At 42.1% G+C, this 72,089-nt stretch overlaps 1 protein-coding gene across 1 annotated transcript; it reads right to left on the reverse strand.

The window, feature by feature from the left end:
• Window positions 1-1,107: 1,107 nt before the first annotated feature.
• Window positions 1,108-47,971, reverse strand: ZNF148 (zinc finger protein 148). The gene is made up of 7 exons (XM_065413254.1): window positions 47,803-47,971; window positions 19,288-19,633; window positions 17,747-17,872; window positions 12,414-12,537; window positions 11,683-11,766; window positions 4,247-4,365; window positions 1,108-3,965 (listed from the first exon to the last, which is right to left on the reverse strand). Exons 2-7 carry the CDS (start codon window positions 19,615-19,617, stop codon window positions 2,370-2,372), a joined length of 2,379 nt encoding a protein of 792 aa, XP_065269326.1. The 5' UTR covers window positions 19,618-19,633; window positions 47,803-47,971; the 3' UTR covers window positions 1,108-2,369.
• Between the last annotated feature and the right edge of the window lie 24,118 nt (window positions 47,972-72,089).

The raw sequence follows: 72,089 nt of genomic DNA on the forward strand, positions 1-72,089 counted from the left end.
AAACAATGGTAAACAAATGGACATATATTTGCAATGGTGGGATATTAAACCAAAGATGCCGATGTAGATCTAAGGGGACAGTGAAAGCTAGGATGTGACGGAAGTAATATTTAATGGAAATGAGATATCTGCTTCATGATAGGCTGTTTCTTGTTGTGAGTTAGGTGCCATACACATGTGTATGTCTATGCAAGTAGGACAGGAGACTAAAACAATAATGTAGAAAAAACTTCAAGGGACACAACCAGGTTAAAAATATTCTTTTAAAGATGTTTCCTTATGTATCACTAATATTGTACAATGATTTCGCTTTTCTCTCTTGATGTTTATTTTTCTACTTAACTCAGGGCCAAATCTTCAGACTTGTTACTGTAAGAAAGTGGTAGGGTATATAACCCCTTGCAGCATCATAAAACAGCTGCACATTGGGCCAATGAATCCTAAGAATAGTTAAGGCCATCACAGGGCAATAAGAATCTGGTCTCACTGTATACAAATGAGTTATGCAGGAAGCTCATGTAAACGATCTCCCTGGCCACTTGAGGTGCAGTCTATGGATTCCAGATGAACTTTCTTCCTAAAATGGGCCCAAGGGAGTTACTGCAGCTACGATGATGCAAAACAATAATATGTGGTTAGTATTTTGGGAATGGGTAAGTTGCACTCTCCCACTCCTCGAGTCTGCTGGCAGGGGAGGATGTTCTTCAGTACGATGGGGCTCAACCTCCTCTCCGAGCTGATGGTTTCATTTGAGAGATGTCAGCCAAGGACAGTGCTGTAAAGGGATGTATGCATCCTTATCTGTATCCCCACTTAATGGTTAATCAACCTACAATATTAGATTTAAACTGCCTTAAACTACCTGACCGTGTATCCTCTGGGGAAAGGTGCAAAAGAATGAACATAAAGTTCAAAAATTTAAAATTGTTAACTTAAACTATACAACACATTTATGTTATTCCAATTTCACCACCTTAAAAATGCACACAGAACTATTTATCGTACCTTACTGTATACTTCAAGCCAAAGTACTATTAAAAAAACATATTCATGGTACAGGGATAAAGTTTGCAGTTTATTTATACTGTGAAATGCAACAAAAGCTTCTGATCATTCATCTATACTGAAAAAAAATTCTGTTCACTAGCATTAGTCAACAGTTTTGGTTGGTAAAATTGTAATGAACATTGTTCATTAAGAAATCGCTAAAAAGATATGCAATTAGAAGGCCCACTTCTTCAGCTTATTGGGATGCTTTAGTATGTTTAATTATCTGAATTGTCAAAGTTCTAGATAGAGAAAATTAAACCAGTTTTTACAGAAGCTAAGAAATTCCAATCTCATTTTATATTAAAAATATTAATCAGTGTTGTATGAGATGATAATGATGCAGCCATATCAGACCTAAAAATCTAAAATAGTTTTTATTCTTTGAGAAATCAAAAAATATCAAATAGAATCTAAGTGCTCTTTGTTAATCACTGTGAATATGCAGGGTAAAGTACAATTAAGCTTTAAAATCTTGGAATACACAATTTGTGTAAGCTTTGTGTAATCGGGAATGTAATCTACAGAGTATTTTAACTAAAACTTCAAAATCTTGATATCTGCATGTGAAAGAATCATAAAAAGTTATGTCTAGGTTCAACTGTACAAAGAAATATGCAACACACTTCAGGACTGAAGTAAATGCATTAGCAGACATATATTTTGCTAAAAAAGTTTTTAAAGTATTTTAAATTAATTAGACTTTTAAATAATGGAGTTAGTCTATCAGAATTTATTATTACTTTTTTCCTCCAAAACACAGCTCAGTGTAATGCAAAGCAAAAATAAAGGGCATATGGCATATACTTCATTTTAAGAAAGAGGGAAGAAAGGGTATTTCTATAGAATACACCAATGTGGTTTAGCCATAATCGCTTGACATTTAAACTTTTAGTTTATTCTGTTTACTATATTTAGGTTCCCTACTGAAGAGCAATGACTACACTGACAAGCTTAGAAAATGACAATATGACAATTACTGTTCTCCCAAGAACGTACAATGAAACCAAATAGGAAACTATTATGGGAGGAAACCTTACCTGGGGTTTTTTGTTTTGTTTTAAATTTAAGTGTATGTAAAAGAGCAAGTTTCTGGTCTCGAACAAGTGAGTAATAAACTGCCTTTTATAGGGGAGACAACATGTAAGGCAGTTCAATGACTGGTGGACTAACCAAAAATGAAGTTATTGATCTTGCTATATCAGCTTACTTTTGTTATAACACAACGTTCTTAAAAGCTGTACAGCACTCCATCTTATACAGAGCAACCCCACTCTTGACAGATCTGTTCTAAAGTGCCAATATTATTTACAAAGATTTTCTTAGCCAAAAGTCTGGCCCGTTGTGGCATCAGGTGAAGAAGTCATCCCAGCTCTATTATCATTTACATTCACCAAGGGAAATTCAGGGAATTCAGCACTTGTGCCTGGCCCTCGCAGGTTCACCTGTCCGTTGGCAGTGCTAAACTGAGGTGATATTCCAGCTCTTGCTCCATGGTATTGAGCTCTGAAGGGCTGCTCAAAGGAGCTCATTTGATAAGCCTGATGGACAGGCTGTGCCTCTGCTTTCTTCTGAGAAGTCACTTGATCCAAGAAGTCCTGTGTAGAGGAGGAGGAAGAATGATTTGCCTCATCACCTGAAAAGGGAAAAGAGTGCTGGGAATCAGCAACCATTAGTCCAAAATGAGACTTGTCTGGAGTTGTTCTTAATGGAGAGTTCATTCCCGATCGAAAGCTATTGACAGGTATAGAAGCATAGACCTGTTTGTCTATGGAAGAGAATGATGGCTGGCTTGTAAGAGTCTGGTTATCAGTCACAAAATTAAGGCTTGGGTTGTTCAAATAGGCATCATTTTGGCTAGTTCTGTCCAACGCTTGCTGTAGAAACTTTGAATATTCTTGTAACATACTGGCTTTATCTGATGAGGAAGCTTGAGAGCTTGTTCCAACAGTTTCAGACTGGGTGACCTCAGATACTTCAGAAGAATTGATTGATATACTGGAGGTCACCTCAGTATCCGTCACATTGAAAGATATTTCATGTTGTCCATTAGCCTTGTGGGAATAATGATCTAGTAGGGTTTGAAGCACCTCATCTGGGATGACATTTTTGTCATGGTTACTTTTAATTTCCACATTCAGTGCCTGTGAATCTAATATGGATGCTGTGGTACTTTCATCAATGACACTTGCTACAGCTGCCTGTGTTACTGAAGGTTGAGATGCTATAGTACCTACATTCAGGGCATATTCTCTACTATTATTACTAGCCGCTTGCAGATACCTCTTTTTCTTTAAAAACTGCATTGCGTCATCATAATTAGTGCTGCTGTGTACAGGTTTACTGGGTCCTTCCTGTAAAGTATCAACTTGGTCAATGTCAGCATTACCATCTGCGTCCAATAAACCTTGTTTATCCACAAGATCAAAGGCATACTTTGAAACCTTGTTCTCTTCATATGTAGATAAAGGTGAAATGGTCTGACTTTGCTCAAGTGGCTGTTTTAGACTTCTCTTACTAGTAACTTTTTTGAGAACCAGTTTAGGTGGGTGTATTTCTCCAGAATTTGCATCTTCTAAATGTGACCCACTGACAGAAGAATGTGGCATCTCAACAGCATATTCTGCCACCATATATTCATCCTTTACTTTAGCACTGGCAGAGTACAAAGGCAAGTAGTCATTTTTATCCTTCTTCTGTTCTGATTTATCTCCAATTTCCTTGTCCACAGACTTTGCTTTCTCTGTTTTCTGCCTTTTCTTCTTTGGCAAGGAGCTGTCTTTCATCGGTGTAGAGAAGCCAGGATCTTCCTCAGATGTCAAAAGGCCAACTTTGGTGGCACTTCTATTAGGTTTCTTGTCACGGCTCTCATGGCACATACGTTTATGTTTCAGCACACGGTCAGTCCTGGAAAAGTACTGTAGAGGATATTTTAAGTTAGAGAAAAATATATAAATAAGAAAAGCCATCTTTGATTGTAAGTAATTTACTCATTAATTCACACACAGTTCAGGCCACTTCAACTGAAGGCTGGCCCTATAACATACATTCAGTTTGCATTAGTATAATTTTTTCTACATCGATTAGTAGGCTTGTCAGACTTCAACATTTAGAGAAATTTTTATGTGTATTACTTTAGAATCAGGTTTGTTATTTTAGTTTTTAAAATGATGTGAATTATTTCAATTAACCATCTTACCTGCAAACAATATTCACACTGGTAAGGCTTCTCCCCACTATGAGTTCTCTTGTGCCTTTCCATATGATACTTCTGTATGAACCTCATACCACATTCATCACAGCGAAATGGTTTTTCACCTAAAAACAGTCATTATATTAAAATATAGTTTAAACAAAATAAAAACAGAAAAACATAGGGTTATTCCATACGGTAACCTTGGCAAATATTACTAGCCTCTACTGGAAGTAACAGAGAAGAGGATTTACTATGCTCCTGTTGAAAAGGCAATCTGTGTTCATTCATATAAGTCTCAATTTTCCCTAGTACTCATTAATATGTCAAGAATACCATGAAGGAAAGCAAAAAGGGAATATTATACCAAGAAATTCTAATTAAAAAAGGGGAAATTTTAAGTAACCAGTTTCTATTACCATCTCTGTTCCCTACGTGCAGATATGTATTGTAAATCCATCAAAGTGTTACCAAAGATTGCATGGACAGAAAAATATATTTCAAGATGAATTGTTGCCAAAAATACATATTTAGGACAATGAGAAGACTGTACTGATGACAAGGCCTACATTCTTTCACCTTCCTTGCACCATTTGACTCCATTTTCTAAAAAAGCAATTTAAATTTTCAAGATGTCAGTGGTTAAAAATGTTTAAAATATTTGTGTAATTTTCTATAGTTCTCCCTCTTCTTTCTCTCCATATCTGTATGAAAAGCTGAAATAATGGCCCTAAACAATTTAAGCATTTTGGTTTGATTTCTAGAATAGTTCCAATAATAAGTAAAAGGCATGTTCACTTGACCTTTTCTTTTTGTAATTAAATATAAAAACAACAAATCTCTGTAGTTAAAGTCATTCTGGCAAATGGAAATGGAAGTCTTTCCCTTTGTCACATTATTCATTTGTTCAGACAACATATTCTGAATGCTACTTCCACTCCAGTGCTACCTATACGTCTCGCCTAATTTGTTCTTATTTAAAAATAAACAAAATTTACAAAGATCCATTCACATTATAAAATAACCCTGATTATCTCTCTTTGTTTTAACTTTTGTCTTTTGCTATCTTCATTGTCTATGTTTGTCTGATGAAGCCTAACAAAAATCTACCTGTCTTGCAGAGTGTCTCTCTTTTACAGGAACTCACTGTTATTCAATGGAATTCACCTGAAGAGCAGGACATCTCTTGCATTATAGATGTAATATTAAGGCTTCAAGACTGTAGAATAAAGGCAGAAATCTTGTCTTTTTAATAAAACAATCTGCAAAGCTATGGCACATAACTCTTTATGAATGAATGAATTAATTAATTACAAAAACAACAAGGAGTCTGGTGGCACCTTAAACAAATTTGTTAGTCTTTAAGGTGCCACCGGACTCCTTATTGTTTTTGTGGATACAGACTAACATGGCTACCCCCGATACCTAATTAATTACACATATTCCCATATAAACTAGTTTTTTAAAAGGAAAAAATTACTGAGATCCTGGTATTTGTCCAGGAAAAAAGTTCCATCTTTCATAATGAAGAGAGACTGGGGCAAAATTAAATTTAAAAAAAATAAATTAAACCAGTATCATCTTGGCCAATTGGGTATTATAATACAGAGTGGATTCTGTATAGATGTAAATCTCTTCAGGAAATAGGAATTACAGTATCTAGACATAAATAATATAGCAGTCCTACCACTTCTCAATAACCATATCTAAGCCTCTGCATTTGGAATGTGGTTATCGTTTTGTTCTCCAATGTCAAACTTATTTATTGTTGATGTGACTGATTGTTCTTTTTTCTGAATATTTATTATGCAATCTTGTGATTTAATGAGATAGAAAACAGGGATTCTGCTGACAGCATCTGCCAAAGTGGTTTTGGTCCTGGAAAACAACACAATGTTTTTTATTGCAGACAATACTGGCATCCTTCCTTTGTTTCTAGAAGTAAGGTTTAGATTGTTCCACCCTTTCCATCTGAGGTTATGTGACACTGTGTTATCTGTTCTCATTATTACCAAGTTATGAATTTATTGATATTCAGAGGTATATTTTCCACTCAATATAGAGGAATTTAACCACATCCCAGTACTAATGTAAATGAGGGTGGCATGGCTAAAGCCTCATATAAGACACTAAAATTGTATAGTACTGCAGTTTTACGTCATTATTACTTAGAATTCCGAATAGATGATGCAGAATTAAAAAAAACTGTATACATTCTATGTAACCTTTCTTCCAATATCCATGTAGTGAACAGATTCTACATCTACTATAAGTAGCCTACTATTGAAGCTTACATTTTAATTTTCTGAGTATTATTATTCTTCAATTATATAATTAGACACACCTATAATAAAACCATGGAAATTTGATTCATAGAAACTAGAAAAGAAAAGACCTTTTTAAATCATCTTATTGTCTCTCTTGGTGACCCCATCAGCTACCATGGTTTCATCTCTCACCTTTATGCAGATAACTTCCAACGCCAGCTACTGAGTCTTGCATCTCCAGTGCTTCTCAGATACCTCCTCTTGGATGGCCTGATGCCATCTCAATTTATTCTCTCAAAAACTGAACTTATTTTCCATCCTGAGCGCTCTTTGCTGCTCCTTCCCCCCAGGCTCACAAGCTCAGTATCGTCTTTGAGTTCTCTCTTCCTCCTTCCACATCTAGTCTCTTGCTAACCTTTGTTACTTCTTCCTTTTTAATACTATCACCAAAATCTGGTTTTCTTCACTACCCACTTGCTCATAACGTGGTCATATCTTGTATTGAATATCATACGTTTCTCCTCTCTGGCCTTCTAGCTTTGTACCTCTCCAACTCCAGTCTACTCAGTTTAGCCATTATTAAAATGATCTCTCGATCTCTCTCCACTTTCACTGTAATCAGATCAGTACTTTCACATTTATTTATCTAGGTGTTTATACCACTTTTACCATACTATTGTATTTTTGCCTAACCTTCTACCTGCTTCTTGAATCAAGTTCAAAAACTTCACCTTTACCTTCAAAGCCCTAAAAATTTTGTCCCATCTATATTTCTGCTCTAGTTTTAAACTCCATATCACTCCCATAATTCCCTATCCTGCTTTCAATCCTTTTTCCTTGCTGTTTCCTTTTCCTGTTTCCTACCATTCCCAATTTTGTGCTATCACATTGTCCCTACTTTTGGAACAACTTCCTGCTTCTTGTCTACCAAATGCCCTCCCTACTGTCATTTAAGTCCCCCTCTAAAACCTAACTCTGGGGTTGGCGCAAAGGTGGCTTTGCCTCCCACATTTTGGCCTCTGCAGCCCAAATGGGAACACTAGAGAAAGCTCAAACTTATTTTAGCTTTAACATCCCTGTAGAAGTCATTCTGCCAGCCCGTAAAGGCTGGAGCATAGAGTGCTCTGTTCACATGCTTCTCACCCCTAAGCATGCCCCAGGGGCTCCATAAATGGACTGTTGTAGAGCCCTTACACTGCTTTACTCTTACTGGGTAAGCCCTCGGCGGGGTGAGATGGGGAAATATGCTGGTAGGTTACACTGCCAGTTATCTGTCCCCTTTACAACATTTGAAAAGTGTGAATGGGTCAGATCATAAGAGAGAATTTGGGGCCTTTGCGAGTATACACTAAGTATTCCTTCAAATCTAAACATTATTTCTGTCTAGATCTTGACTGGAAACAGCAGGAATCTTGATTTGAAGAAACTATTCCCAAATGAGCTGCTACATCTAGGAAGATGATATTATTCAGCAGAGTGGCATAATGTTCTTCCAGATAAGATTAAGAAATGCCTTGTGAAGGTGAGTCTGTGAAGTTAATACCACGGTTAACTCTGGTTTAAATCTCTGTAAGGATGAGTATGTTAGAAAAGTATTAAAAATGTATCAGAAAATTCTTCTAGTCTTAAGATGATCTGATGCCTACTGTAAACCATTTTACAGAGCTGAAATCTGAAGGTAGATGTTTTTGTAAAATTCTATCCAACTTCTGAACCAGGACACATTATGTGAATTGATAAGATCATTAAGACACAATCTTCTTCTTTAAACTAGGGAAAGAGTGAGGACATATTTTCCTTAACTGGGTTAATGAGTGGGAAAAGACTGCATATAGCAGGAAAGGAATAACTTAAATGGAATGTACAATATATTATGCAGGTTATTGATCTAAATCGTATAAAAGAAAAATCATCTCAGATGTTTTGTACATGTCTGTACTGGAGGTCTGTTAATATTAATTCTAAAATGTATTTATAAAGTGCAGCTACAAAGAGTAGTGAACAGGACGCTTAACTGTTATGCAAGCAAACGCCTAGGAAGAGCTTACAATCTAAACACAAAATTTAGACAAAGGAATAGAAAAGGCAAGCAACATCAAAGCAGAGTGATAGAGCAATTATGTTTGGCAGATGTCTTGTTAGTCCCAAGACTATTTTATCTATTTTTTGAGGTAGACTTTTTTGTAAAATTCTATCCAACTTTTGAACCAGGACACATTATGTGAATTGATAAGATCATTAAGACACAATCTTCTTCTCTTAAACTAGGGAAATGTCTACTCAAAATGTGAAGTGAGGTGGATTAAAGAATTAGGACGTGAGGCAAGAATGCAGAGGTAGGGAGCTGGTGCAGAAATCTCCATCAGTGAAAACAAAGCAGAAGAGATTTGAAGAAAGTCTGTGGTGTTGTTCTCTTCAGGAGCCAGTGACCTAAGAACACCAAAGTAGTAGTCTACTTATGATTTTCCCTCCTCCCACAAATTGAATGTTGATTCTCAGTATCATTAGCAACAAGCAGAATAATAAAAATTACAACTAGCAGCTGCTCTTTATGGTTATCACCCTCTTCCCGAGTGTGGCTGTTTCTAGGTAACATGATTTTGTATTAATGCAACTTGTTAATTCCCTACACAGAATAAGGGCTGTTGATTGATAACTTCCTACCTTCTTTGAACAGTATTTAATTTGAGGCAATAGTTCCAAGAACAGAAACCCTACCTACTGCTACTGGTTGGAGCACCTCTAAGTTCCCTGCTTTTACAAAGATATTAATGGGACTACTGACTGTGTTAGTGTTGTCTTCAGCAATCTTAATACAGGTAGTTGGAGAATGGATAAAAATCTTAAAAAGGCAAAAAAACATTCTGTTACTATTTAATCTTTTGAACACTGTACCAAAGTTGAAAAACAATATAGGATCATTTCACTAGCAATAAAGACAAATCAAACCTACTGCATTTGAGGGTTGGGAAATGAAGAAAACCAAAATTGTTTACAAAAGAGAAAGGGAGAGCTAGGCAGAAATACTTCCCATGGATTCTCACCCTTTACAGACTATAAAGCATCTATGACAGTACTGAAGTTGAAGTCCAAGGAAAATACTTTTTTTTTTTCCAGAGTAAAATCATGGAGACAGTATTCACCTTCTAGCCCTAGAAGGCAATCTTAAAATGTAAATTATTTGGAAGATCCCAGTATGCAACTGTTGAATAGCATACCGCAACACTAGACAACAATTTAGGACCAGTGGTAAAGAATACCATATCTAAATTAAAATACAGAAGAATTTTTAGGTATGTAGACTGTAAGGAGCCAAGCTAAAATTGGGGCAGGACACCAAAATCCACAGATTATAAAGCCAGAAAGGACCACTGTGATCATCTAGTCTGGCCTCCTGTATAACACAGGTCCAGAGGTTCCATCACTACATTTTCTATTTATTTACTAAATGAACTTTAGAAAACTTTTTAAGACAACCAAAAAAGTTCTTTCCTTTTTTTCAAATAAGCCATATAAATATAATAATCACAGCTCACTGGGACTTATTAAGATTGCAAGGCAGCCCCTACTGACTGCATGCTCAGTAAAGCAGAGAATTACCCCAGTGGAGATTGTCCTAAGCACTCATTTAACTGTCATCTGGGAAACACCAGTGTTCTAATGGTGTTAGAATCCTCTATTCCAGTTCCAAGAGAAAATTACCAAACTATGCAAGTCAGTAGGAGGCTGAGGAGAGGGGGAAAATATTTTTCCAAAAGTTCAGCAAACAGTAAGGTTAATTTGTTAAGACTGCAGTTTTTTCCCTCTTATACACAAAAGACTAACGCACCTATGCAAGAGTTGCCATAAACAAACAAACCAACACTAAAAGCAACATAGCAACTTTCTCTCTAGGGCTGGAAATGTTGAATTTCAAAAATACTGTACTAGTGACATTTATATAATGCTTGTACTCAGCTCATTTTCGAAGCTATCTACAGGGAATAATCTGCAGAAAAAATGATTTTGCAAAATGTGACAACATTTAAACCCTTTCCTGCTTTCTTTTTTCTTTTGGGGGGGGGGGGGTGATCCATTCTTGACAAGAATAATATCTACAAAGAGTGAAGGCAGCAGTTTCTCCAGAGTGAAGTTCACCAATTCAGAGCCAGAGGAAAAACTAGGAATAGAGCAAAGCCATTGGACAGAAAAAGAATGCGGGACTTTTCTGTGGCTGACTGGCCAAAGTCTGGATTCATGGCAACATAAGACACAGAAATCCCATTAACAACAGGGTACTTGTGCATGTAACTCTCTGTACACTGCTCAAAAATTCATTTTGCAGAGTTTTTAACTTTCTCAGCTTTCATACACACACCTTCACATTAGTAGCATTCATATCTATTTAAATGCTACAGCCAAGAAACACTGTGCACATTCACCAGCTCTGCTTTTCTGTAAAAGAGGCTGAGAAATTGGCATCCAGTCCAAAAGGACCATATCACAAAATATTTACAGAGGGATTGAAAGGCCATGCACCAAAATGCCAAAAACCCAATAAAGCCAAACCTGTTAGAGAATGTGGTTTTGCACATTGCAATAAGACAAAAATAAACAAATGCGCATAAACTAACTCTCATTTGTTTTAAAATTTGGGCCTTATTTGACCTATTATATATATACATATAAAATATTTTAAAATATATTAGAATAATTCTGCATTAAAACTTTTAAAATAGAGTGAAAAGTAATGCTGATGCTAATACCTCGAGGGTTAGGCATTTTGGCCATTACAGTCCTGATAGTTTTCCTTTAATTCAATAGGAAATAAGCAATCTTCTAAGCTATGAAGACCCCAGTGAAAAAGTCAGTTTTATATGACAAAAGAGAAGATTGAAAAAAATCATGGTTGTTAAACAAACTTTAAGTATTCTTCTTAAAATAGTCCCACAGTGGCAAATCATAATTCCCACATTTGCTCACTACAGTTTACACTCACTTTGCAGCCAAAGAAAAGAGAAGCAAGGCTAAAGCACAGAACTAAAATCACTTCTAAATGTTTTGTATCATATATGTTAAAATCAAAACAAACTCCAACAGGCTATTAAGCTGCACACTTATTATTGGAAACCTGGCCTGATTTGGGAAACAGTTCTTTAAGCACGCCAATAAAGATACTCAAGGCACTATACTCACCAGTATGAATCTTCTCATGTCTCTGTAGCAGGTACTTCTGTATGAAACGCATGTCGCATTGACTGCACTGAAATGGTTTTTCACCTTGAACAATATAATTCCACATCCATAAGTTAATAACTACAAACTGTTGTTTCTGATGATTACTTTGAGGAATAAAATAGTTGTCTATAAGAAACCAGCATCTGAGCGAATTCCAAAATAGTCTAATACCAAAAAATTTATCCCTACTAACTATATGGACTTCAAAATTCTCCCCATGAGTCACATTAACAAAAACATGGAGGAGTTGAAGCTGAAATGGCTGTAATTTCCTCAAGAACAAAATCAATCATGATGCTGGCATAAGTCTGCATTTTGGGTTCCGGCAAGCTATTATAATGGTAAGTACCTTTTTCATTTCTCCGAACCAGAGATATCTCATCAGGCAGATAAGCATCTAGAGCACATTTTACAAAGGGGTCAATTTTGGCACTTAGGCTACAAGTCAACCCATTACTTTCTGATAAAGAAAGAAAAGAAACCTTGTAAACAGTTATATCCTCAGTTTAATGAACATATGTTGATTTTTTTCTGGTATTCTTTTGACACTTTGGTGCATGGAATCACTAAGCTTAGATGCCAAGTAACCTACACTCTTAGAACTGAAATTCGCATAGAGCTGAAAACATTCTTACTGTGAGTAAACAGATCTTTACATAGTAGAAAAGACAAGTGAAGTTAAGCAGTACCTGTATGAATGAAGACATGTCTCTGTAAATGGTAGTTGGTTCTAAAGGCAGCATTGCAATGCTCACAAACATGAGATTTGGGGGTTTTCAGACCAAGTGATCCATCCTCATTTATTGTAAGGATCTATTTTAAAAAAAGTAAAATTTGTTCTCACACTACCCACTAAAGATGTTTTATTAACTACAAAACAAAACATAAAATAAATTTGTAATGCAGAAAATTCAAATATTTCAGGTAAAAATAGTGCTAACTTCTATAAATCTACACCGACAGGATTTTGGTTTTACATTTGCAACAATCGCCTGTTCCAAACTTGTGTATCATCAGTTGTCAAGAGATATTTCCACCTTCTGGAGACAAAAGCAATTGATGGAAAACCAGCTTACAGCTTCCCTATTCAGAGTGGAGTCACTTTAAATGTCAGTGTTTACTTTCTCCATCTGTTGGGAAGGAGGTAAAGTAACCAAATCATCTTTGGCACAGAACCATGGATGATCATATTGTAAAGGATAAGTGGAATGCTGTATGATCTTTGTGGAAATAAAGCAAGAATGTATGATTGTCAAGATGTATAAAAGCTTATCCCTGAGTAACCACATAACCTGTCTGCTACTGCACATCATAGCTAAAAATAAGACTGGACTAATAAAACTGTACCCCTGTCCAGTTACATATAAAATGTCAGTACAGAAGTATCAAAGTAACTCTTTAATTGTTTAGTTATTTTCCATTCTATTCCCTTAGCCTTGCTTTCTAATTCTTAATATAATGTCATGATACAGTACTTAACAGACTTTTATATCACTTTTGTATGCTAACTGGCCACAAGACAACCTCTCCCAATATTCTGTAACGTGGAGATAATAAAAAAACAAAAACAAAAAAACCCCACCTTGGACCCCTCCTAACTCATTCATCTTACAGAGCCCTTCCTCACTTAGTGTATCCCTTGAGAAGATCCCCCTGCCAAATTCAGTTTTCTACTTTCAATAATTTTGATGACCATAGTAGATTTTTTTTTTAAAGTTGCAAGAATTTTTTAAAAACTAGGGAAAGTTCATTTCCACACCCCATTTGATACAGCTCAGTACAGTTTTGCTCAAACTTGCCCCAAAATAACACCATTGGGAAGAGACCAGCAGGAAAATGGCAGCCCAACAAATGAAATTTTCAGAAAGTTTTAGGTGACCGAAAACAGTGTTATAATAATGTGTTATAACGGAATAATCTCAAATAAATAGTGATTAGCTCTCTAACTATAAAAACCGAAGAGGAAAGCATGCTGTCACTCTAAATAGCCAGCATATTTTAACAGAGCAAGCAAAAGAGCCATTCCATTGCTCTGCGATCGTTGATAAACTCAGTATTAACTGTTATTATAGGACCTACTTGGAAAAATGTTCCAATTTTACCTGCTCGTTCTGCTACAGCAGACTTCACAGACAGTTTAAGCTCTGATCTAGCACACACACTTGAAACCAATGGGATTACTCACATGTTTATCTATAAGCACATTCATATGTTTGCAGGGGCCTTACAGACCTGTGAAGTCCAATGCTTATAAAATTATGTTCTGTAACAATATGCTACTACTTAAACTGACGCTGTCAGATATAAAAGTATATTTTATAAAACAATTAAATTTTATCACATGTATTATGTATATTATTGACATTTTAAAATGACCGCTGAAAACAGAAAAAATATTTCATATTCCTCCATTTTTCCTCTAAATTCTGGAATCTTTTAAATTAACTGCATTGTAGCTCCTCTTAAATGAAGAAAATCAGTTTTGCCAATGCGGTTTCACCAAAATGTAGTCCAAAAAATAATGGGGGTAAAAATGAATAAAAACTGTAGATTTTTCAAGTAGACAATTAATAAAAGGAAAATAGTACTGAAAATATTTCAATGTATTAAGTGACCTCCACACTTAAAACCCAGCTGTTGGATTGACAGCAAATCAAGACCAATATGCTGGGATTATGCCATGCCAATCCTTCTGCTCTTCCTGCCCTTCCTATTCTTATGGGCCAATAAAAGATTGATACAAAACCTGCTCAAGGATTTTCCTCAACGTTTTTCAATCCCTCTTCATCTCAAAAGAATGGAGCAGGCAGACCGGGAGATAGAGGAAGGAAGCATAAATGAATGCCCATGAAGTCTTCTATAAGAGGGACACCCACCTTTCCCATCAAACAATACTCCCACAGATGTGGTCTCTGAGGAGAAAGGGTGAGGCATTCAAGCTGGATGCCCTTCATTATAAAAGAGAGAGGTGTGCTGCCATCAGGGACCCAAGAGCCTGGAACTTGCTCCCAAACTCTGTCTTAAATATTTATAATCTGTCAGCCCTTCAGGCATGCCACAAACGCCACCTATCTAAGAAGATTTGTGGGGAAGGTTATGGGATAGGTAACCCTGGGAAAAATGAAAAGGCTTGTTTTGTTTCAGGAGGGTTTTTTTTGCACGGGGGGGGGGGGGAGGTAGAGAGGGCAGAGGAGATTTGCTGCTTTAATTTATTTGCTGGCTGGGCTGTTTCCTGAATACACTTATTTTTATGCTATTGTGTGGTCCTCTTTATGGGACTGTGATTTTACTTAATTGCTACAGCACCTGAGTGCTTTATTTTAATTGTTGCATAAATCCAAATAAAATAAATAATTAGCTTGGGTTTTAGTAGAAGAGGGCAAAACATTGCTGCAGCCCCCATTTGGATAGCTGATCCTGTTTTTGTCTTAACAAAAACGTGCCCCTTTGATATAGGAAAATCTAAGCTCTCAGACTGTCACAGGGCAATACTGTCCTTCAGGACCCCCTTGTGGCACTGCAGGCACTCCCTGCCTCAGTTTCTCCTCCCCAGGAGTTTCTGTGTCTCCTGGGGTTCATGTGGCTCAGCCCTCTGGCTGGATCACTCTAAATTCAATCCCTCTTGAGGTAACAAGTCCAAACAAAAGTCTCAAAATTAACAAAAGGTACTCCCTGTTCACAGTCCCTGCTGGGTTACCTTTCAGCCTCTCTCTCTCTCTCCCTCCTTACGCAGGAGTCCCCAGTTTTCCTCCTTGGAGCTAAGCTATAAATTAGACAACTGTTGGACCCTAGTCAGATTCTCCCTCAGCTGGCCCCTTTCCCCCCTAATTAGTCCCCATGCTCAGAGGTCTCAGCAGACCAGCCTTCTCTTGCTGATGTCTGCCCAGCTATGAGGGAGGAGAGAGCATTTATGCTGGTCTGCATCTCCCAGCTCATCCTCAATTGGATGGATGACAGGAGAGCCTGGCCCCACCCTCTCTCCAAGACTCCCCGCCCTTAAAGACACAGTGACGGAATTTCCTTGCAAGCACTACTTACTCCTGGAACCACTTCCTCTCTATCAATATCTTTTAGGACAGTGCTTATATTCTATATATAGGACCATTCAAAATCTTAAAAGGCCATGCCATCTGACAGAGTGGGCTGACCCCTATGTGCCACTACATTTAAAGGGCAGGCTACCCAGTGACACAGGCAGATGAGTAAATTGCTATATCCCTCTTGACAGTAGATCTGGAAAACAAATTCTCAAAATAATGCAAAACAGTTATCATGAGAACTTCTAACACAAATAAGAATACTACTCGTAAGGGAATTCTGTGCCAAAAAATTAAAAATTCTGCAAAATTCTGCTTATTTTGTTAAAACAACACAATATAATCTCACTATTTTCAATTATTTGCTGACAAATATTTGGAAATAATTTACCAAAATAATTAAAAATTGTGAGATTATATTGTTATTGTGTTACTGTTATTTTGCCAAATAAAATTATGCAGAATTTTAAAAATTTTATTTTTTTGGCGCAGAATTTTTAAATTTTGGTGCAGAATTCCCTCAAGAGTACCAGGGTTCTGTGTGGTACAATTTGGTGCGGGCAGCTCGGTGGGGGGTCCAGGAGGGATCTGGATGCAAAGGGGGGTGTTGGGGGGTTCTGGGTGCAGGGGGAATAGGACTCAACAGGGGAGTCCAGGTGAAGGCAGTTAGGGCTCAACAGGGGGTATGGGTGCTGGGGGGGTGGGGCTTGGTGTGGTGGCGGTCAGGGTGCAGCTGTTCGGGGCTCAGTGGGGTGGGGGTCCGGTTGTGAGGAGCTCCCGATGCAGGGGGTAAGGCTCAGCAGGAAGGAGGTTCGGGGGGACTCAGTGGGGGGGTTCTGGGTGCAGGGGGCTCCTGATGCACGGGGAGAGTGGGGTGAGGCTCGGCAGGAGGGATTTTGGTGCGGGGGGGTCCAGATGCACAGGGGTTGGGCGGACAGGGGGAGCAGCTCCCTGTACAGTAGCTGAGGAGTGATGGGACCAGGAAGGGGGGGGAAAGGGTCACTGTAGGGGGAGTGCTTCCCGTCCACGCAATTCCCATGCATCTGCACACACACACACACACACACACACCGCTGTGCCTCACCCCCTGCACCCAGCCCCTCCCTCCAACTCTCCACCCTCAGTACAGAGCTTCCTACAGCCAGGGGAAGTTTCTAGGGTTGATCTGACCCCCCAGTGCCGGCTGCTCCAGGCAGGGGAGGGGGAACTCTGTCTCTGTCGTCGTCGTCCTCCCTCCCGTGCCCAGCCGGGACTAACATCCTGGGGCAGCCAGGGCATCCTCAGACACGCACCCCGCGGTGACTTTCCTCTCCCCTGACTGCTCAAACAGACCCTGCCAGAGAGGGGTGAGTGAGCATTGGTGCAGCTTCTCTTTGGTTCCCCATAGAAACCATTTTTCTGCAGAAAAGCAAAGAGAATCTGCGCAGGGACATGTTTCTGCATGCGTGCAGCAGCGCAGAATTCCCCCAAGAGTAGAATATATACAAAGACACTTAAATTTTAGGAATGCTCTCTACCAGCAGGTTATTTTACTAAATTTATGGATGAAAACTTTTTAAAAATTTTGAAAACTCATTTTAGATTTGTTTTTAAACTGTTCTCAATGCATAAGGCACACAATAATTCTCAGCATCATAGAAAGGTACAACTATTATTAGATGAACATAGTGCAATGATTTATAACTTGTCCACAAAACTACTGACTCATAATTTAAAAAAAATATATTTGGAAAGGGAACTGCCTGGAGAGACAGATGTTAAAGTATATCAAAGGTTCATGTTGCTAAAAGGAGTTCAAAGAAACACACTATGAATGCCTTATATCACGGTCTTCTCTGGACTCTGGAAAGCTCCAAAGTTACATCTTTTACTGTGCAAATAAAACAACTTCAGACATAACTACTTCAAATTCTAATGAAATCACTCAAAGTCACAGCAAATCTACAGGTTCTTTTCAAGCTTGGTTTTTCCAAAATCCGTCTTACCTTTGCTGGTGAACGCTGTTTTCTTTTCTTCTTTTTCTGCAAATCTACTGGCTCTCGTATTTGTTTTTTGTCTCTCTTCTGTTGTTCAGATGCATCAGTAAAAGTAATTTCTTGCTTTACACTGATCTGTTAAGATACAAAGTGCCAGTTTCAGGTGAGGCTCTCATTACAAAAGAGCAATTTTTCATTTTCAGATGACTAACGGCTGAAACAAAGGCTAAGATTTTTTCAGAAGGGATTGTCCCATGGTTTCATTCTTTCAGACATTTAACAAAAAGGGAGTAATCAATATCTTAAATGCAGAAAGGAAATAATTCCATACAGATTTACAGTTTGCTGTACCTCTTCATTCATCAAAAAAAAATTAGGCTTTTCTTTCTGACCTGTAGTGTTTCCTTGTGACTCCTAGTGTATATCAAAATCTCTCATACGTGCATATAATCACTCTTCCATTTGTTTCATACCTATATTACTTTTGCCTGTCGTATTGTCAATGCCAGGATTTAACAGAAACAGATTAATTTACTATATATTTGAGCTAAAAAATTTTTTAAAAAAACCCCAAAATACAGAGAATGAACTTTTTTCCCATTAATACTTCTTGATTAATATCAACTTTATTAAAGATCATATTCTTAAATGTTCCTGGTATGTTTTCTAAACTGCCCAACAATCTCTGAACTTCAGTTAAAAGGAAAGCCCTCTCAATGTACAGTGTTTTAACAAAACTCCAGTTGAAAAAGACCATTCTTTCTTTTTACACCTATATAACTCGTCTTTTTAAATCACTGACATTTCAGTAAACACCCAAACTTTACAGCAATAATGCATTATTTTCAAATGGAAGCCATTTTTATTCTCCCTATGGTGGATGGAAGACACTTTCTATTAAATATCAAGGAAGACATATATGGGCATCTACAAAGTGTTATATGTTTGACCTGCAGCATGAATGCAAGCAATAGCTATCAAATGCTAAATTTCTATATGAGATATATTTTAAAAACATGTACAGAAATGCTTCAGGTGGCAAAAGGAAACGTGCTTTGCATAAAACAAATAAATCATCCAGGCCCTTTAAATAATATTACTTATCCTGGTTTATATTTGCTCTTTAAAATGTATTATTGTGTGGTTTTTTAAGTGTTTAATGTTATCCAGTCAATTCATATAGTAACAAAAACAATATAATTATCAATTTTTGTATAAATAAATGCTTATTATAAAAATGAAATATAGCTGGGTGAAACTCACCTCAATGCAAATGACCTACAAAAGGTTGTAACACACTTTTAAAACCACACTTAAGCTCATGAAGCTTGGTTTAAATGATGTATAGGGCCTTGTGTCGGCCCTCTAACTGAGATGAATTTCACCCAGTCAGCAGCTAAAGACATTTTCAAAATAGCATCTATTATTAATAAATATTTTTATAATCAAAATGCAAACAACTCATTAATATATTCCTAACATAACACAACAACATTACCAAACCATGCTTCCTAAATGAGTGTGCAATATTTCATGAATAAAATGCTTACAGGAACATTGACTGCATACTGTAGCCCTTGAGGAAGTCTATCTTGAGCCTCCAGCTCATCATCATTTTTTACCGTCTCCTCATGGACCATGAGTTCATCATGTGAAATCATCTCTTGCTGTCGAAGCTCACTTTCTTGTAACACTTCATCTGTTGTAAGAATTTCTTGATGTGCCATAGTCCGGTCTTGAAGCACTGCTGCTTGCCGTTCCCCAGATACTGAAGACTGGTCAGATACTGCACCCATCCCTACCATAGCCCTGGATGACTGCATTTGGTCTATGCCACCACATTTAAGAAATAATCCTCCAAGTTTGTCTTCAATATTCATGCTTAAGTGCAATAGCCTACAAAGAGAAGTATAGCAAGTGAATATCTACAAATGGGCAAGTTATTTAAAAATTTACTTGACATTTAAAAAAAAAAAAAAGGTTTTACAAAATAGAGTCAACAACACATGCCTTTCTTGTAAGTACTGTCCAGGGGTTTCAATACTTCATCTTTGTTGTAATAAGCTAAAGGAGATCAATCTCTCTCTCTCCCTCTCTCTCTCTCACACACACACACACACACTTTTTCAAATAGGTTGTGGTTGTCTTTTGACTACCAATATAAAGGGGTGATACAGTAGTTATATGAATTGATAGCCAAAAGAAACTTAAATACATCCCCTACCCTTTAAAGGAAGCAAACTGCTTCCATTTTTTCTTCTCTGCCTCTCTTCCCCATCCCCTCCCCACCATTTTTTGTGCCTGATCCCTCTCCTGAAAATGCCTCCTTTCACTGTGTTCTCTCTTCTCCACTTCCCCCTTTTTGTATGTGCTGTCTGTCTCTCCTGTCACCACTGCTACCAGAACAGCTTTATCGTCACAAGGGAGAGGAAGGAGAATTTTTTGGCTCTTCTTGGGCTGCTGTTATTGCATGTGAAGGAAGGAAGAGGAGTAGTTAAACATACTTATAGGGGGGCAATCACCTCCACACCCACTCTGACACTAGAGCATGAGTCAGGGTGTATGGGCTTAGACACTGCCACCATTAATAGTGCAAAAACATAGTAGGAAATAGGGTACATCATGCTGAAGGGGAGGCTCAGCTCCACCTCAGTTAGGCTTTTTAGCTAATTAGGCTCTGGGTCAGCTCTGTCCCTAATGTTCTAATTGTCCAATTAAATAGCCAAAGAAGCCAAACCATCTTGCCCAGCAGTACAGAAGGGCTCTCCATCATCCCCTAAGAATTACACTGTGATGCCCTACTGCCAATTTAACATCCTGCTACTCGCAAAGCATACATTCCATCCACAAACTTGTATCAAACAGATCAACATGTACTATTTAAACTTCAGTTTTCAGTTTGAAAATAGAAAATATGTCTCAAAAAATACTTGCAGTGATTGAGAAAAATAATGAGGATTCTGGATTTATCCTAATTTCTAGTGAAGATTTGTTCATTTCACAAACCCACCACACAATCTGGCATGAAGGGCAGACTCGCCTCAAGTGGGGCCCAGGAGCATTTGATGTTAGGAATGTGGTCCATTGACAGAACTGAGTGGTGAAGATTACACATTACTCATCTGCATTATACCTGATTCCAGACAGTACTATTGGTAGTCCTGATTCTTGTGAATATTCAATTCATTCAAGCAAATTAAAACAGAATTAAAAATGTAGCCAACATTACCATTCTCCAGCATTAATCTAGTCAAGACAGGAGAGGATCTGTGCCTGTGCTATCACACAAGAGCAAGAATCTCTAACTCCTTGAATACGTCAGAGAGGTGGCTAATTTTTGAGCTGTGCAGGATTGTCTAATAATCCTCCCCCTTTTCAAGTTCAACTGCTCAACAGCCAAGTCAAAAGAGTGAAGCATGTTGGATATTCAAGATAAAGTGGACCTTGTACCAGTAAACTTTTCACTGCTGGAAGTCCGAATGGATTGACTACTGATGTATTCACTCAGCTTGACCCTAAATATGTAGGGCATTGACATCGTTAAAAGATTTAATGATGTGGCTTCATTTGCTTTTTGGGAGACACTGAAACCCAAGCTTCTGCACATAAAAGGTCAAAGATATTTATAAATGAATAAGAAAGTAAAAAGGAACCAACAACCTTCAAAAATGTGGAAATATGAAAATGGAGGAATACACTTGAGACAAAAAAGTAAATACTGATACTCCCCAAATCTACAACCTAACCTGTGAGGTAGCTGAAGAACAAGGCCTTTGATGAAACTAGAGAAGAGAGACTCCAACACATTTGCATGGAATTAATATTCCACTGAGCAATACCATACAAAAAGGACTTACAGACCCTTTGTATTTTTCCAGAATAGATGTCCTCCTAGATTTCAACAAAAATGTTGAGAACTGTCATGTTAGAAGGGCTCGGTACACAAGATTCCATAAGTGTGAATATCAATGATTCAGAGACAGATGTTCCTGCGAGATGCAGAAACCATAGTCTGTAGAGGCAGTTTCGGGTGATGAGGATCAACAATCTTTTGTCTTTACTGGGGAAGGTAGCAAAGTCTCTCTGCAGGCCAGCCCATGTGAATAATATAATAATAAATGGAGATATACCTATCTCATAGAACTGGAAGGGACCCTGAAAGGTCATCGAGTCCAGCCCCCTGCCTTCCCTAGCAGGACCAAGTACTGATTTTGCCCCAGATCCCTAAGTGGCCCCCTCAAGGACTGAACTCACAACCCTGGGTTTAGCAGGCCAATGCTCAAACCACTGAGCTATCCTGCCCCCCAAGATTGGAAAGCAGTTGTCCAATCTTGCTGTTGTCAAGAGTCTGGAACAAAAGTAAAAGTTCAGAACTTTCATATTTGATCAAATTTGCAAACAAATCTGTTTGTGGAAGGAAGCACATCTGGATCAGGTAAATGAAGGTATTCTAAGTTTCCAATCTCGTGAGGAGAGTTCCTTCTAACTCTGCCAATCTGTTTGCCAGTTCAGCTTTGCTGGATCTCATATACTGCTAGACATATAGGATTTTGAGACCTTTTCATTTAACTTTCTGCTTCTAGTGCCATCCTTACAGTAGACCAATTACTACCTTCTATATACATAGTGGATATTCTAGCAGGGATTTTGCAAAGAAGTGATCTGGCACCAATGGAGTACTCAGCGCTAAAGGACAGTTGGTTGAATCTGTTCTGAAATGGTCTGCAGAAACAAAGTTCAAAATTTGGATCTACTGACTCTGGAATAACATTGAAGGAGCATTATCTTATTAAGTTTCTGATGCTCTTTCAAACAGTCTGAAGCCATCAAACAGAACTTGTATCAGACTGCCCCACTAAGTGTGAAAAGAGCCAATCTGAGGCACTAAGGACAATTTGAAAACTTTATCCTGCTAAACTCGGTAGTTTTTTTCTGATCAGACAGTATGTGCTTGGGAGGGATCTAGTCAGAACAGACTAGTGTCTCCAGGGATAGTTATATAAGCAACTTTGAAGCCTTTCTTATGCATCATCTTCAGGGCACTTCTCTTCAAATGAAGGGACACCGATTCTTCAATGTTTAAAGCAGGGTTAGGTTATCTCATCTAAGTTAAAAAGTATTTCCAGTTGTCTGAATCACATATTACCAAAGAAGAGAATGAGAGTTCACCCTTTTCAAGGGATGAAGTGCACCAGGAATGTCACCAATGATCCCAGGGAGAGAAACTGTAATCCATAGAAAATTTTTTGGAGGTAACTGGGGTTTCATGGCAGTAGGGTGAAATAGTAGTTCTCCATCAATGCTGCTGAAGGTTTTCTGGAGAGGACTTGCAACAATAGACCACAGTAATCCTAAAATGAGAGGGAGATGGTTCTGTTGAAGGGGGCAGGATGATCTTAGGCCTCCACATGGGGGATTTGGACTCAAAGAAGAAAAGTGAGAGGGGGACCCAAGTCTTTTAAGGAGAGCTCTCGCGTGTAGTACACTCCATGTTGGAGGCAGGGGGCTCAAATTCCCCATCCAAATGATAAAAAGACTGTAGAGATATAGAGATACCTCTGGCTTAGTCTCAGTACTGTGTAAGCCATGTGAATGGGAGGGAGTGAAAGCCCTGGCTAAGGCTAGCTTCCTGGAAGGGGTGTGACCAAAGTCCTTTAAACATGTCTGACATGAGGGTGAGGGACTCCAAAGAAGGTGAACAAGAGAAATTTTAATCTTTATCCCAGGTGCGGACTATGCTGAACCTCAATAAGGGTATGTCCTACTTAAGTCATCTTTTGCTGTGCTTTTGCTCCATGCACAGAAAAATCAGATGCACAATATAAAATGGAGAGTAACTGGCTAGGCAGTAGTACTGCAAAAAAGGATCCGGGGGTTATAGTGGGTCACAAATTGAATAAGAGTAAACAGTGTGATGCTGTTGCGAAAAAGGCAAATGCCATTCTGGGATGTAGTAACAGGAATGTTATATGTAAGACATGGGAGGTAATTGTTCTGCTCTATTTGGCACTGGTGAGTCCTCAGCTGGAGTACTGTTTCCAGTTTTGGGCACCATACTTCAAGAAAGATATGAATAAACTGCAGAGAGTCCAAAGGAGAGCAACGACAACGATAAGAGGTTTAGAAAACAGGACCTATGAGGAAAGATTGAAAGCATAGGGCATGTTTAGTCTAGAGAAGAAAAGGCCAAGGGAGGACATAACAGTCTTCAAATATGTAAAATATTGTTATAAAGCGGACAGTGATCATTTATTTTCCATGTCCACCCAGAATAGGCCACGTAATCAGCTTAGTTTGCAGCAAGGGAGATTTAGGTTGGATATTAGGAAAAACTTTAACTATGAGGATAATTAAGTACTAAAACAGGTTACTGAGGGAGGTTGCGGATTCCCCATCCTTGGAGGTTTTTAAGAACAGGTTGAACAAACACCTGTCAGGGTTGGTCCATGTATATTTAATCCTGCTCAGTGCCCGAGGATGGACTAGATGATCTCTTGAGGTCCCTTCTAGCCCTACATTTCTATGATTCTATGCATGTTGAGGTCTACTGCAGTATTAGCTTACTGCACTGCAGCCTTCATAGGAACCAGCTGGAGAGGTGCTGAGATGGGGAAGTGCAAGCTGCTAAAAAGAAAAACAACGCTGTGAAAAACAGCGGCTGCAGTCCGTCTGGTCAAGGCACAGCTGAAAGCAGCGCTAGGGACTGCTGCAGATGCAGAATATTGTCACACTGCTCTGAAATCAGGCCCAAATTGAGGAATTCCGGGATTTAAAGCTATTTCCTGGCAGAAAGGTACAGAGAATAATGAGAAAAGGGTCTCAGAAAGAGAGCAAAGGACTCTGCTGCTGCTGTCACCAATGAATTGGGGCAGACTGGTGAAACATAGCAGCAGAATGCTAGAGGAACAATTGGTAATGTGCAGCAGCTGCCTAGCAGAGGACACACACTGACAGTATATCGCATTTATTTGTAACATATTGTCAGCTGTTTTACTCGTTTAAATTGTAAGGGATATGAATACATGGCTGCTTTTCACACTGATTAGTAGGCTAGTCCTGAGATAGTAGGCATCAGGTACATTTTTCAAGCTCTGATCTTGAGTCACCTCAGGTGCATTGTAAAAGCAGGTTTTTAGATATCTAGCCTTCCATACAAAAATAATGAGGACTCAATCTGCAGCATAACACTACAACTGATGAAACACAATCTAGTCTACATAAAATCTAAACACGGAACCAAATAATATGAAAGTAAAGAAAAACATATAAAAATAGGCTATTAGTCCAAATGAGACGTGTCCTGATTGGAACTGCCTCGGCAAATCAAGCATAGTTGACCACAAGATGCTTTGCGGGGAGGAGGGTAGAGGTTGCTTCAGTAAGCAGAATCATATTTTAATTGAAACCAAGAAAAAAATGCTCTTGGCAGAATAACAGACTGACCAGAAAAAGTAAGCTGAAGTTTTCAAAATAATTCACCTGGACCTGTAGTAGGTCAACCAGTAAGTTAGAACAAGCTACATCTGTGAAAGAAGATATCCCCAAAATAAGATTATCTTTGACAGAAGCCATGATAATACACACCACATACTTGTGTAAATTAGTATATCTCCTGACATAAAACATTGTGATTTTTAACATAAAACAGCAGTCTTCTTCCTGGGATTCAAAACTTTTATTTAATAAGATTTTTAGCACCGTCTTTGAAAATATAGTTAAAATCACTCAATAAAGACAGAGGTCCAATTATAAAAAGGTAACATAAAAGGTGTAACTTAAATGATCCAAAGCTAAAAGAAATGCAGAGTTAAGGTGTTCATTGTGCTTGATAGCGATTCCCCAAATTCATCGCCTCGAACAAGGCATTTGAATGTGGGGCTCCACAGGACAGACTGCACGGATATGTATACCAAGAAAAAAAGAAAAAGAAAGGACTTGAAAAAACAACCTCAGAATAGTTGCTCCATCCTAGAGCTTCTTTCTCTTTTGATACAATGCTCAGCAACTGCTTGCAGAACACAGCATTTCTCGCATGCGGCCACCAGAGGCTTTTCTTGCAGCCACAGACACCTGGGCAGTGATTTGGGGGGGGAGGGCAAACCATTGGCCCCTACCCTGGGTCTGCAAGTAGGGGTTGGGCCTTGCACCCCTCTGGAGCCACAACGCTGGAAGAGCAGACAGCCGGTGTGAGTTCCCCACCTTCCCATGTGTGGTGGGCTCAGGCTTCCAGCTTCAGCCCGGGGTGGCGGGCGGCAAGCTTCAGCCATGTGGCGGCAGGCTCCGGCCACTGTGCTTCAGGCTCACCACCCCCCTCATCGCCTCTGGCCCCTGCTGCCTTCCCCAGTCCCTGACCCATCCATCCGATCACCCCTAGCCCCCAATGCCTCCCTACCCACCTCCCCATCCAAGGCTTACTTTGTCTCCCAGCTTGCCAGGGCTGAGTAAGTAAGTCTGCTGTGAAAACTGATATTTGTATGTTTGTTAATACCACTTTTCACTGCCTCCCAGCTAGCTAACAAGTCTGCTGCTGAGCAAAGTGATATTAACAAACGGCAGTGAAAAGTGATTTAACAAACATACAAATATCACTTTTCACAGATGCAGACTTACTAGCTAGTAATTCTATTAAAAAAAAAAAACAGAAGCCAAAAAAGCAAAAGAAACAACAACAAAAAAGACAAGAACATGCAAAGCACCTTATTTGTGTTTCTATTCTGGTTAGGTCTTCTAAAGAATAGAGACAACTGCACATTGTTATTATTATTGAGTCTGCAAAAAAAAAACCTACATAGATAAATTACAATGATTTGGACAGATATGTGTGCATATTTATTTGTTTTTCCTAAAGTTAATTAAGTTTTTCGGAAAAATTGTCATATTGGCCACCAGCAAGAGTTGGTGACCGCACTCGAAGGCCACCAAAAAATTTGTTGTGAGAACCCCCTTCTAGAGCCACTGAACCATGTTGATTTGTTTCAAAAACTGCTACTCAGACAAACCCTACTACAGCACTTCAGAACAGTTAGTTTCAGTGTGCCTCACATACCTTTTTCCAAAGACTCCTGGTACCTGCAGGAGATCTAAGGATATATCTACACTACAGCTAGGAACGAGCCTTCCACTTGGGTAAATGGACTTGCTAAAAATAGCAGTGTGGACATTGTGGCTCAGGCAGCATCTTGGGCTCTCAAGCCCACCCCAACCCCCCGACTCAGAATGTAAAAGGTACTTACCTGAAAATGTCTTGAAAGCAAAATGTCGTTGCCTTTGCCTATTTAGAACAACCACCACCATATTTTGGCAGTGGGTAGAAAAGAAATGTGTCCTGATAATGTAACCTGATCGCCACTGCCAAGTTGACCCATTCTGCACAAAATGACCCTAACAAGTTCACTATAAACAAAATATCCAGAGTTGTAAAGAAGCTTACGAGAAATAAGGTGGAAGGAATCTGAAGGATGCTGTGAAAATCCTGCAGAACTGTTAAAAAGTTCTTGGCCAGCTATTATTTTATGGTTGCAGATACTGTTCAATATCATCCGGAGAGCAGAGTCAGTCCCATACGACGGGCAAAAAAGTGATATTCTACCATTTTGGAAACATAAAGGCAGCAATTGAGACTGCTGTAATTATTGTTGCATTACTCTTCTCTCCACCCCAGGGAAAGTTTTTGCTTCTGTCTCGTTGGCCCAAACCGCTGATATCTTAAGCAATAAGACAAGACCACAACAAGCTGGTTTCATTCCCCGCTGTTCAACGACGGAAGGAGCAAATTTTCACAGCTTATTCAGAAGGCACAAGAAGTCAAGTGCCCCATTCACATTACATTTGTGGATATCAAGGCATTTGATTCTGTTGACAGGGTATCGCTTTGGCTGATCTTGAAATTCGCAGGCATCCCTGATAAGCTCTGTAGAATGTTTCATCTTCTACATGACGACTCCTCAAGCTTCATTCTTGTAAATCAGAAAAGAACTGCCTTCTTCCAAAATTAGGTTGGATGTTCAGCAAGGACACGTTACTACCCCAAAATTCTTCAGTGCCGTCATAGATTACATGCTTGACCAGACAATAAGTAAATGCAGGTTAGGCATATGTCTTGATGATAAGAACCTTACCATCAACAATTTTGCCAACAATAGAGCACTAGCTGTCAAATCAACAGACGATCTGGTTGTGGCTCTTAAATCTCTGGAAAACTCAGCAGCCAAAGTCGGCCTGAAAATTAATTGGGGTAAACCCAAAATTCTTCCAATTTCGAATATGCTGTGGCCTTTAGCATATAAATGACCACCCATCTGGGATTATCAGTGATTTCACCAACATTGTCTGTGTTGTTGATAATACAAGCAGTGTCAAGAAAGAACGTGAAGCCTGCACTTCAAAAGCTCATCAGTAATAGGGCACTTTATTAAGAATGTCTTTCATGAACCAAACACCCTGATAAGTACAGAGACAAAGCTGAGGATAAATAAAGCTTCTGTGGTCAGTATTCTGACCCGTGGGACTGAAACATGGTGCTTCTCTATCCAGATTTTAAAAAAGTTGGACACCATTCAGATGAAGCATGTCCAAATGATCAAAAGGCATGAATTAAAGTCTAATGAAGAAATCCATTTTCTAACTAAACAGGTCGTGCTCTGTCATACAGTCTCCCAACACTCTCTAAGGTGGTATGGTCATCTGCTTCAAATGCCTACCATCTTCCCCGCGAGACTCATTTTCTACTTTGACCCAATAAAAGCAGGATGGAAAAGACCCCCAGAAGACCTAAAACACAATGGCTAGGCAGTGTCAACAGATCCCTGTCCCTCACAGCCATTCTATCCTGTTATGCACATATTTGACTCAGGACAGCACATCATGGAGTTGCATGATGTATTCTGTGGCCTGTACGCTGTCCAAATGACTGCATCAGAACTAACCTAACTCGATAATTAGGATGATAGTGACTACTCAGTGGAGTAGAACAGATACCCCAGAGGAAAGAATCAGCTTGTTTAACATCAGGGTAGAATGCAAGACCAAGCTCTTTTCTCACTTTGACTGGTGGTGGATGGGTGTATACATATGTTTTTCCTTTTATTCTTGTACAAATAAAGTTGGTTTTATTAAATAATTAACATGCACCTTGAGATACTAATTGGGTGCATTTCAGAAATCTTAGACATAAATTAATATGTGCAATATAGCCTTAGGAGAATTTGGGAGATTTTAATGATTGAATAAACAACTTGCGCAAAAGAAAAGAGAGGGGAAATATCTGGAAAAACTGATAACATAAATAAAAGAGGAAGGAAAATGACTATCTGCTCTCACATATCAAACGTGCATTCTTTAGGTTTCACACTGCTTTTTATTTATCTACCTACCTACCTACTGTAGAATAGAAGTTGTTGAAATTTTTTGTCAAAAAAATTAATGAAAAATGGCCCTTTTTAATGAAAATATTTATATACTTTTAAAAAATGTATTTCTAAATTTTCTGAGTTTCAAACAAAACATCAAAAAGTTTTGAGTTTTCATCATTTTCGTTTCCTCCCCTCCACCCCACCTTCTTCTCCATCTTTTTACAGAGGCAAAACTGCAAAAAGAAAAAACGGAGCGAAAAGGGGGGGAAGGATCCCACTCCAAAATGGAACATCTGCATATTTTTTTAAAATAACTTTCTGGGGGAAAATTATTTACCATTTATCAGGCAATTCTACTGTGAAACTTAATTAAATAATGTATTATGAACAGATGCAGGCACTAACTCCCTCTCACTGTGCATTCCAAATTTCAGCCAGGAATAAATGTAAAAATAGTGTGTATAATGGAAATTCTATCATATCTTTCTCAACTAGATGCCATGCTAATAAATCTCTCTTCAGGATTTCCCAAAATCAAAATCAAGATACAATTTGATTCAAGTTATAAAATGGCCTCAGAGCAGAAATACTCCCCCCATCCCCCATAATAGAAATACTCTGATAATGTTGCTTCTTAAAAATGCAACTCCACATTTTTGTTGGGTATTGTTTTAGACTAAGTTAAAGGTAAAAAAAGCTTTCAAGGAAACAAACACCTGAAGCTAGAAAATACAAGTGTGATGGTTCTTCCCACTATGTCCTATCTCCCACAACAATCTTTGGAAAAAGGTTTAGTGTTTTGTCCCCCAGCAGAAAATTCTGCTGAGTCCACTCGTGCAAACAGTACACCAAGGAAGCTTAACAAATTTTGGTGCAACATTTGGACATTCCCAGGCATGACGTCTATTCTTCGGGCTTGTCTACATGGAAAAGTTATACATAAGCCAAGGTGTGAATTTAAACAGATATAGTTATACCAGGACAACTCCTTGTGTTCTGGTTCCCATAGAAGAGTGCCTTTTTTCAGTTTAGCTTACACCAGCGGTTCTCAAACTGTGGGTCGCGACCCCATTTTAATGGGGTCATCAGGGCTGGCGTTAGACTTGCTGAAGCCCAACCCTCACCACCTGGGCCAAAGCCTGAGACCCGCTGCCCTTGGGCTTTGTCTTTGCCCCCCCAGCCCGCCCAGGACAGCAGGGCTCGGGCAGGCTCAGGCCCCCCTTCCGGGGTCGTGTAGCAATTTTTGTTGTCAGAAGGGGGTTGTGATGCAATGATGTGTGAGAACCCCTCGCTTACATTAATTCGAAGAGGGTTAAGGTAAACCAAAAAAAGTCACTTTTATTCTGGAATAAGTTATATCAGTATAACTATACCAGTATAATTACACAGGTATAACTGATAAAAACTGGTAAAAACCTTCCCTAATAAGCAACTTTTGCTGAAGCCTCATAAAAAAAAAAAAAAAAAAAAAGTACCAGCAGCAGATCACACTTGCACAACAAAAGACAAGTGGAGGTTTTAAATGAATCAATCACAAAATTCAGGTAGGAAAAACAAACAAACAAAAGCCTCCAGTCCAGTTCCATAGGCCATTCCGTGTCTTATTCTTGTGTCTGTGTTCTTATTTTGCCAGAACCACTCAGTCCAAACCCTAACTGTATGTACACTGGTGAGTAGGAAAGTTAAGACTGGTATAGGAACCTTACCTAGGCCAAAATTTACACCAGCAGAGGGTTTGTATTTAAATTCTCAATTAGAATTTTTTTACAGGAGGAAATAGGGAAATATTCCTGCAATTCTTTAGGCTAACAAAAAGAGAGATGGCAAAATGACCTAATAATGCTTTAAAAACTGTAAGTGCTTAACATGTTGTATTTTTATCCTTTGTATTAATAAAACAATACTAACAGCAGAACCCTCCTCAGAACTTAAGAAAAGTAGCACTCATGGTAATAAATTATAGTTGTTGAGTTTTGAATTGCAAAGAAAGTTACCAAACATAAATCAACACACAGAAAAAAAGTTGACAAATCATGAAATTAGAGAATTCTAACTGTACCGTATGACTGGAAGCCTCTTAAAACTCAGATCATCCAGCATATGCCCCTGTGAATAACTATGTTGCTGAACTTGTGCCAATATAGGCCCTGATCCTGCAAAGATGTACCTATATGCTTAACTTTGTGCACTGTGAATAGCCCCATTAAAATGTGGGACTCCTCACAGCGGGACTATTTATAGTGCATGTGTGAAAATCTTTAGAGGTTTGGAGCCATCGTCTAGAACTTTCTGCTTTTTCTAAATTCTATATTAGTTGACCATTTATCATAATCATACTGTAACATATCTAGAACATATTCAATACTGAACACAAGTCTCAAAAAGCTTTCCATATTACTTCAGCAACAAAGCAAGTTAAAAACCACAAACCAGTGAGGCAACCACATTTTAGCCATTCAAAAAGTCATGGATGAAAATAAAATATGCAACATTTGTTTACTTTCTGAACTGGAAAGATCCATGAATCTTGTGACACTGTATTGTCAGCTTCTCTACAACATTAATAAACGCAATATTTCAAAAACCCATTAGAATTTCTACTACTGTACAGTTGAAATGAATAGAATACATATGGTATCTGTGTCCTTACACTGTGAAACTTAAACATTAAGAAGTCTTAGCTCTAGCTTTAGCTTTACTATAGGTGGGATAGCAGCACTGCTTATATTTAAGATTGCCTGACACTTCTCTGTTTTCAGTTGCTTATATCTTTGCCAAACTTCAGCTGTTTTGGCTGAAATTTTCCATGCCAGATGTCTGCCATGGGCTGAATTTTTGTTTTGTTTTGTTTTTTTGTTTGTTTGGGTTTTTTTTTTTTTTAAATATTTCAGCCAAAACAGTTCAGCAGTTTCTGAGAGCAAGGCCAGAGAAAAAAATACACCATTGTATTTGCCCATGTTCTTTTGCCCATATTAAAAAATTCTAGTGACCTTTTCTTTGAAAAGCTCTAATGCCCCCGTCCTTTGGAGAAGGAACTTGGAATTTGGCAAGGGATGGCTTTTGTATCAGGGATGTGCCTTTTCTGCCCCCATGTCAGGGCCCATCCGCAGGTGGCTTGTGTGCATTCATCAGTTACCAAGTTGCAGTCAGGAGATGGGTAGCCAGGTTGGGGTTGGGCCAGGTTCAGGCACCAGGCAAAAAGCAGAGTTGGGGATGAACCAGGGTCAGAAGTTGGAGACTAGGGTCCACAGCAAGGCAAGGTCTGGAGCAGAAGCAAGGAGGCAGTCTGCATTGCTGCTCAGGCTGCTCCCCATGATGGCTTCCTAGTTTATATACCAGCAATCAGTGGACTGATGGGGGCAGCCACACAGGCCCTGTTGGGTGGTACTTCCTGCAGTGTCTAGCTTCAGAGTGTCCTCCAGCAGAAATCCAGCCTAAGCTTCCCATTGCAATGAGGAAGTGTCAGCAGCCCAGAACCTCATGGTCCCATGTTCTAGTCCTGCAGGTTCTTATACCCCATGAAAATCCACACAAATTTGGCCAAATTATCATCCTCTGGAAAAATTCAGTTGGCACATGCTCAACAGACTTCTGTCTGCACTGGGACTGTCTGAGCAAGGACACTGGGATTGGGAGATGGGGATAGAAACAGCAAGTGGGGGTAAGAATGAGACCAGATGAGAACCCTGGCCTCTGCTCTTTACACTGTTTCCTAAGAATACAAAATTCATGGTCTCAATCCTGATCCTCAAGGCCATCCACAGCCTGGGCCCAGGATACCTAGAAGAGCCCCTCTAAATTTCTGGAGTGAGGACCACAGCTGACAGCTCCACTCCTCAGGCACAACAGAACTGCAATTGTCTACAGTAAAGGTACAGCTTGCATGGGCAGGAGAAAGAGCTATCTCAGGGGCCCATCCAAGATTGTGGAATAAATTCCCACAGTAACTAAGAGTGACCATAAACCTCACTATTACCACTGAAAGCACAAGGAAAAAGTTATTTGACTTTGCTTGTATTAATGTAAACACACAGTACAGTGTACATATATTAAAATAAAATAGAAATTAAAAATTCCTGTACAACACTCCCCTGGAGAGAGGAAGAGAGAAATACAAGTGACAGTTACTAATCATGATGTTTAATGCACTTCTGGAAGGTGCTCAGACACTATGATGATGAGAGCTGTATAAGAACCTCAAGAGGAGAGAACAGTAAAGGTGACATTGAAATGAGTATCAGCCCTAGAGGTATCTCAGGCAATATTCCATTATGATAACCCCTTCTGATTTTTTATGCATAATGAACAACAGGGGGCAGAGAACCTTGCAACACTTCATAGAGAAGAGTGTTGAGTAATGATGAGAAAATGTCTATCACCACATTTTGAAATCTCTCTTCCAGTTATGGAACTCAGTGACTTAAGAACAATTCTGCTCAGCACAGTCAGGAATAGCTGCCTGGCCACCAATACCATGCTATCAACTGTATCAAAGGCTGCTGTCAGTATCTAACATTATCAGCAAGGATCATTAGAGCATTCAGCAAGTTGATCAGAACATGTCAGTATTACAAGACAGTCTGAACACAGACTGAAAGAAATAAAATAACTAATCAACCGCAGACTGGTGGGAACAGAACACCCAAGTCATGCCTTTCTCAAAAATCTTTCCCAAACATGAAAAATTAGAAATCAGGCAAAACTGCCAGAACAATACAGATTTTTTTTTAAATTAAGGCCCACACCTTCATACACTTAAGCACAGTCAAGACCTTATTAACTTAAACAGAGTCACTGACATTTATTAGCAGCAAGCCCATCGCTAACCCACTGGCAGCCAAAGAGGTACATGACATTTGTGGTCAGAATAAACCCACTGAGAACCATTCTGATCTTGGAATCTGAAACTCAGCCAGGACAGACCGGGTACAGACATCTTGTTCAGCTTAGATATTGATACCACAGTCATAAACCAATCTTTTCTAACCTGGTTGAACTACTGTCCAAAGAATGAGGGGAAAGTGTTAAGAGCAAACAACTGCTGAATCCATTATGGGTCACTGGCATACAGTATTCACCAGACTACCAACAACCCAAACTAGTTCTGCCAGATAATTCCTCACTCTAGTCTAGACTAAGAGAACTTTAAGAAAAAGAAAAACCTATTGGCCTCCACCACAGATTTCCAGTGGGTTGGCTTTCACCAGGACTTCAGTCTTGTCCCTGACTTTTTAATTATTCAAGCCTATTATTAAATCAAGCCAAACGGATGACACAAAAAGGGAGGATGTCTTGGAGCCATTTCATGAATGGCAATGGGAAACACGGTTATACCAATCCATTAACCCACTGCAGAAATGACTCGATAGCAATTCAGGCGAGAACACTCTAACAGTTCTCTGGAACAGGCACTTTTCTGGGGAAGGACCACTGAAACTGAGCCTTGACCTTAGTGGCACTGGTACCCTGATCCCTGTCTGAACTAATTAAGTGTCAGAATACAGTAGAACAGACATTTGGACTGATCCAAAAACAAGGCAAAAGTATGTTTCCATCTCTGTGTGTACTCCCTGTACTTATCAGGGACAAACTGATGAAAGACACTGGTTCCATGAATTCACAGCCAATAATTAAGAACTATCATCTGCACTGACTTGGAAACCTCCTAGCACCAACAGCCAAGAGGACTCCACCACCAAGCCAGATTTGGTGTAATACGGTCACTGCAACCAACATCACAAAAAAGGCAGGAAGCTACGGGTTTGTCTACACTACTGGCCGGATCGACGGGCAGTGATCGATCCAGCGGGGGTCGATTTATTGTGTCTAGTATAGACGCAATAAATCGACCACCGATCACTCTAGCATCGACGCCAGTACTCCACTTCAATGAGAAGCGCAAGGGGAATCGACGGGAGGGCGTCTCCCATCGACACACCACAGTGAAGACATCGTGGTAAGTAGATCTAAGTACGTTGACTTCAGCTACGTTATTCACGTAGCTGAAACTGCGTAACTTAGATCGATCCCCCCCGTAGTGTAGACCAGCCCTACATTCTGGTTTAATATATACACCCTGACTAATGTCCCACAGTCACATTCAACACATGCTATAGCTTCTATATGGTGTTCAGGGCCTACCTAGAGTGTAATGCAGTTATTCCAGATATTAATTCCATAACGCATATAACGGCTGACCACCTAATAATGGTTAGTGTAATGTATAATATTCATAAAAACTGTATATGCCTTTCCCTTACCCTTTGTATGTTGCTTGTCTTCTCAGATGCCAAGCTCTCAGGACACAGACTATTTCCCTGTGCTGGTGGGTATAAATAAGCATGTGGACATTGTCCAGCACACTGTACTACCAGATTACAAATAAGAAGTAACAAAATAATAAGGCTGTCTAGGAGTCACAAATAAGGCATTTATCCAAAGAGTCTGAAAGAGATAATCCTGATTATCTTGCAAAAAAAGGCATTTTGGGGACACCTTTCCACCTGGGAATTCAAAAAATTTGCTACTTGGCCAAAGGATTGCCATCCTCCCCAAGACAAACAATGCAGACAAAAAACACTCTCATCACACTCTCAAGATTAAATAATTTGCTTTTAGGTTAAACTCAAACCCTTCAAGTTGTAAAAGTACTAAATACAATCTTACCTGAGCTGTTTGGTGATGCTGTTTCAAAACTCAACTTATCAGAAGGTCAGAGGTTCAGATTTTCAATGCTGGCTGTCAGCCAGACTGAATATAAAATACCTTCCAGGCACCATAGTGCATCATCCCCACCACATAAGATGACGAGCTCCTAGTGCTGCCCCCTGCATGCTTCTCCCATGCTGAATGCAAACACTGTTTAATTGTTTAATTAGTGTAGACCTTGAATGATACCACATTGCATAAAATGCACTGAAGATTCATGTCAGTCAACTAATTTGAGCTAGAAATACATTTTAATTTATTTAGTTCTTTGGATAAATCATCAACTTGTATATAAATACCAAGTCTGATGGGGTGTACATAGACCCTGCACGGATGAGGAAGGTCCGAGATAGGCCCTAGGGCAGCCTGGGCTAGCCCCCCCCGCCAAGGCCCTGTCAATCTTGTATGATAGGGAGGAGGCTTTTAAAAGGGAGGAAACGGCAGCCAGCTATTGTGGAGATGAGGAGGGAATTGCCCTAAGCAGCAGACTGCAGGAGTGACTCCTAAAGTCACAGAGGGAACTCCCAGCCAGGAGACCTTCACCCTGACCCTACTGAGAGCGCAGCGAACTCCCATGGTAAGCCAGACAGACTAAGCCTGACTCAGAAGCCCAGCCAGGGAAATTTCTCAAAACTCACTATGCAGGTGCTGGATCATTGGCAGCACTGTGGACTTTTCCCCACCTCACTTTTTGAGAGGCCCTGGGAATGGGGGTACCCTCAAATTTGTTGGGGTTTGTGACTTTTCTTTCGATCCCCCATCCGCAGAGACTTAAGAAGGCTCACAAAGGACAGCCCTTCCACCCCTCCTTGCAAGTAGTAAGGAACCAGGGCCTCTGCTGGAACCACCCAGTGAAAATAACTGGGTGCGGTCAGGTTCTCCTACCATCTGTGGGAGGAACCACAGGGGACTCTATTACAGCAAGTTTTAATTCTAAAAATAAGACCTTTTGACCACAATACTGATTATGGGTTGGTGGCATCTGCACCATAAGTAAGGTTCAGACTTGTTTTCCATCATAAGCCTTACTTTACCCCCAAAACAACCATAAAAGTCCTTTCAACTTCAAATATGATATACGTGGTCTGTGGCATTAACATAATTTTTTTAAAAATTAAATTAAAGGTAATTTAGACAACCCATTTTAAAGGTATTACAGGAGATTATGAAGTTTGCATGGGAGAAGGAGAAACCATATGGTTTTCACGAGGTCCACAAACAATTACCTAGTTTCCTCATGGCCTCCACACACCAACAGCATCCCTACCACATATGCACCCCTGCAACCCATCTGCTGCCCCAATGAAGATTCACACAGGACTAAAATTGGCAGGCTTGGCTTCTTATGCAAGGCCTAACCACCATTTTCTCCTAGAGGAAAGGTGACAACCTACCCTCTTATATAAATATATTAACAATCTCAAACAAAAATTGACTCAATACACACACACTGGATTCTGACAAAGTGGAATGAGATCACATGCAGGTTGAAGGCCAATACTCCTCACACACTTCTAGAAAACAAGCAAGTGGTAATGGCCCAAATTCATTCACAGATTTTGTTGCATTTGATTACAATGGGGACTAATCATCACTTCTGAATCTAATAAATCATGTCCATGAAATAAATAATCGCTTCACAGCAAGAAAAAACATTAGATTCTCTTTGCAAAATGAGTCAGCTAGGATATACCAAACTGCCAACCACCCTGAACAATTCTGTTACAGGGAATTTTATGGACATAATGGTAGACAAGAAAACTGCTTTTTTTCACATTCACTATACCTACCATGTGACTTTAGAAATGCTCCCTACAAATGTCCAATCTAAGAGCTTGACTTTTGCAATCCATCTCCCTTGTCACAGGCTCTCAAGATAGCAAGGTGACCTGTGTTAAGAACCATCATAACAACGATCAAGAGCAGATGACAATCAGAATATCATAGTAGGCCATCAACAGACAGGGCCACTGGCTGTAGCATATTTTCTCTTGGAGAACTCTGAAATCTATTTGGGTTCACTAGTGTCCCTGGTAGGATCTATGAAATCAGTCCTTCTTAACAGCAGCCACAAGCACATATTGTTCCAAAGGAACTGCCATGCTGGATCAGACCGATGCTCCATCTAGTCCAATATCCTAGCCCCAATAGCGGCCAACATCAGGCATTTCTCAGAAAGGTGCAGTAGATAGTTGTGCATAGTGTGTCCCATGAAGGTTTCATCCTAATCCCTAATGGTTAGACATTGTCTTAAATCCTGAAACATGAGGTTCTCTCTTTCTCTCTTACGAAAAGAGTATCAGAAAGCTGGGTAGTTTGTTACCCATATAAAACATTCAATCCCTCTTTGAAACTTGTTAAATTCTTGGCCTCAATGACACTCCGTATTTGTTTTTCCTAGGATCAGTATGTTGTAAGCAAAATCCATACATTTTACCATCCTATCACTGTGAAACTTGCAAAAGACAGCACAACGGCACGCAACGGCTGCTCTAGCCCCTCCCACATAACCTACAGATCTCAATCTTTCTCCAAGTAGCTTAGTAACAGCACCTCTTCCCCTATGATTTTTGAATATTTGCAGCACTCAATGAACAAAACCCTAGGCCAGTGATCTCCATGAGTTTGGGATAAAGAAAAGGAGGAGGAGGCAGTCTAGGGACACTGGCAAAAGCAGAAGAACGATGGGTCAGAGTCGGACCAGACAATCATACAGTATACTGGCAAATGAAGAGACAACATGTAACCCACTTACGATGTCTGTGGCAGAAACAGATCAGAGAGGGAAAGGGAATTGAGGATTACTAGGTACAGGAGTAAGTTTATACTTGTCTGGAACACACCAGAACTTTCTCACCCTCAACTTCAATTCTTGCAAAAATATAAATGTGTTTGACATTTCTGAAAAACAGCCATTTAGAAGCTGCAATTCTGATAGTGTAAAAAATGTTTGTCTTCTCTTTCTTAACTATTTAGTGAATGTACAACTACATCACATCTGCCAGCTAACAATCTTCTTCACTCCACCTCCTTCAATAATGTAACATTATCCAATCACAATGTTACTTTTGCTGTAAACTGTTCCATTTGACAATTTTTTTATATTCTATTTTGGGAAACATCAGTAGTAAAAAGTGAATACAGACATTGTGGAATATTACAAGAGCATTAAGATAATCTTTGCAATTTTTAAGAATGGGTATATTTTTACCCTATGTGTATGCAGCTTTGTTCTAAAATTGCATATAGCTTCCCACTTTAAAGAGTTTATCCATACAGTCATCACAACAACTTTATGCATTATTAAAATAACTTGCTATTGCAAGGAATTATTTTGTTTTACAGTCATTTTACATGCTTCTTGATTTTTCAGTGCTAAAGATATAGACAGTTTATACTTGATAGGCTGCTCACAAATTATATCCTTCTGCTGTTTGCAGGTTGGAGCTTCTGCCCACACAGATTTCATTTTATCATCAGACTATTTAATTCTGCACTTATAAAAATGTCATCCAAGCCATAAAAGAAGAATCAGACAGCACTGTCTTAAAAGTTTGCTGTACAAATTGTGACAAGATGCAGATACTGTAATACTAAACTGTCAATAAAAGCAGTTCAGAACACTAGCTCCAAAATCAGACCAATACATACAGGATATACAGTTAAACAACAATTTCCTACATTATTTTTCCAAAACTCAATAAAATGCTGAAGGCATATTTAAACCTAAATATATTTCATCACTAGTAAAAATTGCTACTTAATTATACTGTATTCCTGAACATAAGAAAAATCTGACAACAGTACCGGATTTACCATGGCGCCAATGGCACCATAGCGCTGGGCCCAAGCTCAGAAGGGGGCCCATAACACTCGCTTCCTTGGAGTAGCAGGGATCCAGCATGGGAGCTGAGAACCTAAGGGGCCCTGGGAGCTGTAGTTCCTTGGCCAGCTCCCTGCCTAGAGAGCCAGCCCTGGAGCAGGGAAGGAACTACATTTCCCCAGCATTCCCTTGGCCACTATCAACAGGAAAGGGAGGGGGAAAAAGTGGGGAAGCTGAGACCCCACGCACTGCAGCTTGCTGTGAATGGAGAGCTGGCTGCTAGAAGGGGGTGGCAGTATGAATGGGGAACAAGTATGCCCAAGGAGCAGAAGGCTTTGGCCCAGATATCCCCCTCAGAAGACTTCCCCAGACTGGATTAGGGATGCTGGTGTGACCTCGCCTGGCAGCCCCCAAAGAAGGAACTGGGTGAAATGAATGGACAGTGCACCTCTCTATCTGAAGCCTAGAAAGGGAGGTATGTGGACCCCATCAGGAGAAGTGAAAATGAAGAGTAAGGGAGGGGAGACTCTACTGGAGGACCTGGGCAGCTTTAGGTACAGTACCAGGCATGCAGGAGGATTTCCACATCTGAGCCATGGAAGCAGAAATTGATTTTTCCTTTCCAGATTTATCCAATATTAAGAAAGGGAATCTAGCACATGCCTTCTAGATTTGAACACTCTCAAAATTCAGGAGTGCTCAAGCTCAACTTGGGCAGCTGTTACTTCATTTCTCCCAAATCAAATATACTGATCCACTGTAATTTGCTGTAGAAAAAGTAGGATAAAATTGAGCAACAAATGCTGGGGTCTTCCCAGTGCTAGGACTGGAATTGCTACATTCAACAGCCATTGCCTTTTTTTTTTTTTTAGTTTTGTTTGTTTAAAAAGAAGACAGTAATATTGCATTGGCAAATTCCCCAAAGAAATGAATATGGATCCAGATATCCTCCAATCACACAAGCTGAAAATTGTTCCACTTGCCTACAGTTCTGTAACCATGCAGGAACCAGTCCTGTGCGTGTTCTGTGCACGTTCTGTGCACATCCAAAATTCCTACTTCGGAATTCAGAAGTGCCTTGCTTTTGTAACCATACTACCTGATATTTTCAGCCCTTGTAAGCTAAGCAGGTTTACATTTAGTAATTGGGCAGTAGGCCTCTCAGAAAAAGTTAGGTGCTGTAGGAGGTGTTGCTTATTCACTAGGTAATGTGAGACCTTCCTGTTACAATAGTAAACCAGTGCAGCATAGAATACACTTTGCTCCTAGAGTCTAGAATGGAGTCCTTTGTTTCTATACGCAGCCCATTAAAGACAATGAAAAGACTCCCACTCACTTCAACAGGCTTTGGACAGGACTGGTTATACACAGGGTAACTCCACTGTCTTCACAGGGTCCTGGTCCCACAGTGGAGGGGGGCCATGTGAGCTTGTTACAGAGCCGCTGCTCAGGGATGGGAACCTCCTGGCACTCCAGCCTCCAAAATCATTCAGGCTGCACTTTCTGCTTGACAATGTGCTAGCTGAGGGGTGCGTGGGAATTGGTGGCCTCTGCTGCAGGTGATGGGCATCTCAGGTACTTAAAGCCATGGCCTAGAGGAGGGAAGCACCTAACTCGAGTCTGCAGCTGCCATGGGCCCGCTGAGGATTTAGAACCCCTAGTGCCGCCATTGCAAGGTTCAAGCATGCTCAGCCTTGGAATTGTCACCCCTCCCTTGCTAGCAGCTGCAGCTCTCTAAGGCTGGCCTCTGGCAATTGGCCCCATGGCTGTAGCCAGAGAAGCTGCAGGTGGCTCTGTGACTACAGGGGGCCATTAAGCTAGGAGCGGATAAAGAAACTGGAATTAATCTCAAGGAACAGAGGTCACCTATAGGAAAGGAATGTCAAGGGGAACATAAGAATGGCCATACTGGGTCAGACCAAAGATCCATCAAGCCCAGTATCCTGTCCTCTGACAGTGGCCAATGGCAGGTGCCCCAAAGGGAATGAACAGACAGGTTATCATCAAGTGATCCATGCCCTGTCACCCAATCCGAGTTTCTGGCAAACAGAGGCTAGGGACACCATTCCTGCCCATCCTGGCTAATAGGTCCATCAATGGCTATCTTCCATGAATATATCTAGCTCCCTTTTGAACCCCGTTATAGTATTGGCCTTCACAACACCCTCTGGCAAGGAGTTCCAGAGGTTGACAATGCATTGTGTGAAAAAATACTTTCTTGTGTTTGTTTTAAACCTGCTACCTATTAATTTCATTTGATGGCCCCTTGTTCTTGTATTATGAGAAGGAGTAAATAACATTTCCTTATTTACTTTCTCTATATCACTCATGATTTTATAGACCTCTATCGTATCTCCCCTTAGTTGCCTCTTTTCCAAGCTGAAAAGTCCCAGTCTTATTAATCTCTCCTCATACGGAAGCCATTCCGTACCCCTAATCATTTTTGTTGCCCTTTTCTGAACCTCTTCCAATTCCAACTGGAACAGGGAAAGAGGAAGCAGATCAGGCTTGCAGGGGGAGAATAGCCCCAGCTGGCTAGGGAGCATGTCCAAGGTAGAAGGGAAACAAGCATAGGAAGAGGTGGTGGTGACCAAGTAGTAGACTAGCATGTAGATGGGAGCAGAGGGAGAAAGGCTGGTGACTTCAGGTTCCCAGGGGCTAAGTCCTCACTTTGGGGAAATGGTGTTTGCAAGTGGCTTGCTCAAATGGCAGGATGAGCGCTGAGAAAGGGATTTGTCAGAATTGATCAGGTATCCGCTGACTGTGAAACTTTATTGAGCTGAGACAAGAACCACATGCAGTGACTGCTGACATAGGGTGGTACTGGAGACATGGCTATAAAAGGTATGAATGAGGAAGGAGATAAATCTGTGGGGAGTTTCCCCTGACCACTGTGAAATTACTGCTTACTATGGACACTGGTAAACCCCCATGGATATACAGCTTAATGAGAAAAACTGGGGGCTGAGGGAGCTGTGTATGGCAATGCATATAGTCATGCAGAGGTGTGTGATCAAACTGAAAAATGTCTCCGAGATTCAGTACCAGGTATACTATGGCACTGCCACACCAGGCCCACACTCTGAGCCCACGACTACATGGGGGCCCACAAACATGTTTGGCACCAGGGCCCACAAAAGGTTAATCCGGCCCTGTCTGACAATATCCTAAGCATAAATGCTGAAAAAATAGGAATTTTGGAGCAAAAGTACTATCTGATTTTTTTTTAATAGATAATTCCAGACATTGTGTAGATTGGGTTACCAGAATCATTTCAATACATTAAAAATTTCATTAGAAATATGTGTATGTAGATTTATCACTCTGCATGATATACTTTTCAGTACATTTCCAAAGGAAGGTAAATCTTCTTTCTGCACATTTAAAAAAATATTTAAAAAAAAATCAAGACATACACCAAGCAATATGAGAAAATAATTTTAAGTTTTTCTGATATATTATTTGAACTGCTAACTACATATGAAAAAAAATCTCATTATACAATCTGTTCAAGATCATTTTTAATCACAAATCCTATTGTAATAGTCTTTGTATGTGTTATTTTATATTAATGTGTACTATATGTAAGAAAGATATGTTCAATCGGTATGTTAATTATTGCATGTGTAGCTTAAAGCATTGTTGCTAATATATAAAAGGACACTCTGCTATATAAATATGAAGATTAAAAAACCCTAAAAATAATTGAATGTTTAGAATGTATATATAGTACTAATGAGCTAAACAGATGGGATAGTGTTTTTAACTTCACTGAAAAGTACTAAAATAAAGTAACTGACAGAATCTGTGTAACTGAAGATAAATGTTGTGAAAAACTCTCTAAGAGTGCCCACTCCAGAGTTAATAGCTGGAGCCAATGGTTTGTGCCTTGCTGATAGTCCATGTCCTGTCAACAGTTAAATTTCTGCTCTTTAGGGACATCAAGCAATTTGTATGTGGGGATTCGCTATTTGTTCAAGGGTCTTTATCTGTATTTCAGTGTGTCCATGTGGAGACTCAGTATCTTCAGTGGGACTTCATTTGAGTATAAGCATCCACCTACACAGATCAGACTGCATGCTAAGGGCCTTAGTCTATTCTCCAATCACTATGTGGCAATTTGAGAAGGCAGCTTTCATTAAAAAGTCTAGTCAAATGAAAAACGTAACAATTTAGATGATTTCAACTGAAATAATTTAATTTGCTGCTTTAATTTTAGCCCTTCACTCAGTTTGAACAATACAAATAGACACATCAGTTTCACTTTCAGGTTCTCCTGAACAATGCTAACCAGCAAACATTGCAGGATAATGTTTAAACCCAAAGAGAAAACTTGTAATTTATTTATCTTTAATGTCACAAAAACATGTCTCTTAATATTAAAGGGGGAAGTTGCATTTTTTAAAACCAAAACTAAATTAAGCCTAATCTATCTGACAATATTTCTAACAAACTGGAATTAGGAGCCCATTCCTGCAAGCTACTCCAAGCATGCAGAGCCTAAGGGCTTTTCTACAAAGGGACACTCAAACTTGTGGACACAGTGCAGCAATGAGCATTACAAGGCTGTAAACTGTAGAATGCTTTAATGTATTGCATTCTAACTGCCTCGTGTAGACCTTGCCGACATGCTCTAAAAGGTACCTAGCGTGCACAGACAGTCTCGTTTGAAACAGCACTACATTAACACACACTAGGAACCTTTTACAATGTGTCAGCAGGGTCTACACAGGACAGTTGGCATGCAATACATTAGAACACTCTACAATTTACATATACCCTTTTGGTGAGCACTGCCACACCATGTAGACAAACCCTCAGGAAAGTTAAGGTGAATCAACTAAAGGTGTGAGGTTCATGTACATAAGTCCTGGCCTACACCTAAAACTTAGGTTGACCTAGCTACATCACTAAGGGCTGTGAAAAATGTCACACCCTGTGTGACCTCGTTAGGTCAACCTCCCCCCCACTGTAAATGCAACTAGGTTCATGGAAAAATTCTTCCATGAACCTAGCTAAAGCCTCAGAATGGGGGGAATTTACTACCTGTAGTAGGTGTCTACATTACAGCAGCATAGCTGCAGCACTGCAGTTGTGCTACTGTAGCACTTGAAGTGTAAACATAACTCTAAGTTAAATCATTTTAACCCCCGTGTGGATGCTTTCATTCAGGACTAAGTGGTCTTAGTTCATTATAATTTAAAACCGTTTTACTCTTGAGTAGGAGCCTCCATATGGGAGTTTAACACTCTGATTTATGCACACTGACTTCCAATCTTTAACTGATTCACCTTAACTTTCCAGAGTGCCCCAAGTACATAATGTTTCCACTGGAGATATTTACAATGGAACAATAGCACACTTAATATTTTTTTTCACAGGGGAATAAAACAACAAAGATCCTTGCCCTATAGAAGGGGTTCTCAGACTTCTGTACTGGTGACCCCTTTCACACAGCAAGCCTCTGATTGCGACCCCCCTTATGCATTAAAAACACTTTTTTATATATTTAACACCATTATAAATGCTGGAGGCAAAGCAGGGTTTGGGGTGGAGGGTGACAGCTCGTGACCCCCCCATGTAATAACCTCGCGACCCCCTGAGGGGTCCCGACCCCCAGTTTGAAAACCCTTGCCCTATAGACATAATTAATTTCCAGTAGAAGGCAAAATGTCAACCCTGTCCAGGATTTTTCCAAAACACTAAAAAATGGTGACTGATCACATTTTCATCCCCCAAACTCTCCTTTTTTTGGGTTTTGAAACTTAGTCTAAACTGACTGAACTCACAACTGAAAACTTTAATTCCACCATTTCCAAATTTACATCACCAAATTTGTGGTGCACAGTCCTGTCCATGAGCTGTCTGGAATATAAGCTCAGTTCTTTTATATTTGAGTTCATAATATTTCACTGGGACAAAGCATGTCCATAATATTGTCTTAAAACACCACTAATGTTGTTGTCACAGAAGTTCACAAATTAGAAGCAGCAGTTTTCAACGTCAATAGATTTAGAATGCCATTTCCCCCCCAGAATAAAGTGCTAATATTTAGAGACTTATAAACTGACAATATCATTATCTGTTATATTAGAGACTTTCCATTAAAATTAATGTATTTCTAAGTGTTTGTAGGATCTGGACTTAAATTTGGAATAGGGTAGAAATTAAATCCAAGACAATAAAGCAATCAAGAACCATGCCAGAAATATATATTACTTGTTATCCCAGGCTTTTGCCTGAGGGGGTGAGGGCAGAAAATGTGAATGCTACATTGTAAAGTCAAATACAGGAGACTAGTCTCTTTATTTTGTTTTTAAGTTATATTGGCTAAATAACTATTTTTTTTTTAGAATTTCTACATATGCTCAGATACAACTATGAAGAAAACACTTTTAGAAAATCAGTACAAAAAACAATTATTATAATTAAACAGACCCTGTTTCTTGTTTGTTTTAATGCATAAATATTCTGCAATCCTTCTTGATAAAAACCCAAGACAGGGATTTTTATGGTGGGGAGGACTGACTTAGTAAAGCTGATCTTGCGGAGTTTTCCTCTAACCATTCCTGGGAGATCAGCATTTGTCCCTGCTGTGAAACCAACAGGATTCCAATCCAGAGCCATCAAATTCCACTAGATCCACAGAAGACTAGAGTCTGAGAGGCTGTGGGCCCACCTGGCACTGTCCAGACTTCCCTCAATGACAGCTGTCCCTGGAAGCATGCATGAGTACCACAGGATGCCGAGGGAATATAGAAAAGTTAATGCAGCCTGAAGGGGCATAAACTTTTTTTTTGTAAATTCAAGCATTTTAAGGCTAGAAGGGACCATTAGATCTTCTAGTCTGACCTCCTGTATAACATGACTCCCTGCAGGAAGTGGGATAGGATGATACCATTCCTCAACCTCTTACCTCCTCAGGCAAGGATCTCCAAACCTAGGGAGGGGAAGTGTAGGGACCGTGCTCCCCACAAGCAAAGGAGTAGATCTGAACATGGATGATCCACTGTGTTCAGAGAGCTCAAGTTCCAGGTACATACTCCTGGTGACTTTGAAAAGTAATGTTAAAGTTTGTACTTGGGCTCGTCCTTAATCTAGCACATTAAAAACAAAACAATAAAGATTCCCTTTATTTTAATAATGTTTTCATTTTATGCAGTTTGCCTTTCCAATAATCTTTTTTAAAACGTGTTGTGAAACCACCATTTTTCTCAGTCTCATCTTAAACTTCTAGCTTTCCAGAATCACATACATTTTACTTTATGATCCATGGCCATATTCCAGGTGGGGTTGAGAAACAAACTTAAAAGTTTGCTCACTGGATTCTACGTATAATAATACTTGACATCATTATACAGCACCTCTCAATTAAAGAACTCAAAAAGGTTTATGGAAATGGAAAAGGTTAGCTAAACAGATGCATTATATTTGCAACATTGATGTCTAGCCCATGTCTATGCACCATTAAGGAAAAAGACTCACTGTGCTAATCCAGACTAAAATCTGACAAGGTTATTGGGGGGGGGGCGAGTTTAAATCGCAATTAAATACCCGTCACAACTCCTCCACCCCTTTTTTCTCGCTCTTGTCTGAGGACTTCCAAGCAGGCACTTGTTAGCAGCTCCTGACACTAGAGAGACCACTCGCAAAGCTGCCGGGGGGGCGCATTGGAAGATTAAATCCCCAAATCAGCAGCTCCCCTTCCCGAGAACAATAGATAATGGGAGGAGAGGGGTGTCTCTAGGTCTGTCTGTCTGTCTCCGTACCCCCGAATCTCACTCCTCCGTCTTTGTCTGTCAGTCCCCCAAGTGCGAGCCCCGCTCGCGGCGGAGCTGCAGCCCAGCAGCTCTCACTCCGCCTCCTGCCCCGAACTCAGACTCCGGCAGGGAAAGCCCCGAGCGCCGCCCGCATCAAGGGGGGGCGGAAGGACGCTCCCCTCACATTCACCCTCCACAGCAACAAAGGGGGGGTGGAAGCCTCCTCGCCCCCCCCCCACCTTCTTCCTCCTCAGGCTCCGGCCTCCCCCGCCCCGCTCGAGGTTCCGCAGAGCCTCCGGGCCGCTTGGCCCGCAGCGCCGCGCACAGGGAGCGGCGAGGCCCAGCTTCTCTCTCTCTCTTCCTCCCTCCTCCCTGTGCGTGAGCGGCCGGGCCGACCCAGCTCCCCCGCGCCCCGGGGCTTACCGGCCGCGGCGCTGCGAGGGGAAGGCGGGAGCGGCGCTCAGAGTCCCCGGGCCGCTGCCCCGGGCATGGTGGGCCCTGAGGGAAAGTTCGGCGGCGGCGAAGGCTCCTTCCTGCTCGGCGGCTCGAGGAGCGCAGCAGCGTCGGCCTCCTCCTGGCGGTGACAGCGACAGGCCGGCCAGAGCGCCGCCGCGCCGCGGTGCAGGCTGGGAAACCGCCGGGAGGACCCGCAGCCGCCCAGGCGCCGCAGCCCTGGGAGTCGCCGGGGCTACCCGCGGACGGAGCCTCGGCTGCCTGCTGGGGCGAGTGGGGACGGCGCGCGGGAACCTCGGCACTCCGGGGGAACGGGCGGAATGGAGGGAGCTGGGGCCTGAGGAACCGGCCGCCTTGGGCAATGGCGGTAGGGGAATGGAGTCTGAGGAGCTGGTCACACTGGGGGATAGGGAGCGGGGGGGTGTGGGGGGAGCTGGTCACACTGGGGGATAGGGAGCGGGGGGGGTGGGGAGCTGGTCACACTGGGGGATAGGGAGCGGGGTGTGTGGGGGGAGCTGGTCACACTGGGGGATAGGGAGCGGGGGTGTGTGGGGGGAGCTGGTCACACTGGGGGAATAGGGAGCGGGGGGTGGTGTGGGGAGCTGGTCACACTGGGGGATAGGGAGCGGGGGGTGGTGTGGGGGGAGCTGGTCACACTGGGGGATAGGGAGCGGGGGGTGGTGTGGGGGGAGCTGGTCACACTGGGGGATAGGGAGCGGGGGTGTGTGGGGGGAGCTGGTCACACTGGGGGAATAGGGAGCGGGGGGTGGTGTGGGGAGCTGGTCACACTGGGGGATAGGGAGCGGGGGGTGGTGTGGGGAGCTGGTCACACTGGGGGATAGGGAGCGGGGGGTGTGGGGGGGGAGCTGGTCACACTGGGGGATAGGGAGCGGGGGGGAGCTGGTCACACTGGGGGATAGGGAGCGAGGGGTGTGTGTGGGGAGCTGGTCACACTAGGGGGATAGGGAGCAGGGTGTGTGTGGGGGGAGCTGGTCACACTGGGGGATAGGGGGTGGGGTGGGGAGCTGGTCACACTGGGGGATAGGGAGCGGGGTGTGTGTGGGGGGAGCTGGTCACACTGGGGGATAGGGAGCGGGGTGTGTGGGGGGGGAGCTGGTCACACTGGGGGATAGGGGGTGGGGTGGGGAGCTGGTCACTCTGGGAGATAGGGAGCGGGGGTGTGGGGGGGGGAGCTGGTCACACTGGGGGATAGGGAGCGGGGGTGTGGGGGGGAGCTGGTCACACTGGGGGATAGGGAGCGGGGGTGTGGGGGGGGAGCTGGTCACACTGGGGGATAGGGAGCGGGGGGGAGCTGGTCACACTGGGGGATAGGGAGCGGGGGGTGGGGAGCTGGTCACACTGGGGGATAGGGAGCGAGGGGTGTGTGTGGGGAGCTGGTCACACTGGGGGATAGGGAGCGGGGTGTGTGTGTGGGGAGCTGGTCATACTGGGGGATAGGGGGTGGGGTGGGGAGCTGGTCACACTGGGGGATAGGGAGCGGGGGGGGTGTGGGGGAGCTGATCACACGGGGATAGGGAGCGGGGTGGGGTGGGGAGCTGGTCACACTGGGGGATAGGGAGCGGGGGGGTGTGGGGGGGAGCTGGTCACACTGGGGGATAGGGAGGGGGGGGGAGCTGGTCACACTGGGGGATAGGGAACGGGGTATGTGTGGGGAGCTGATCATACTAAGGATGGAGGGTGGGGTCTGGAGAACTGTTCGCAATGGGGGATAGGGTGGGTGTGGGCTCTTGGGAATTGGGCCTTGTATGGAGGGGCAAGAGGGGGCCCTGCAGTAGTGCATAGGGTCAGGGATTGGGGCAGGGCACCCCAGGCTATAGGGAGATGGAGGGGACTTTGCAATACACCTCTACCTGAATATAACGCTGTCCTCGGGAGCCAAAAAATCTTACCGTGTTATAGGTGAAACCGCGTTATATTGAACTTGCTTTGATCCACTGGAGTGCGCAGCCTAGTCCCCCCCCAGCACTGCTTTACCGCGTTATATCGGGTTGTGTTATATCGAGGTAGTGGTGTACTAGATGCCCCAAGGTGTGGAAATATGTGGTGAGGGGCCACAGCATCATGTGCACTACGCTGTGGCATAAACCAAAGCACTGAGAGCCACCAAGTGTAAGGAGCCTTCAGGAATGGTGTGGCCCAGCCCATTGGCAACCTGCAGGAGCTACTGCCATGTGTAGAGGGAAATTCACAGCAATGGCAGTGTTAAATGTGGAGGTAAACGTACAGCGTAGTGAGTGTGTTGGGTATAGGGAAACCTGGAGAAGTAGCAGTAAACATGGGTGCACAAGCACTAAGTGAAGAAAAGCAGTAGGAGCAACAATGAGATACGGAACTGCAGGAAGAGCAGCAGTATGTGTCCTGGGTGCAAGGAAACTATGGTGGTAGCAGTGTTCAGGGTTCCACGTAGAGGAAATATGCATGGGAAGAACTGACTGCAGGAACAGCAGCACTAAGGGCAAGGTGCTGAAAACCTGCAGGAGCTGCAGCACTGAGTATCTGCTGTCATATATCTGCCTGAGAAGATAAGAGGGTACTGGATGTGGAGGAAGTTGCAGGAACAGAAGAACTGAATGGTGTAGATCAGCAAAAGCAGCAACACCCCCACCAAGCATTGGGGACGCACAAAACCTGTTGGAATAGGCACAGCTCTGAGCACCCGGTCTCCAGGAAGGCTACAGAGGTAGCAAGGCTGAGTATCCTGTATGCAGGAAATCTGAGGAGGCAGATGTTCCCACAGTCTAGGTGTATGATGCCTTCAAGGACAGAAAAACCTGTACCAAGTAGACAAGGCACATTACAAGTCTGGTAGCAATGAATGTTTGAATTCAGGAAATCCATAGGGGTATTAGCAATGAGATCCTTGGTGTTGGACACGCTGTGGGCAGCTGAGCTCTTGGTATAGGAATCCGGCAGGGACAAAAAATACAGACCCTCTAGAAACCTGCATTAGCAACAAGCCAGAGGCCAGGTGTCAAAAATGTGTAAGAGCAGAAGCACCAAGCAGCCTCAGTGCTACAAACTTGCAAGAGCAGCTGTCTAGAATCCAGAAGTTCAAGGTATGGGGAGCAGAATAAAGCCAGGTGCAGGTAAAGCTGCAGGAACAGCAGCACCAAAAGGCAGGAGACCTGTAGAAGTAGGAGCAGCAGCAAGTATGCCAGCTACCTGCACTGTTAGATGGTGTCAAGTCTAACTATTTAGATAAATTTAAAATATGGTACAGAAGAGATCACACAGTAGGACAAGCCTGAAGTCATATGAATCCACATCCATACTTTCTACTGCACACAGTCATGAAAAGTACACTTATTTTAAGCTTTTACTTTTCTTTAAAGGTTGCTGTTGGGAGAAGGTTCTGGCATCAGCCCTGGGCTGCTCTCGGCAGGTGGCGCCGGCTTCAGCCCTGGAGCTCGGGGCACTGGGTTTCAGCCACGGGGCTACATGCCCCCCCCCTGAAAGGGCTCACGGTCCCCTGGTTGAGAACCGCTGACGTAGGCCACAGAATTTCACCCAGCAATTCCTGCACCATGCCCATAACTTCTGGTTGAGCTAGAACATAACTTGACTTAACCTGAAGGAGACAATGCATCCCAACTTTATACTGAAATGTGGTAGCATTCAATAACTAGAGTTTTTGTGGGGAGGTGGGTGGGAGAGAGATATTAAAAAGAAATGTATTTCAAATAGTTTGAAATACACTCATTGATATTGATCACAGAATCTTGGATCTGCTAAATAATTTGTTCTCTGGCATTTTTATAGCATGTTGAGGGAGGCCTCAGCAAGAAAAAGATTGAGAACCCCTGGCCTAGGTTATGCAGGAAGTCAGACTAGGCAATCATAATGGTCTCTTCTGGCTTTAAAAATCTATGAATAATTTCTTCAGTATATTTTTAATATTAATTTCTGTGACTACCACTGTACAGGACTTTGGGTTGCATTGTGGGCCATATCTTCAAAAATGTGCAAGTTGGGATTTTAGCATGTAAATACCCCAAATATGGATATTTGTACACCTGAACAGTGTGTGGATTTGTCTGCCCTGCTCTGACAGTCAAACATCTAGAGACCACGAGCAAGTGATGTTCCCGTTCTGCTCCAAATAAATGTCCCAGTCTAGCAAAACACTTTCAGTGCAGTCTTACCTTTAAGCTTGTGCTTAAGTATTTTTGTGGATGGGGCTAAAATCTGCACATGCTGTGCAAGGTCATACTTACCCATAAAACCAAATCCTATGAAGTGGATCATTCAAATAACTGCAGAACATGTTTTCTCCCTAAGCTAGGCTGTCCTACAGGATCTCACTGTCTGCTGTAAGGCTTATGCCCTTCTCCCATATTCTGGTAGTTTAACAATCTGCATCTGCAAAATGAAGTCAGCAGGTGTTATCAGCTTTGTGCCGTTTTTAAACTCCTGTTAACAGAGTGCCTCAGTAGATGAGCTCTTCTCTTTGCAGGGGCATAGATCTTGCCATCTGGTTATATTGTGATGCATTGCTAGGGACAAAATATCACTGAAGTTAAGCCAAAGTTTGAGGGTTTGTATTATGCTGGCTCTTTGCACACAGGTTTATTTAAACCTTTTGGAAATTGCATTGTATTGTGAAATAGATCTGTAAGGACAAAGGAAGGAATTAATAAAGTATGACTACTTTGCAAGCAGTCATTTTCCATTTTGTTCAAATACAACAAGTAGTAGTTGTGGTTGACTTGCTTGCTGAACAAAATGAAAGACTAGATGGTCTAAAAATAGGGTTATAGAAACCAAGAAAAACTGTACACTTATGAAATTGCTTTTTTTCCTTCAAAGACAATTCACTTCATAACTATTCATTTTTACCTATAAAATTTTTTGAATCTCCTTAAAGGAAGGTGTAAAGAACCTCAATACTGGAAACTTGACTTTAAAATACATTTCAGGATTACAGGCCTCTAGCAGAGTGAGCACAACACTTTTTCCTAGGATGCATCAATGGGAACCTGCTTTTCAAAAGTGTATTTGGCAGTTAATAGTGTAATTTGAGGAAGGATTATCTTCTAGTTAAAGCACTGGATTGAGAGTCAGCAGGTTCTGTTCTTGGCTGTTACCTAACATTTCCTCTATGACCTTGAGCAAGATACTTAGGACCAGATTTTCAAATGTCTACTGACTACAGGTACCTCTGTTTTGGGGGCACTTTTTCAGAGGTGCTCAGCACCTGCAAATATAGAAGTGAGATCTGCGGGTGGTGCAGTTCCGCTGAAAGTGAGGCTAGAGCAGCGGTTCTCAAACTGTGGGTTGAGACCCCCAAAGTGGGTCGTGACCCTGTTTTAATGGGGTCCACTAGGGCTGGCTTAGACTTGCTAGGGCCCAGGGCCAAAGCCCAAGCTCGAAGGCTTCAGCCCTGGGCGGCAGGGCTCATGTTACAGCCCCCCTGCCTGGGGCTGAATCCCCCACGGTGGCAGGGCTTGGATAGGCTCAGGCTTCAGTCCCCCTTCCCGGGGTCCTGTAGTAATTTTTTTGTCAGAAGGGGGTCATTGCGCAATGAAGTTTGAGAACCCCTAGGCTAGAGGCATACAAAGTTAGGCACCCAAAAATTGAGGCACTTGTAACTAGTGGACGCTTGAAAATTTAGGCCTTATCCTCGTGTTTTAGATAAGGAAACTAACAGAGAGGTTGTTAATTACACCACTCATAGGGCTGTTGTGAGGCTTAATTTCTTAATGTTTATATACTTTGAAATACTGTACTTGGATGGAAGGTATTACACATTGCAAACAGGCACAAGAAACAGAGTAGGGCAAATGTGTCCTTATAAAACTTTTCCAAGATACTGTATTGGATTGATGGTTTTGCATGTGTAATATTTTGTTAAGGCCATAGAAATATTTGTATGTTTTCGTTAGGTAAAAAATTCAATACTTTTTAAAACACCAAAAAATAAAATGAATACCACCAGAATCTCTCCATCTGTGGGCAACCCTACAACAGTAGCAAACTAACGTGCATACTCTATGGGAGGAAACAGATTTCAGTTTCAAGTTTCCAAGGGGCTTATAATAAACCACAGTAAGTAACTATTATTTGTAAAGCGATTAAAATTGCCTATTCTTTTTCCTTTTAAGTTCAGAGTGAATGACAAAGAAAGGAAGCAGGAACTATCGTAAAAATAGTAACTGGGATATTTGGAGGATATTGATGGTTTTTAGCTGGTCTTAAACAATGTCTTCAGAAATTTTTAAATCTATGAACCATTCTGATGGTCTAGACTAGTGGACACCAGCCCGTCGATCGCAATCGACTGGTTGATCCCAGGGACTCTCCCAGTCAATCGCGATCTCCGGCCGCAGCTGGGCTGCCTGTCACTAAGGCAGGCTTTATGCCTGCTGCGGCCCCACGCCGCTCTCAGAAGTGGCCAGCATGCCCCAGCATACAATTGATTACCCCTGATTTAAGGTGTCATTAAGGTTGAGTATATATCAGTAATTTAAAGGTAAAACACTTTACCGGGATGTTAACGTATGGAAATGCACAGGTAAACCATGCAAACAACACTATTATCTTGTAGTGATTCTATGCAAAAAACAAACAATTATGATTAAAGGATTATAGTATTTGTGGTACTAGATTGATCTGATTTTTAATCATACTGGGTTTTTTGCCTTACGGATTGTTTTTACAAATGTTGGTTTTGGCATCAAGTGTTTGTATCTGACAAACCTACACGTCTACATGGAAATGCTTTGAAATTGATTGTAATGAACCACAGACAGCATGGTTCTCATTAGACAAGCTAGTTTTGCGTTTATTCCAGGGAGTGTGTAATACATTGGCTTAGGACATATGACTGGCTCTGGCAAAGATAAACCTTGACACAGCTAATAATGGAGTTAGTCCTTGGCTCACCTGGTATAAATTTGTGCATTTGGGCTGCAGTTCAGCAAAGTATTTAAGTACATGACTAACTTTAAACAATAAATTAGTTCAATTGCAATTTACATGCTCAAAGTTAGACAGGTGCTCAAGTACCTTGCTGAATTGGGGCCTTGGTGTCAAAGGTCCAGTTTTGAGCCCCACTGATGATCATAACAACTGTATCTAGGGTTTATGACACAGTTGGGTGCATTTCAGGAATAAAATAAATGACTACAGCAGTGCCTATGGGAATGAGGGATGAATGCCATACCTTGCAGAGATAGTTAGCAGTAGTTAGAAAATGATAGCTACCAAAAGTAGGAAGGTCTCCTTCCATCCACTCTTCAATTCAAATACTTCACTTAGGATAAGAGGGAGTTTAATGAATATCAGTACAAATACCCAATGAGGAAAAGCAAATGAGAAACTGTTGAAGTGTTTATTGTCATTTCAACATCCCCAATTGAATTTGTGGTTTAATTTATATATTGGGGTTTTAATTAGTCAAAAAGGCTCTAAAGTTAAAAGTTACTGAAGTAAAGTCCTTAGAGGTGGCAAGGCAGGGGGGGAAAAAAAAAAAGAAGAAGAAGAATGAAAACCCACAATCAAACACACACCTCAGTAAGAACACTGCTCCCTACCACTCAACCAGGAAGGCAAGGAGTGAACCCATATGACTAAATGGAAAGTTTTGAGAATCTATTCAAACCTTCAGTATTTGTGGTGAAGCCAATTAAAATGGGAGCATGTTGCAACATGCAGTAAGAGGAAAATTAGAAGGTCCCAAATAGAGTTCAAAGAGCGAATAAAGGTGTTAAATAAATAAGCAAACAAGCCAAGAAATTCTTCAAGTTTCTTCAGAAACAGATACTTGATAAAGAATGGGTGAGTCTGCTGGATCACTAAAGTTTAAAGGGAACAATTGAGAGAGAGGGACACAGCTGAGGAGTTATATGATTTGCATCAAGTCTCCACCATCTAGAATGTTGGAAGATTTCTTCCCCAGATCTGCTGTTTTCTGGTAATAAAGGTGGGTGCTCTCAGAGATTGAAGTGTTAGGAGGCACTGGAGCAGGGTGATAATTTAAAAAGCAGTAAGTCACCAACCCCAAATGGTACATCCAAGAGTTCTGAAGGAATTTAAGTAGGAAGTAGCTGAGCTGCTAACAAGAATAGGCACTCTCGTAAACACTGTTCAGGAGGATGGGAAGGGTATCAAATGCTGTACCTATATTTAAAAAGGCTCTACAGTGATCCAGGGAATTATAAACTGGCAAACTTTACATCTGTTCTGGCAAACTGGTTGAAATAATAATTCAAAGCAGAACACCACATGGAAGTTCAAGATAGGATCTCCTCAGCAGTTTCTGCAAGGAAAAATAGTGTCTCATTAGTAGAATTATTTGAATGTGTCAACATAGTGAATAAAGGAGGACTGACTCAATTTATTTGGACTTCCAAAGGGCCTTTGACAGGATCCTACAGAAGAGGCTAGTAAAGAAACTAAAATAGTCATGGGGTGAGAGGCAAGGTGTGTCACTATTAACAAGCTAAAGAGACGGAGTCAGAAAGTGAGGTAGATTAAATGGTCAATTTTCATCATGGCAGAAGATTAAGGGGGATGTCACATGATTCCAAGTTTAAAATATTTATTAATTATCTTGAAAGGGGGGTTGAACAATAAGGTAGGAAGATATGCAGATGAGAAAGTTATCTAGATTAGTCCTCTCTGGTCCTGACTACGAGCAACATCAGAGACACCCTAAACAAACCAGGTGAAGAGGCAACATGATGGCAAATGAAATTCAGTGTCCATAAATGCAAAGTAATGCACACTGGAGGAAAAAATATAAATTACTCCTAGACCATATAGGGTTGTACGTTAACTCATCTTAAGAAAGGGACCTGGGCATCACTGTAGACCGTTCAATGAAGACCTCTGCTCAATGTGCAGCTGCGGTCAAAAAAACAAGTAGTTTAAGATGCGTAAGGAATAGGATGGGGAATAATACAAAGAATGTTCCATGTCTTTATATAAATCAACGGTGTGGCCTCGTGGAATATTGTGGGCAGTACTGGTCACCCCATCTCAAAAAGAATATTCGGGGTGGGGGGAGAAGAAAGAGTTCAAAGAAGTGGAATGAGAATGATCAAGGGCATGGGAAACTCTGATGAGAAATTGCAAAGATTAGAACAGTTTATCTAAGAAAGGAGATGAATAAAAGGGGTTAGGATAACAGTATATAAGATGAGTGGCATAGAGAAGGTAGTTCGGGAACTTTTGTTCTTTCTGTCTCATAAAATAAGAACAAGGAGACATTCAATGAAATTAAAGATGGGAAATTCAAAACTGATTAAAAAGAATAATCAACATTTTAATCACGTGTGAAAAAGTGGAACTCATTACCACAGGAAATCATTGAGACTAGGGCTGTCGATTAATCACAGTTAACACAAGATTAACTCAAAAAAATTAATCATGATTAAAATAATCATGCTTAATAAATTTCAATTGGTATTCTATTGTTTAAATATTTTGGATGTTTTCTACATTTTCAAATATATTGATTTCAATTACAACACAATACAGAGTGTACAGTACTCACTTCACATTATTTTTTATTACAAATATATGCACTGTGAAAATGATTTATCATTTTCAATTCACCTCATACAAGTACTGAAGTACAATCTCTTGTCATGAAAGTGCAACTTACAAATGTAGATTTCTTTTGTTACATAACTACACTCAAAAAACCAAAACAATGTAAAACTTTAGAGCCTACAAGTCCACTCCGTCCTACTTCTTGTTCAATCAATCGCTACGACAAACAGGTTTGTTTACATTTACTGGACATAATGTCACCTGAAAGTGAGAACAGGCATTTGCATGGCACCTTTGTAGCCGGCATTGCAAGGTATTTACGTGCCAGATATGCTAAATATTCGCATGACCCTTCATGCTTTGGCCACCATTCCAGAGGACGTGATTCCATGCTGATGATGCTTGTTAAAAAAAAAATGTGTTAATTAAATTTGTGACTGAACTCCTTGGGGGAGAATTGTATGTCTCCTGCTCTGTTTTACCCACATTCTGCCATATATTTCATGTTATAGCAATCTCGGATGATGACCCAGCACTTGTTCATTTTAAGAAGATTTCTAAAGATAGCTACAGCACTCAACCCAAGGTTTAAGACTCTGAAGTGCCTTCCAAAATCTGAGAGGGACGAAATGTGGAGCATGCTTTCAGAAGTCTTAAAAGAGTAACACTCCAATGCGGAAACTACAGAACTGAACCACCAAAAAAGAAAATCAACCTTCTGCTGATGGCATCTGACTCAGATGATGAAAATGAATATGCGTCAGTCCTCACTGCTTTGGATTGTTATCGACCAGAACCCGTCATCGGCATGGACACACGTCCTCTGGAAGGGTGGTTGAAGCATGAGGGGACATATGAATCTTTAGCGCATCTGGCACAAATATCTTGTGACGCCAGCTACAACAGTGCCATGCAAACAACTGTTCTCATTTCAGGTGACGTAAACAAGAAGTGGGCAGCATTATCTCCTGCAAATGTAAACAAACTTTATTGTCTGAGCAATTTGCTGAACAAGAAGTATGACTGAGTGGACTTGTAGACTCTAAAGTTTTACATTGTTTTGTTTTTGAGTGCAGTTATTTTTTTGTACATAATTCCACATTTATAAGTTCAACTTTCATGATAAAGAGATTGCACTATAGTACTTGTATTAGGTGAATTGAAAAATACTTTGTTTTTTACTGTGCAAATATTTGTAATCAAAAATAATAATATAAAGTGAGCACTGTACACTTGTATTCTGTGTGGTAATTGAAATCAATATATTTAAAAATGTAGAAAACATCCAAAAATATTTAAATAAATGTATTTATTATTCTTTAACAGTGCGATTAATCACACAATTAATCGCAATTATTTTTTTAATTGCACGATTAATCATGATTATTTTTTTTAATCACTTGACAGCCCTAATTGACACCAATCATTTAAGAGTAAAAGAGGGATTGGATAATTATATCGCTATCAAGAATATTCAGAGTTATTAACAACACAAATTGTGGAAGGGATACTAAACTTTGTGCTTCAGGATTTAAGCCAGTCCCTTACAATTAGTGTTCAGGAAATAGATTATCCCACATCTGGCTACTCCAGATGTTTCAGAGGAAAGAAGCCTAATCATGGCCACTATCAGACAGGATTCTGGACTAGATGGACCTCAGCTCTGATCCAGTATGGCAATTCCTACATTCCTATATTCTAGTCTAAAAGCAGTGTAGCCCATATTAAATGAATTAAAAACTGGTTAGTTAATAGATCACAATAAATTGTAAATGGGAGTGCTTCTAGTTGGGTCCTCTATGGATTTGTTCTTGCCCCATTGCTATTCAATAACTTTATCAGTCATCTGGAAGAAGATATAATCATTACCAGTAAAATCTGTAGATGACAAACATCTGGGGAGTAGAAAATAATGAAGGAAACAGGACAATTATACAGGCTAACCTGGATTGCTTGGTCAGGTGGGCTCATTTGAATGGCATGCTGTGACAATTTGCTGGAGTTCCCAGAATTGTGAGCCACTGCGTTACTCCTCAGCCTCAGCAAGTGAGAGTTTTGCAGCTGCTAAGCTGTGTGACAGCTCCCCGACATGCCATCTTGTCTGCCTTCTCAGCAAACTCTCCTGGACTCTGCCAGTCCAAACCGTGCCTAGCTGGTAACAATTAGTGAACCCCAATGCCTGAGTCCCTCAGTGACATCTTTCTCTGCAGTGCTCAGCTCCTCTTACTGTAGTGCCCACATCAGGGCCGGCTCTAGGCACCAGCTAAACAAGCTGGTGCTTGGGGCGGCACATTTTTAGGGGCGGCATGGCCGGCGCCAGAATGCCGCCCCTAAAAATGTGCCCTGGCCGCCCTAGCTCACCTCCGCTGCCGCTCGCGCGCCGCTACTCGCCCTCCCTCCCAGGCTCTGCCTGGGAGGGAGGGGGAGAAGCGGCGCCTGCGCCGCGGCCACTCGGAGTCTCCCCCTCCCTCCCAGGCTCTCAAACCTGGGAGGGAGGGGGAGATCCCGAGCGGCCGCGGCGCGCAAAACAGCCCTTTCGCGCGCCGCTGCTCCCCCTCCCTCCCAGACTTGAGAGCCTGGGGGGAGGAGGCAGGGCTGGGGATTTGGGGAAGGGGCGGAGTTGAGGCGGGGCCGGGGGTGGGGTAATTAAAAAACGGGGGGGGGGCAAAAATCCTAGAGCTGGCCCTGGCCCACATAATCTTATCAAGTTCACTCCTCCTTTAGAGAGACAAATACACCGCAGCTTTTTACCTTAACTGCGGTTAACAGACACTATTTCAGTCAAAGCACTGAGTTGACTAATGGTAAAAGTAAAACAAATTTACTAATAAAAAGGACATAGGTTTAAGGAATAAGGATAGACATGGTTACAAACGAACAAAAGTAAAAAAACCATATTTCTAAGACTAAAATTCACACTAAAGTCTTTTGTTCAAAGAAGATTTTCTCCCCACAGTCTGTCCCAGCACGGCTGGCTAGAGTTTTAGCCAGGACCCAACACACAGAGCTCAAACCACTTGGTTTCTTTGACTCCTTAGGTAAAGGCTAACTTAGGGGTTCACCCTCCCCCCTTTTATAGTCCAGTAAACCTTTGAAATGGATCCCCAGATAAAGTTCCTTTCCCCTGCTGGGTGCAGATGCCATGCTGTGAAGGGTAGACTCCATGCTGGTTCCTTCCAAGCTGGTTATTTTTACAATGCAAATGATCTCTTCTTCCAATCTCCAATACAACTGAATAGCCCACTTAATGTGGCCAGACCTGGTTTGAAGTGTTGGCCTCTTTCCTTTGTCGAGAGAAAACCTGTTTTTCAATTCCCCCTGCTATGCTTGGTTTAAACACATTTTAGTCCCATATTTCCAGCGTATCTGGCAAGTTCTTTGTGGGTTAACTGTACATACATCACACAAGAATATTAATGATCAGTGGGTTATTAGTTTTCCAATGATAGTTAACCAAAAGGTGACACGTAATATATCATGACAACAGTGTGCCATCTGGCATTGGGGTGCTCTTAGGGTCATACGTGCATTTTAGTACAGCCAGTTACAAGGCCATACATTTAGAGACAAAGAATCATAGAAATGTAAGGCTGGAAGGGACTTAGAGAGATAGGACCAAGCAAACCTAGACCATCTCTGACAGGTGTTTTTCTAGCCTGTCCTTAAAAACCTCCAGTGACAGGGATTCCATTTATGGGTCATACGTATAAGATCTTAGGGGTAATAATAGATAAGCACCTGAACATGAGCTCCTAATGCAATGCTGTAGCTAAGTGTGAACATTGTTCTCAGATGTTTTAGCCCTGGTCTACACTACGAGTTTAGGTCGAATTTAGCAGCATTAGATCGATTTAACCCTGCACCCGTCCACACGACGAAGCCATTTTTGTCGACTTAAAGGGCTCTTAAAATCGCTTTCTGTACTCCTCCCTGACGAGGGGATTAGCGCTGAAATCGACATCGCCGGGTTGAATTTGGGGTAGTGTGGACACAATTTGACGGTATTGGCCTCCAGGAGCTATCCCAGAGTGCTCCGTTGTGACTGCTCTGGACAGCACTTTGAACTCAGACGCACTAGCCAGGTACACAGGAAAAGCTCCGGGAACTTTTGAATTTCATTTCCTGTTTGGCCAGCATGGCAAACTCAGCAGCACTGGTGACCATGCAGTCCCCCCAGAATGTTTCTATGCTCCCCCTATCATCTCCATCCCTGAGGTTATCGCAGATTAGAAGGCGAAAAAAACGCACTCACGATGACATGTTTTCCGAGCTCATGCAGTCCTCCCGCACTGATAGGGCACAGCGTAATGCATGGAGGCATTCAGTGGCAGAGGCCAGGAAAGAATTGCTGTGTTTGCTTAACGGAAAAAGTATCATGCCTTGCTAGCGATCCTGCCCAAGCCAGGTCGCTGTGTCACACGCACTCCATGCTGTGTCAGCTTTGGGCGGGGGCATGACCACTTTGTGAGCAGGAAGGCCATAGATATAGACCAGGGGTAGGCAACCTATGGCATGTGTGCCAAAGGCAGCACGCGAGCTGATTTTCAGTGGCACTCACACTGCCCGGGTCCTGGCCACCGGTCCGGGGGGCTCTGCATTTTAATGTAATTTTAAATGAAACTTCTTAAACATTTTAAAAATCTTATTTACTTTACATACAATAGTTTAGTTATATATTATAGACTTATAGAAAGAGACCTTCTAAAAACATTAAAATGTATTACTTGCACGCGAAACCTTAAATTAAAGTGAATGAATGAAGACTCGGCACACCACTTCTGAAAGGTTGCCGACCCCTGATATAGACATTGCATTAGGTAGCTTCTGTAGCTAGAGAAAACATTCCTGTGCATTCGGCAAAGTCTGTGGCAAAAAAAGAGAAGCCCCATAGTGTAGTGGTTATCACATTCACCTAACATGCGAAAGCTCCGTAGTGTAGTGGTGATCACGTTCACCTAACATGTGAAACGTCCCCAGTTTGAAACTGGGCAGAAACAGGTCACTGTTCCTTTTTCTGACTCCCCTCCTGCATTTTTAGTCTTTGAACAGACCACACTGTGAAATTTTACTTTGAATTATATCAATTATGAGTTAAATAATATGGAAGCTCTCTCTAAGTTATAGTCCCGGGTTCCTTACCCTTTCAGCTGCTCTGATAAATTAACATTTTTGTTAGGGGCGGGGGGAAATTTTCACGAAGCCTTTTATAGGGACTAACTGCTATCTAGGACTCTGAAATAATTTTAACGTGGCCCATAGAGTGCAATCCTTCGTTCTGGATTTGTCATTCCACAAGTTGAACTGCTCCTTACTACTGTCCAGGCTTCATGAGCCATGGGAGCAAGGGGTAGGCTGGGGTAGGTGCAACCGCGCGGTGCTGCCGGCTGGGCGAGCAGCCTGAGGCAGAAGCCTCCAGCTCGCATGATATTCCAGGCAGGACTGAATCTCCATGAGACCAAACTTAAAGAAGAGAATGACCTGGAGTCACTCCCATTCGGTGCTCTAAGAGGAGGATAGCCATGTCTGTCCAGGCGCCCCTGATCGACCTCACCGAGGTCTGCCAGCTAAGCAGGGGCTGAGTGGGACCCCAGCTGGCAGGAGCCGGCGGATGGAGCCCCAGACTGGCAGCGGGCTGAGCCGCACAGTCTGGGGCACCATCCACCATCCCCGCTCAGCCCACTGCCTGCCTGGGGTTCCGATCATCCAGGCAGGCAGCGGGCTGAGCGGGTCCGGCAGACGGGACCCCGGAAAAAAGGCGCAAAACGATTGTCTGCTGTTGCTTTCATGGAAGGAGGGAGGGAGGGGGGCCTGACGACATGTACCCAAAACCACCCGCGACAAAGTTTTTGCCCCATCAGGCATTGGGAGCTTAACCCAGAATTCCAATGGGCAGCGGAGACTGCGGGAACTGTGGGATAGCTACCCACAGTGCACCGCTCTGTAAATTGATGCTAGCCACGGTAGTGAGGATGCACTCCGCCGACTTAATGCACTTAGGCCTGGTCTACACTACGCCTTTAATTCGGATTTAGCGGCTTTAATTCGAATTAACGCTGGACCCGTCCACACAACGAAGCCATTTAATTCGAATTAAAGAGCCCTTTAATTCGATTTCTGTACTCCACCCCGACGAGCGGAGTAGCGCCAAAATCGAATTTGTCAATTCGAATTAGCGTTAGTGTGGCCGCAATTCGATGGTATTGGCCTCCGGGAGCTATCCCACAGTGCACCATTGTGACCTCTCTGGACAGCAATCTGAACTCGCATGCACTGGCCAGGTAGACAGGAAAAGCCCCAGGAGAATTTGAATTTCATTTCCTGTTTGCACAGCGTGGAGAGCACAGGTGACCACAGATACCACAGATACCTCAGCTCATCAGCACAGGTAACCATGCAGGCTGATAATCGAAAAAGAGCACCAGCATGGACCGCACGGGGGGTACTGGATCTGATCGCTATATGGGGAGAGGATTCAGTGCTAGCAGAACTGCGTTCGAAAAGACGAAATGCCAAAACTTTTGAAAAAATCTCCAAGGGCATGATGGAGAGAGGCCACAATAGGGACTCAGATCAGTGCCGCGTGAAAGTCAAGGAGCTCAGACAAGCCTATCAAAAAGCAAAGGAGGCAAACGGTCGCTCCGGGTCAGAGCCGCGGACATGCTGCTTCTACGCCGAGCTAAATGCAATTCTAGGGGGGGCCGCCACCACTACCCCACCTGTGACCGTGGATTCCGGGTCGGGGATAGTCTCATCAGCTACACCTGAGGATTCTGCGGATGGGGAAGAGGAGGAGGACGAGGAGGACGAGCTTGCAGAGAGCACCCAGCACTCCGTTCTCCCCAACAGCCAGGATCTTTTTCTCAGCCTGACTGAAGTACCCTCCCAAGCCTCCCAAGCCAGTACCCAAGACCCTGACCCCATGGAAGGGACCTCAGGTGAGTTTACCTTTTAAAATATAAAACATGGTTTAAACGCAAGCGTTTTTTAATGATTAATTTGCCCTGAGGACTTGGGATGCATTTGCGCCCAGTATAGCTACTGGAAAAGTCTGTTAACGTATCTGGGGATGGAGCGGAAATCCTCCAGGGACATCTCCATGAAGCTCTCCTGGAGGTACTCCAAAAGCCTTGCCACAAGGTTTCTGGGCAGTGCAGCCTTATTCCGTCCTCCATGGTAGGACACTTGACCACGCCATGCTTGCAGCAAGTAATCTGGTATCATTGCCTGACAAAGCCTGGCAGCGTATGGTCCCGGTGTTTGCTGGCATTCAAGCAACATCCGTTCTTTATCTTGCTGTGTAATCCTCAGGAGAGTGATATCGCTCATGGTAACCTGGTTGAAATACGGGAACTTAATTAAGGGGACAGAGTTGGCCGTTCCTACTGGGCTGTTTGCCTGTGGCTGAAAAGAAATCCTTCCCTGCAGTTAGCCAAGCACGGGGGGAGGGTGGGGAATTGGCCCTGAGCTTTTCGCGTTTGGCTAGCAGGGATCTTCCCTGTTACCAGCCACGCGGTCGGGGGAGGGGTACATTGATCATCCCAGGGAATTCATGGCGGGGGCGGGGGGGGGCGGGAGGGTGAGTTTGGTTTCTGCAGGGATCTTCCCTGATACCTGCCACGCGGTGGGGGGAGGGGTACAATGATCATCACAGGGAATTCATGGCGGAGGGGGGGGTGGTTAGTTTGGTTTCTGCAGGGATCTTCCCTGATACCTGCCACGCGGTGGGGGGAGGGGTACATTGATCATCCCAGGGAATTCATGGCGGGGGGGGGGGGGTGGTTAGTTTGGTTTCTGCAGGGATCTTCCCTGATACCTGCCACGCGGTGGGGGGAGGGATAAAGCGATCATCCCAGAGAATTGGATGGTGGGGGGGTTAGTTTGTTTTCTGCTGCTTAAGGTTAACAGGAAAACCGCAGCAGTCAACAGGCTTTGCTTGGTATGTGGGAAAGGAGGGCGCAGAAGCCGAAAGTCAATGGCTTACCATGGCTGCCTGCAAGCTGAATTCTGTTGCCCGGACCTGCGTCTGTGATCTCTAACACCAAAGCCACAGGCACTCAATATTAAGATGGAAAATGCGACCTTGTACTGAAATCACATGTGCTATGTAATGTGAATAGTGTTTTTCACCATGAAAGAGTATAAGCATTGTTCTGTAAAATGTATCAGTTTAAAAACTTCTCTCCTTTCTTTCAACCCTCCCTCCAGCAGCTGCAAATTTATCAAGCCTCCCTCCTCCGTCCCGAAGGCTATCTCAGATAAGGAGGCGTAGAAAGAGGACGCGAGACGAGATGTTCACAGAAATAATGGAATCCACCCGCAATGAAAGAGCTCATTTGAATGAGTGGAAGGACACTGTATCTAAATTTAGGAAAGATGCCAGTGAACGTGAGGTCTTGAGGGACGCTCGAGATGAGAGGTGGCAGGCTGCAACGCTGGGGCTGCTGCGTGAGCAAACGGACATGCTCCGGCGTCTGGTGGAGCTTCAGGAACGGCAGCAGGAGGATGACAGAGTGCCGCTGCAGCCGCTGTATAACCTCCCTCCCCCCTCACCATGTTCCATATCCATATCCCCCTCACCCAGACGTGTAAGAACGCGGGGGGGAGGCTCCGTACACCTTCCCATTCCACCCCAGTGGACAGCCCAACCAAAAGGCTGTCATTATATTGAATTTATTCAGTGGCCTTTTACTTCCCTCCTATCCTCCTCCCAAACCTCACCCAGATTACCTTCTTGGTTCTCTTCCTATGTTTATAATCACTTAATAAAGAATACATGATTTTTAAACGGGGAGGGTGGGTTCCTTACAGAGAATGAATGAGTCAATAAAGGGGGCTGGTTTTCATAACAGAGTGCCGCTACAGCCCCTGTATAACCCCCCTCCCCATGTTCCATAGCCTCCTCACCCAGACGTGTAAGAACGCGGGGGGGGGAGGCTCCGTACACCTTCCCATTCCACCCCAGTGGACAGACCAAGCAAAAGGCTGTCATTTTTTTAACCATTTTTTAATGGCCTTTTCCTTCCCTCCTCCCAAACCCCACCCGGGTTCCCTCCCTCTTTTTATAATCTATGAATAAAGAATAAATGATTTTTAAACGATAGTGACTTTATTTTGGTTTGAAAGCAAGCTGGGGGAAGGGGGAGGGTGGGTTCCTTACAGAGAATGAGTCAATAAAGGGTGCGTGTTTTCATGAAGGAGAAACAAACTGAAATTTCACACTGTAGCTTGGCCAGTCATGAAACTGGTTTTCAAAGCTTCTCTGATGCACACTGCTTCCTGGTGTGCTCTTCTAATCGCCCTGGTGTCTGGCTGCGCGTAATCAGCAGCCAGGCGATTTGCCTCAGCCTCCCACCCTGCCATAAAGGTCTCCCCCTTACTTTCACAGAGATTGTGGAGCACACAGCAAGCAGAAATAACAATGGGGAGATTTCTTTGGCTGAGGTCAGAGCGAGTCAGTAGCGATCTCCAGCGACCTTTTAAACGGCCAAATGCACATTCTACCACCATTCTGCACTTGCTCAGCCTGTAGTTAAACAGCTCCGGACTCCTGTCCAGGCTGCCTGTGTATGGCTTCATGAGCCATGGCATTAAGGGGTAGGCTGGGTCTCCAAGAATAACTATTGGCATTTCAACATCCCCAACGGTCATTTTCTGGTCCGGGAAGTAAGTCCCTTGCTGCAGCCCTTTAAACAGAGTAGTGTTCCTGAAGACGCGAGCATCATGAACCCTTCCCGGCCAGCCCGCATTGATGTTGGTGAAACGTCCCTTGTGATCCACAAGTGCTTGCAGCACCATTGAAAAGTACCCCTTGCGGTTTATGTACTGGCTACCCTGGTGCTCCGGTGCCAAGATAGGGATGTGGGTTCCATCTATCGCCCCACCACAGTTAGGGAATCCCATTGCAGCAAAGCCATCCACTATGACCTGCACATCTCCCAGAGTCACTAGCTTGTGTAGCAGCACCTCAGTGATTGCTTTGGCTACTTGCATCACAGCAGCCCCCACAGTAGATTTGCCCACTCCAAATTGATTCCCGACTGACCGGTAGCTGTCTGGCGTTGCAAGCTTCCACAGGGCTATTGCCACTCGCTTCTCAACTGTGAGGGCTGCTCTCATCCTGGTATTCTGGCGCTTCAGGGCAGGGGAAAGCAAGTCACAAAGTTCCATGAAAGTGCCCTTACGCATGCGAAAGTTCCGCAGCCACTGGGAATCGTCCCACACCTGCAACACTATGCGGTCCCACCAGTCTGTGCTTGTTTCCCGGGCCCAGAATCGGCGTTCCATGCCTATAACCTGCCCCATTAACAGCATGATCTCCAAAGCACCGGGTCCCGCAGTTCGATAGAATTCCATGTTCATATCCTCATCACTCTCGTCGCCGCGCTGCTGTAGCCTGCTCCTCGCCGCCTGGTTTTCCAGGTTCTTGTTCAGCATAAACTGCACGATAAGGCGCGAGGTATTTACAATGTTCATGACTGCTGTCTTGAGCTGAGCGGGCTCCATGCTTGCCATGGTATGGCGTCTGCACTGTTCACCCAGGAAAAAGGCGCGAAACGGTTGTCTGCCGTTGCTTTCAGGGAGGGAGGGGGAGGCTGTACCCAGAACCTCCTGCGACAATGTTTTTTGCCCCATCATGCACTGGGGTCTCAACCCAGAATTCCAAGGGGGTGGAGACTGCGGGAACTATGGGATAGCTATGGGAAAGCTACCCACAATGCAACGCTCTGGAAATCGATGCTAGTACGGTAGCTTGGACGCACACCACCGAATTAATGTGCCTAGTGTGGCCGAATACATTCGAATTTATAAAATCGGTTTTCTAAATTCGAATTATATAAATTCGGATTAATCCCGTAGTGTAGACATACCCTTAGTGTGGACATACGCAATAGACTGTATAAAATCGAATTCTAAAAAATCAACTTCTATAAAATCGACCTAATTTCATAGTGTAGACATATCCTTAGTAGGGGGATAGCAACTAGGAGTAAGAAGGTGGTATTACCTCTATATATGGCTTCAGTAACACCATTACTGGAATAGTTTGTCCACTTCACAAAAGGTGTTGAAAAATCAGAAAAAGTTCAGAAAAAGAACTAAAAGTTTGGTTTGAGGTCTGGAAAACACACGGTATAGTGAGCATCTTAAAGAACTCAATCTATTCTTTTATCCAAAAGAAGGTTAAGAGGTGACTTGAACATGGCTTGTAAGTACCTATGTGGGGAAGAGATTTCTGATAGCAGATGGCTCTCTAATCTAGCAGAAAAATAGAAAGCTGAAACTAGACAAATTCAGATTAGAAATAAGGCACACATTTTTAACAGTAAGGGAAATAAACCATTGGAAAAATTTATCTAGGGACATGGTTGATTCTCCATTACTCCAAGTCTTTAAATCAAGATTTAATGTCTTTCTAAAAAAGATACACGATAGCCCAAATCAAAATGATGAGCTTGATGCGGAGATTACCGGGTGAGGTGCTTTGAACTGTGCTATACAGGAGGTCAGACTAGATGCTCATAATGGTCCCTTCAGGCCTTAACATTCATCTATGTCCTTTCCACATGGTCTTACATGATTTCCCTCTATTTTACTCCTCTCCCTCACGGTCCCTCTATTGAGCTGACATTCCATCCCATCAGTGCTATTCCTTAGCTAACCAGGTTGCTAGAATGAAAGCCCAAGCCTCCATGCTAATGCCAGTGCAACGAGCGACAGTCAACATCTGGCATTCAAACTCGTGCCCCTCCTTTGCTACTTCTAGCCTGCCAGCAGGGCTGGCTCTAGGCACCAGCATCCCAAGCATGTGCTTGGGGCGGCACTTTTCAAGGGGCAGCACTCCGCCCCCCCCCTTCTTTTTTTTTTTTTTTTGCTTCGGCGTCAGCACTCCGGTTTTTTTTTTTTCTTTTCTTTTTTTTGCTTGGGGCGGCAAAAAACCTGGAGCCGGCCCTGCCTGCCAGGCTACTCACATTCCAAATATTTCAAAAACAACCTGCCAAATATGTTGATAAGCCATACAACATGTTAGGACTAGACAATTCAAAGGCAAATTTGTAATTAGTTGTGTTCCTAAATAAAACCAGGAAAGTAGAATTGAAAGGATTTTGAAACAGGGAGGAGGAATATTTCTTAGAGAAATAAATACTTAAAAATGTAAACCATGAGGCCAAATTTCATCCTCGGTTACACCTATGCAACCCCAAAGGAATTGAGGTCAGAATTGGCCCAGTCACTATTTTTAACTCAAGTTTTGTGATCTGATCCAACAAGATTGATGTTTACCCGAAAAGTCACTGTGCAGCCCTCTAAAAGGCTTCTAGTCAGGAGCGCCGCCAGCTTTTCTGCCGCCCTAGGCAGCGGAAGGTCCCGCCCCGAAATGCCGCCCCCCACAGAGGCAGCGGAAGGTCCCGCTGCCGAAATACCGCTGCAGTTGCCGCCCCCCAAATTGTAGCACTCCAGGCGACCGCCTAGGTCGCCTAATGGGTTGCGCCGGCCCTGCTTCTAGTTACTATTTTCCTAATCACATAAGTAAATTACATGTGCTAATAATCTTTCATGTGTGTATCCAGTTGTTTTGGGAAATATACAGTTTATCTAGTAATAAACAATGTCTAACAATCCCCAGCCTGTACTAAAACATTCACAAAGAGTCTCTGTAAACACAGGGACAAAGGTCTTCATTACAAAGTCTTATCCCAAGTTAAACAAACCATTACAGAAGCTATTACTGAATAACCACTGCCACAGGTCTTGTATTTATGTATAAATTTCATATCAGTATAACGACTGTGAAATTCAAGACCTGTGCTTAAAGGGAATCCTAGAACAAGAGCAAACAATTATGTAGATACATGTTGGAAAGATGCCAGAGCTTGTCAGAAATTGGTTTAAGAAGCCTTCAACAGTAAGAGAGCAATAATACAAAACAGCTGCTAACAGATTGGAGATTTCAGGGAAGGAATCTGGCCCCATATGAAGCAGCACAACTGGGCATTAAAGAAATGTGACCTTTGTTATGCTAATGTGTCAAAATCTTTATTTTATAGCTGGAACGATATCCATGCTAGAAACTTTTCCCTTGACTCAATTTTGGTAAATAGGGGCACAATATACTGTGTGTGTTCTTCCTATGGCTGACCCCATTCATTTCTCCAAGGAAGAGCCAGCTAAAATTGATGATTTTCAGGCAACAGCATGGAGGTATTCATTATCTCTACATGGTTTTCAAATGACACATGAATTAAAAGCCTGCCTTTCATCTAGCCTGACTCTGATTAGTAGCTCCCTTCTATTCTTAACCAGTGAGAGCTATTGAGATTAATGCACCTACAAATTTGAGATTAAATGCTCTGGAGTATCCAGAGACACACCTGTAAAGTCCTAATCACCACGGCCTAACACTATTGTGCTCCTGCATGAGAAAATCACTTCAGTCTCCAACATGAGCTCCGGTATGACAACACATCCTGCCTTCTCATTTGTAGCTCAGCCTATGATTATTTGTATCTCCAGACCACTCAGCCTTGAAAGTCCTTTCTAACGCTAGGTCAGATGGCTTAGTACACAAAGCTTGCTCAGAGTACTTCCAGGGAACCTGTTACCAAATAAATGCTAAGAATGCCCAGAAAACCTGATTGAGCCCTATGGAGACGCACATTAACATGGCTAAAACAGTGTTTAAAAAGTTCTGTCAGGAGTTGAGGAGATCCCAGCCCAATAATAACAAACGCTTTCAATAAATACTGTTTACTAAGTTATGCCTTCCAGCTGGAAAGCAGAGGAAGGTTCTTTGCTTAAGATCATTTCATAGAATATCAGGGTTGGAAGGGACCTCAGGAGGTCATCTAGTCCACCTGCTCAAAGCAGAACCAATCCCCAGACAGATTTTTGCCCCAGAGCCCTATAATGGCTCCCTCAAGGATTGAACTCACAACCCTGGGTTTAGCAGGCCAATGCTCAAACCGCTGAAAGTGTCTTGTTGTTGATTAAAAGGGCATTTCCTTGAAAAGTGATCTTGGTTTGTGTGCTGATAGAATATGGCCCACACCCAACAGGACAAAAAAGGGACTAAAAATCCTTCACTGGGGTAAACAGGGGGGGGGAGGAACCTGCCCAAGCCTAAGAAAAGCTGCCTGAGCTGCAGTGGATGTAGAGGGAGGACTCCATCTGAGACCAATGAAGGAGCAGATAGAAAAGCGGGGTTGGGATGAAAAAGTAGATTTTTTCCCTCCATGTAATCTGGAGACCGAAGTTGCCATTAGGCCCTGAAGTAAAGGACCTGACTTGATCCTGAACTTGCCCAAACCTGAGACATGATTTCTTTAATACAATGCGGAGGAAGGGATTTGGTGCTGGCTATAATCTGTTGCCTCCAACTGCTACAAAAAGTTGATCTTAATTTTCACAAGCCTGAGGCCTTGAGAGCGGTAGAGGAATGGAATATAAAGTAGCCTCAGAGTTTCCTTTTTGGATTTCAAGGACTGATAAAATATCTAGCAGTTTAGATTCCACATTACATGCAAAAAATATGGAACCACTGATTCAACAAAGAAAGCCTGGCCTCAGGAGATGGGCCAAACTTCCTGCAACCTTTATGGGAAAAAATAGCTTTTCGCTTTATTTAAAAACAAAGACACCATACTATCCTGGATTCCTTATCAAATGCTTCGTGACAGATTGAAATCAATACTGTTCGCTAACCATAATACAGTTTGAAAGACAATAAAAAAAAAAAATCTTTG

The sequence above is a fragment of the Emys orbicularis genome, chromosome 11, assembly GCF_028017835.1.
Source record: "Emys orbicularis isolate rEmyOrb1 chromosome 11, rEmyOrb1.hap1, whole genome shotgun sequence".
NCBI lineage: Eukaryota > Metazoa > Chordata > Testudines > Emydidae > Emys > Emys orbicularis.

Coding starts and splice junctions, on each gene's coding strand:
- ZNF148 (XM_065413254.1), bottom strand. CDS start 19,617: ATGAATATTGAAGACAAACTTGGAGGATTATTTCTTAAATGTGGTGGC. Junction 17,873..19,287: donor AGTATGCAGTCAATGTTCCT/GTAAGCATTTTA, acceptor GTATCTTAACAG/ATCAGTGTAAAGCAAGAAAT. Junction 4,366..11,682: donor ACATGAGAAGATTCATACTG/GTGAGTATAGTG, acceptor GACTGTTTTTAG/GTGAAAAACCATTTCGCTGT.